Source organism: Pezoporus occidentalis, unplaced genomic scaffold (genome assembly GCF_034315485.1).
Source record: "Pezoporus occidentalis ecotype Australia unplaced genomic scaffold, CSIRO_AGI_Poc_V1 ctg117, whole genome shotgun sequence".
Classification (NCBI taxonomy): domain Eukaryota; kingdom Metazoa; phylum Chordata; class Aves; order Psittaciformes; family Psittacidae; genus Pezoporus; species Pezoporus occidentalis.
Genome location: NW_026912961.1, coordinates 3692040 through 3764128, shown reverse-complemented (window position 1 = coordinate 3764128; position 72089 = coordinate 3692040).

Here is a 72089-nt window from a genome sequence, read left to right as displayed (position 1 = left end):
GTTTTGCGGATGGCTCAGGCAAATCTGGTAAACCCATCCTGGTTTGGAAAGTTGGCGCCACTTGGTGCTCTGATGTATCCTATGTGCAAGGCTCTACGCAGGTCGTAGAGCTGGCGGCGGTTGTCAGAGCATTTACGAGCTGGCAGGATGAGCCTCTGAATATTGTTTCAGATTCTCAGTATGTAGTTGGTATTGTACAACGAGCAGAATGCGCACTGCTCAGAGACATTTCAAATGCTTTGTTGTATGATCTCTTTAAAACTCTGATGGCCCTTCTCCGTAACTGGGCAAGCTTGTATTTTATCTCCATGCACACACCTCCCTATAGGGGCCTATTGTAGAAGGCAACCATTATGCTGGTGCTCTCACAGCCCTCGCATTGGTACCCAATACCTTCATGCAGGCACGGCTGTCAAATGATTTTTATCACCAAAATGCTGCTGCTTTGCAGCGACAGTATCACCTGCCCCAAGAACAAGCGCGGGTCTATTATTCGATCTTGCCACAGCTGCCAAAATTTTTTACTGCCCCCTTTGTATGGAGTCAACCCTTGTGGGCTGCTTTCCCTCAAACTTTGGTAAACAGATGTCACTCACTTTCCGGCCTTTGGCAGACTGAAATACGTTCATGTTTCTTTGGATACTCACTCTAACCTCCTTTTCGCCAGCCCACATGCTGGAGAAAAGGCCTGCCATGTTTGTTAGCATTGGACGCAGGCCTTCACCTTTATGGGAATGCTGCACTGCGTGAAAACTGATAACGGCCCAGCCTACACGTCCCATAAAGTTGCTGCCTTTTTATCTGCCTGGGGCATTGAACATATCACAGGCATTCCCCACAGCCCCACTGGGCAAACACTTATTGAACATGCCCATGGGACTCTTAAAAACATGTTATTAAAACAAGAAGGAAGAAGCGAGGGCTATAATACCCCCCAGGAACGTATAGCAAAAGCACTGTATGTCTTGAACTTTTTAAACCGCTGGCAAAGCGACCAGCCATCAGTGGAAAAACATTTCAGGCGACCAGCCTCAGAAGCGATTCATGGCCAGGCACCAGTCACGATAAAAATCTTAGAATCCAGTCAATGGGAAGGGCCATATCCTTTAATAACTTGGGGGAAGGGTTATGCTTGTGTCTCCACAGGTACCCGACATCGACGGATCCCTGCTCGATGGGTCTGACCAGTGCTCAAATCTCCTGAATCATAAACCTTATTGTGTACATGCCAATTCATCAATGGTTTGGAACTGACTCCTGGGAGTTGTATAAGATTGGCTACTCGCTCCTCAGAGAACCAGCGAGCGGAACTACCACCTACACCGGTGCTTACAGCGCCGGGGTAACACATCCATTAGCTATAGATTGGGAACATTATGATCCAGAACTATTGCCATTAGAAAATAGGCGAAAGCAGAGTATACCGTGGTTAGCTTGCCCAGGCAGCGGGCACTGCACTTGGGTTCTGTGTGAGTGCCCCTGACAGCAGCAATGGTATTGTGCCTCATGTTTTAGGAAAGGGTGCTGCACAATCTGCTGCTGTACCCAGGAGGCAGAGTATGATGCCAATGTGATAAACCTGGTATGTGGGAAGTTGCACTTAGTTCCTGAAATCTGGGAGGTTTGGGAAACCCATTGGGAGAGAACCAAACGTATCTGTCAAAAATGATTCCAGTGGAAATTACACAAGAGAGAAAAATGAGATTTCTCATAACATGTGTTGTTACATGTATTTTTGCAGTTGTCTTATCACATGCCAGAGCCATTTGGGAATCGATATTGGCGAAATATTTGGGTGACCATGGTGAATGCCACCAGGCAGGACACCATTTGTCTCTTGGTGTCATCCGCAGGCAACCCCTTTTGAACTTGCTTAGTAGGTCTTCCCAATACCGATCGAATAGAATTGTGCAACACAACACTGCATGTACCCCAAATATGCGGTAAATGGTACGACAATTGGGATGGGTGGATACCATATCTACCCCCACTCTACAACAAGAGATAGAACTGTTAGGATCTGTAAAAATGGGTTACTGTTTATTCTTTAACTATTCTGGAACCAACATGTCACATGGGGTAGTCACTGTTAATGCTAGCATGCTGGTGTACCATAATAACTCCATCTGGTGCAATTATACCAGTCCCAACATATCCAAATCCCTAAATAAACCAGTAGGTCTACGCGCTGGTATATTTTTAATATGTGGAGATCGGGCTTGGCAAGGAGTGCCATCCCATATAAAAGGTGGCCCATGTGCAGTAGGGACTTTAGGCATGTTCATCCCCAATAATACCATGATAATGAATAAACGAGGACTGCGTTCTCAGAGGTCAGCGCATGCTTTTCAACCAAGCTGCGATGACAAAGTAAATTTTTGGAACCCAGGTGAAATAATAGCTGCTTCATTTTTAGCTCCCGGAGTAGCTAGCGCTCAAGCTTTAGCAACATTGAACAAGTTAGGATGCTGGCTTGCTAAACAAACTAATGCTACAGCATCCGCTCTCTCTGCGTTGCTCACTGATATTGACTCTATAAGACATGCAACTTTGCAAAACAGAGCAGCAATCGATTTTCTCCTCTTAGTGCATGGACATGGGTGTGAAATTTTGGAAGGAATGTGTTGTATGAATTTGTCAGACCATTCAGAATCCATACATGAAAGTATCCGTAAATTAAAAGACAGTGTAATGAAGTTAAGGTAGGATGATAAAGATTGGTTATCATCGCTTTTCTCTAATTGGGGCATAACTGGGTGGCTATTGACTTTGGTTAAGGGAGGAATGATCTTTTTGCTTGCTCTCTTTGCCATTATATGTGCTGTACCTTGCTTATTACAATGTATGCAGCGAATGTTATCCCAAGCTTTTGAAAGACATGTACACTGCATTGAAAAAACAAGAAGGGGGAATTGTGGGGGTTGGAATGTATCAAAGCTGTCAGAGACCATGGGAAGGAGAAACTACAGCTGGCAATTGAGAATGACCATGAGAAGGAAGAACTACAGCAGGCAATTAAGAGTGACCTGTCCCTGACTGGTACTTGGAAGATGTTGGAACTGGCAAGGAACAAGGACATCAGAACTGGAAAGAGGGTGTCGTGTAGTCTTTTCAATAAATGATCCAGCTTGCACTCTACCTCTGGGTCCGTGCCTCCATCCTCACACTTCCCTAGCAAATGATCCCAGCTGCTTGGCTTCCCTACCTTCTAGTTCGTGACCATTGGCCCCATTGTCCCAGCATCAGAGCAACCAGGTGATGATTTGCTCCCCTGGTTGACAGGTAAAATCTTTTCATATATTCTGTAGCTCTGTTGAGGTCCGGGGTTGAGAAGCCACCTCTTCTTCTTCTTCTTCCTCTGATTCATGTACTCCTGATCAGATGCTGTCTCGTGTAGTAAGTTCATTGTTTCTTCATCTTGCTTCATCTTTCTTGTTTCTATTTTGCATTTCCCCTTGCGTACAGGGGCAACTGATATTGGCACGAATTGGTTCTCTGGTTTAGTGGCAGTGATGATCACTGTGGTTGGAGTGGCTGCAGTATCCGTTGTTGGGGTTTGGGTAGCTGCTGTACTTGCTGCTGGGGTTGGTGTAGCTGCTATGCTTGGAGCTCGATTAGCTGCATTGTCTGTTGTAGTCAGAGTTTGAGCAGCTGCTGTACTTGTCACTGGGGCTGGTGTAGCTGCTGTACTTGGAGCTGGAGTAGTTGCGCTGTCTAGGCCGGTCAGAGTTTGAGTAGCTGCGGTACTTGTCTCTGGGGTTGGTGTAGTTGCTTGACTTGGAGTTGGAGTAGCAGCGTTGTCTGTTGCTTTGCCATCAGATCCAGAGACTTTTTTTTTTTACTCTGAAGGTACTGGAGAGTGTTGAACAGGGCTCTATAAGCATAGGCCAAGCCCGAGCACATTGCCACGATTTGTCCCTCTCTGGTATGACCAGGATGACAATACACCTCATTTAAATATTTTACTAATTATTCTGGATTCTGCACTTGTTCAGTGGTGAAGTTCCAAAGCACTGGAGGGGCCCACTGGCCTAGAAACTTCCCATACTACCTCACACACCCTGCCCCTCATGACTGTCCAGCCTCAGGGAAAATCTCCTGGTCCTCCTATATCTTCGTCTAACCCTAGACAAGACCCAAACATGACTCTGCTTAATTTTCGAGATCAGACAAAGTGGTCATGGATAAAACACACTCTGCGTGTGTGCCAGCATGGTGGTCCCCATCACAACCAGCAAGCAGGTCTCAAAGGTCCCTAAAGGCCATTCAAAACCTTCAGAACTCTCAAATGATGCTGTAAATAGACTGCGGGGGAGGGGGGAGCTGGGAAGGTAAGTGAATGTCTCCTTCACAGGTTGACCACCCAAGGAAGCAAAAAAGATCACAGTATCACAGTATCACAGTATGCTAGAGATTGGAAGGGACCTCGAAGGATCATCTAGTCCAATCCCCCTGCTGGAGCAGGAACACCTAGATAGTGTTACACAGGAATGTGTCCAGGCAAGTTTTAAATGTCTCCAGGGAAGGAGACTCCACAACCTCCCTGGGCAGCCTGTTCCAGTGTTCCGTCACCCTCACTGAGAAGAAGTTTCTTCTCAAGTTTAAGTGGAACCTCTTGTGTTCCAGTTTGTACCCATTACCCCTTGTCCTATCATTGTTTGCCACTGAGTAGAGCCTGGCTCCATCCTCGTGACACTCCCCCTTTATATATTTATATACATGAATAAGGTCACCCCTCAGTCTCCTCTTCTCCAAACTATAGAGACCCAGCTCCCTCAGTCTTTCCTCATAAGGGAGATGCTCCACTCCCCTAATCATCTTTGTTGCCCTGCGCTGGACTCTCTCCAGCAGCTCCCTGTCCTTCTTGAACTGAGGGGCCCAGAACCGGACACAATATTCCAGATGGGGTCTCACCAGGGCAGAGTAGAGGGGAAGGAGGACCTCTCTCGACCTACTAACCACCCCCCTTCTAATACACCCCAGGATGCCATTGGCCTTCTTAGCCACAAGGGCACAGTGTTGGCTCATGGTCATCCTGTCGTCCACTAGGACCCCAAGGTCCCTCTCCCCTACGCTGCTCTCTAACAGGTCGTTTCCCAACCTATACTGGAAGCTGGGGTTGTTCCTGCCCAGATGCAGGACTCTACACTTTCCCTCGTTATATTTCATCAAGTTATTCCCTGCCCAACTCTCCAGCCTGTCCAGGTCTCCCTGGATGGCAGCACAGCCTTCTGGTGTGTCAGCCACTCCTCCCAGCTTAGTGTCATCAGCAAACTTGCTGATAGTACACTCAATTCCCTCATCTAAATCGTTGATGAATATATTAAATAATGCCGGTCCCAGTACTGACCCTTGAGACACTCCACTAGTTACAGGCCTCCAACTAGACTCAGCCCCATCGACTACAACTCTCTGGCTTCTCTCCTTCAGCCAGTTCGCAGTCCACCTCACTACCTGATCATCCAGTCCACACTTCCTCAATTTAGCTGTGAGGATGCTGTGGGAGACTGTGTCAAATGCTTTGCTGAAGTCAAGGTAGACCACATCCACCGCTCTGCCATCATCCATCCACCGTGTTATTTCCTCATGAAAGGAAGATATGTAATTGCTAAACACTTCTATTATACACCTCCCAAAGTATAGAGGCGGTGACCACACTGGGAACGCAAGCCAGATCAGTTTCCTGATCAATGACTCTGTTGTATTACAAGTCATTACCATAAAGTACAATGAAACAAGAACCTTAGCTCATGGCCCCCAGCTGATGAACACTAACACAGCAAATACTGGCTGTAAGTAAGGTACAACATGCTGAAACTGTGAGATTAAGAGCAACAACTTTGAGAGCCAACAAATCAGCATTGTGATGAGTGACTATTAATCCAAAACAATACATACTTATCACAGATATGATTTGACACACTCCGGTAAGATCTGCTGTTATCGCAACCCTTCGTGCACCATGTTGGGTGCAAAAAAGAACTGTCGTGGTGTAAGCCCAGCCGGCAGCCCAGAAACCACGCAGCCGCTCACTCACTCTCCTCACTTCCTTCCTCCCGCTCCCAGGGAGAAGTGGAGGAGAATCAAAAAAATGTAACTCCCACAGGTTGAGATAACAACAGTCCAGTAACTAAGGTATAACACAGATCACTACTGCTAAAACCGATAATGATAAGGGAAATAACAAGGAAGAGAAGACAACCGCTCACCACCTGCCAACTGATACCCAGCCTGACCCGAGCAGTGATCTGGCTCTTCCGAGTAACTGCTTGTCCTGGGTTCAGCAGTAGCAGTCATGTTATTTTTTTTTCCCTTTGTGGTAGCTGGTACAGTGCTGTGTTTTGACTTCCAGCCTGAGAACAGTGCTGGTGAAGTTGATATTTTCAGTTGTTGCTAAGTGATGTTTACTCTGACCAAGAACTTTGTGAGGCTCATGCTCTGCCAGGGAGGAGGGGAAGCCGGGAGGAAGCAGAGACGGGGCGCCTGACCCGGGCTAGCCAGGGAGGTATTCCATACCACAGCACGTCATGCCCGGGGTGGGGGGTGACTGGGAGTTACCCGGAAGGACACGGGCTTCCGGGTGGAACTCGATTCTTGGCTGGTGGTATCGTATTCTCTTCCCTTGTTATTTTCCCTTATCATTGTTGTAGTTGATAGTAGCGGTGGTGATTTGTGTTGTACATTGGTTGCTGGACTGTTCTTGTCTCAACCCGTGGGAGTCGCACTTTTTTTTTCGATCCTCCTCCCCGTTCCTCCGGGAGTGGGGGAGAACCCCGGTGGGGGGGGGAGGGACACGGACCTCGATTGCTGTCAGCTCGGTACCACTCACTGGGAGTGAGTGAACAAGTTACCTGACTGGGTTTAAACCACAACACTGCTCCCAATTTACATACTGGGCATGACATGCTGTGGTATGAAATACCTCTTTGGCTAGTTTGGGACAGGTGTCCTGTCTCTGCTTCCTCCCGGCTTCCCCTCCTCCCTGCCAGAGCATGAGACTCAGAAAGTCCTTGGTCAGACTGAACATTACTGAACAACAACTAAAACCATCAGTGTTATCAGCGTTGTTCCCAGCCTGAAAGTGAAAAACACAGCACTACTCCAGCTGTTAAGAAGGAGAAAAATGACTGCTGCTCCTGAACCCAGGACAACATCTGAAAGTACACAAAAATCTATTTTTATATTTGCCCTATGGTTACTGATTGCTTTGCCCAACAACACATTGGCTAAAATTTTAATCTAATATAGGCTATAAGAATATGAAACAAATTAACTGCACAGCTTGTTCAAGGATTAGAGATGCAGGAACTCCTGAAAAGATGTGCTGCTGAGCATACGTCTCTATACAAAAGTGACTACCCTGTTTCAGAGCTCTTGGACAGGCATAGGCAACCTGGCACAAAAGTTATAATAAACCAGTCTATAATCAATGAGCAGCTCTTTCTCAGACAGGTATTAGTGCTACCTTGGCCTGGGGCAGGGAATGCATGTGCACTGAAAATGAGAGAGGTCTTTGCTGGAGAGTTAAATGCTTTGTACAGAAACACGGAAGAGAGATAAGGGAGAGAGAAACAGGTCTAAGACAGAGAAAGGGACAGAGACAGGTCTAAGGGACAGAGAAACAGGAGTCTAAGGTTCATAGGGCACAGATTAGCCCCGTCACACTGACAGAGAAATAAGGGTCCCAAAACCACATCTTTCAATATCAAGCTTTACATCATCACCGCCCAAGGTCAGAGAGGCCATGGGCTCACTTTGAGCACAGTCCAGTTCAGCAGAGCCATGCACTGTGAGTAGCAAGCAAGACAACTAATGCTGCAGTCAGATTTCAGAGCTGGGGGCAAAGGAATGAAGGCAACTTTGACAGCAGATGCCTTCTGTGACCTGCAATGAACTAACATGTGCTGTGTTGTCTTTTGTCAGGTGGGAAACCCAGAGATCTGTCTCTATGACACACCTCCCTGCCCACCTGTGACCTGTTGGGAATCCCATTACCCAGTCAGGGACCATGTATTGGCAACAATTTAGGAAGCTGGACTTATTTAATTTTACATTTACAGGCAAGTATTGTTTTGTAGCCTTGCTTTACACACATCACTACACCACAAGGAGTAGTAAAGCCTAAGGACTGAAACAAAGGACAAATTAATTTCACCTAAAATCAAGAGTTAGAGATTAACAGACAGCAAACTGACAATTCACACAGTAATGATAGTTAGTCAGTTTACATGACATAGGAAACAGAAATAAGTGTTTGCTCTAAAGTCTTGTCCATAACATCACGTTTCAAGGACAGTCTCATAGAAGAGTCTTTGTAACCATGTGTCATCCCACCTCTGTTGCCAGTGTAGGCTAATCTCACCTTGTTAAATGTTTGAGCTCCAATTCTGTACAGGAAAGAGAAGCAGCTCAAAAGGCAGTTCATTATCAAACCTCCAGTTACCCTAATCTCTTAATACTTAGTGGTTTCAAGGCTTGTAAAATGTGCTGCTTTCATTTCCTATTTTATGAATGTGGGACTTTCTATCTTTTCCCACGCTTCATCTTCTGTCTCTGCATACATTTAACCTTAGGACTGCTTCTTCTCTTCAACCTGCATATTTCGGCTTCTGTTTTGCTAATGAACTGAATCACTTCATCTTTTTCTCATTATGTATTATGCTGTTCTTTTTACTATCCTCCAGGTTGAAACCTGGGACATACCGGTCATGTCATGTTCTATTGCTGATGTCAATGATTATCTACAATGCCCAAAGCTTGTCAGCCTTTACAGCAAGCATGTTGCCTTTCTTGTATCTACCCATACAACCAAATATTCTCTCTCATCTCTGGTCTCCTCTATACATCTGGATTTCTCATTTTAGCTACTAGCATATGCTGTCCTCATGCAGTCAAATGTTTCTTTGAATATTACATTAATTTTCTGACAGCTTTCATTAGCATTTCCTTAATCTTCATCCTCTGCCATCACCTTTGTGACCTCTTAGTGGGTGTAATCACTCCATCCTAGTGCTGATCCCTTACTGCAGAAACCAGCCAGAGTCAGGTGTTTTAATGTCAATTCTCAGCTGGTCTCAGTCAGCACCAGCTCCTGGAATTACACCAGTTCCAGGGGCTATGCTACTTTTGGAGCACCTGAAATTAAAAAGGGGGATACTGATGAACTTTATTAGTATCTAAAATCTAGCTCTTATGAGATGCACAAGCTCATTCACAAATCCAGTAAATCCCATGTCAGATCTTGAATCCCCTCGAGAAGGAAATTGGGTCTCTTCCTCCTCATGAATTCAGTAGCAATTCTACAAGGATCTGATTTATGACTTTCATGCTTATATGCCAGAAATAAGTGATACATTCACTAGTAGCCACATATGGAAATTAACTTATTTCATGTATCTGGCACTGGTGTGTTTGTGGGTGGCTGTTTACAAACACTGCAGTGTATTTATCTACAAAAAATAACAAACAAACAAACAAACAAACCCCGAACAAAAAAAAAACACCTTCCAGGTTTTAGCTAAATCAGAAAAGATTGGAAAGGAAGTTGTATTTTTTTGTTTCTACTAAACATATCTGTCTGCTTGTCCATATACACTCATGCAGAAATTTCCAGTCATTCAAGTCTCCAGGGTGTTTGAAAATGTCTGAAGTCTCTTTAAAGAACAGATTAGCGTTATCCTAAAAGTTACACTGTAATACTATTTAAGTGCTCTATTTTTCCATTATGGGCCTGTCAGCAGGAATATGTTGCCCTATAGTACATGACAAGTGAAAACGCTAGTAACATTGTTTTTCATAGACAGAAAAAATACCACAGAAGCAATTTCTTAGCTAAAATGTCACCTGTTAGGTGCATGGGGCTCACTATATTTTGTTGCCCTGGTAACGAATGGTGTAAAATGACTCCTTTGCACAGCTCCATCAGAATGATTGCATCCTGTTTTTTCCATCATTTTACAAGAGGTTGTTTTCATTCTCCCTTCCTGACCATATTAAGTGTAGAGATTGAATTACTGTGCTGTACCCATCCAATGTGGATTTAAGAGTTGATATTGATGTACTCAGAACTACCTTCTTCTTCAAGAAAAAAAAAGCTACAAATTATAATGAATTTGACTTTTATGTATCGACCGCTCGAGTAGTGAAGTAGTGTTTCTGCACCCAGGGGACAGACATGGCATGATCAGCATTTTTCACTTGAACGAATCCAATTGATAAAGCAATATATTCAGTGTCACTTTATTTGATCTCCAGGTTTAACAATAGTCATGCTAAAAGCAGATACATTGCACCATAAATTTTACTCATAAAAAACGTGCTAGCCATTGCTTTATACAGCTGCACTCTTTCCAACTTTTCACTGAGCAGAGCAGAAAAAGATGAGCAGAAATATTGTGTTAAGAGCATGTAAGTGTGGGCAAGTGGCTGACAAGTATTGGAAATACTTACGTATTTACAGGTAGAAAACTAAACACAGCACCGTTATGTGGGTGGTGTTCAGCTCATCTCTTAGAGTATGTGAACCTTGAGACCAAATACCACCATTTTCACACTGACACTGCATTTCTAGGCAGCTGCAGAACCAAGTGAAGTGTCATCATGTAAGTATTAAGGGTACGCAGGAATGCTTTGAACATTTCTCAGCATTACGGTAACCTTAGGACAGTACCTAATTTTCCTGGTTATATGAACAACTACTGCACTCATTGCTGATACAAATGCAATACAATCACACACTTATTGCTTGAAGAGAATCATATGTCATTCATCCAACTTACAGAGGATTAAAGGCACAAAGAAGGTTACTAGCAATGCAACTTTTTATAATGAACCACAAGATATGGAATATCATAATTAAAATTTTAATTACTAAAATGTGTGTGTTACAGACTTTTTCTGTAAGATAAGCAATATCTTAAAAAAAAAACCTGTTTAACCCTGTGTATGTAATAATGGAATTTTTTACACAGAATGTCTTCTCTATAGGTAATATTTCATTTAGGATTACAATCCAGAAAAAGATGAAGGGGAAGAAGGTGAATGGTTAGTGAAGGGTTTCTCTAGTCCCTGCCTTGTTTGCTATTGCTGCTTACAATGGCCTTGCCTGGTCATACAGCAGCTGCAACGTGACTGGTCTGAAATCACCTGTGGAAAAGTGATGTGGGTAGTTGTGTTGTGCTACTACCTTTAAGGGTAGTAACACATGTCCTTAAATGACATGAGGTTTCCCACTATATCCCCAGGGAGTCTGTAAATCTTTGTACCCTTATAAAACCTGTAAAACCAGAGTTGGATAGCTGAACTTTGTCAATTTTCATTTTTTTCTACCTTCTGAACTGCCTAACCTCCTTTGTCACGTGTTCCTAGCAGTTTTCATACTTGAGAACTGGATCATGCACAGCACATTTTGGCATAGCTCAGTTGTGTCTGGCAAGGATAAAAATCTCTGCTCAAAGAAAGACTCTCTTTCCAAAATTTTTGTCCTCACAGGCTCTTTTGTCTTCCTTCACTGAAAATCATGCATCAGGAGCACCAGACTCCAGCTGGTGGAATTAAAAATGTTACCGAAGCAGGGCTAGTGGTCATGCCCGCATAGTGACTGTGGGCTCTGAAACTATTCCCCTGTTGTGCACCCATTTATTATCAGATTATTCAGCAGAGCCTGGAATGTCTAGGCAATCCCAGATGAAAGGCAGATGGAGATTCCCATTTGCTTGGCAAAACTGGAGTTATTGTAATAATAACAACAATAACGACAATAGTAATAATAGCTTCCTAAGATCTAACAACAGCACAATGTCCAGCTTCTGAATAGCTGATGGAGTACATGTTGTTGTCTTCAGAAGCTGTACTTGGTGTAAAGTACTGTCTCTTTCTCTTTTTTTTTTTTTTTACTGTTCTGTGATGATGGCCCAGAGGATAATCTGCTCTCTTTGGGGGAGTGGGTATAAGAGCTTTTTCATTTTGTGTTCAATCACTGAAACCATTCCTCATCCATATCTTAGGGAAGGTGAAGGCTGCCACGCATTACTGCCCTGTGAAAGTATTTCCTTTGCAGGATTACAGCAGCAGGAGGAACTAACAAGCATGGAAATGCCTTTCTGGAGCATGTCACACCTACTGGGCTTGGGCGCTCAGCTGAGAAATTTCAGGGTGGCCAGAAGTTCGGGAGGTAGGGCACGTATCAGCGAAAGAAATGCTGTGAGTGGTTGCAGAAGCAGAAAGAGCAGAGGCATGGCAACAAATTATCCCAGTCTAACCTCCCCTACCTTTGAGATGTTGCTGCTGATTCTTTCCTGGCTGAAAGAAGCTTCTTCCCTGCCTTCCGACCAGTATTATGAAGGCAGTTATTTATGTTTTGGATTCATGAACACACTGTACTTACACCAAATTGTACTGCTGCTCTCTTCAGACACAAAAAGGCTGACAGCCTTTATGCAGCCTTTATGCAGCTCTGGGTTAAATTTCTGATTATCTTTTTTCCTGGAATATCTAGGGAGAATGAGGTGGGGAGAGGGACAGCGGGGAGAAAGATTTTTGTTGTCAGGGTAATCAGACGTCCTGCCTACAATCATCACTGACCTCTGGATGAATAGAGGACTCCTCTTTGCTGAGCTCATGTGGTCATTCAGTGCTCACGAGCATAAAGAAGATTCATTTAAAAAATCCCTCTGTAAGGATAATTAAATGCTGATGAGTAACCCTACCATAACAAAACTCCTCAACAGAAAATGAATCTTGCCTTTTTTATGCTTTTCTGTGTGTGTGTGTATGAGACTGCTGGTAAGTATTCATCATACAAACACATCAACAAATGTAATCTTTCATCACTGCTATTCACTATGATCCTTTACAGTAAGGCAGTCGATTGTCTTCCTGAAACCTCAATATCCCTCTCTTTCACCCTTTTCCCCCTAGAAGGTCATTTAAAAATCTTTTTTGACAGTCCTAACTGATCTTATCATAAATCATCCAACACACACACAGGCACAGCACCTAATCAGGATGTTGCTGGCTAAATTAGCCCTGCTGATTTGATATAACTGGATAGAGTTTTATGATACCCTGTGATTGTAAATATGTCTGCTCTCATTCACAGCCTGGAAAGGCTGAAGGGCCATTACATCTTAATTGGGTAATTTCTTTTTAAATCTCTGCATGCTGGGTTGCTGCTCCCACAGCAGCCAGTCCAGGGCATTGATCTCAGTCCTTGCCCAGCTACAGAAAATTCTGGGAATGTGTCTCTCAGCTACTTCTATCACATTGATTTTTAAGGGTCCCAAAAGGCCACAGCTGGCGTTTTGGGGATATAGAGATAGCAGTGGGGACAGCAGCCTGGAAGCAGATGACACATTCATGTTTAGATAGGAGCCAAGGGAATCAGAGTGGACTGAGCAGTCTATGTGGAGTAATTACTGGAGAATACATACTTGCAAGAGAAGGAGATTGGAATGATCTCAATTTTTTTTTCATTTCCAGACTGTAAGAGGAGAAGGAATTCAGCTTTCTGTAGTGGAAAGACAGTAATATTGGAGTTGCATTCCTTTAAAGTGTATTATTCCCTTAAAACCACAAAATCCAGTTATGCATTCATGTACATGCATACATACACATGTATGTATATATTTTCATGTACATATTTTTATTTTACTTAATTTTTTGATAAATTTAATATTTATTCTTTTCCCCAGAAAAAAAAAACAACAAACAAAACAAAACAGAAAAAACAAAGTTTTTATCACAGGTTTTATGTTTTAGGTCGCTGTTATAGAAAATATTTTGCTAACTTTTCTATGCTGAACACCAGCTCTGTAAAATTATTTTTTGCTCCAAGTGTAGCTGGGCAATGGTAGGAAGGCTGTTGATGAATTACATAATATGGTTCTTTTAATTTATACACTTTTAAATTAAGCCTATGCCATCTTAACAGCTGCCACAGTCACTTGTTCTAGTGGGGGGTTTTGGCAGTCTCAGTCCAGTTTCACAGAGCAACAAAAATGCCTTCCTCCAAAACACAGCCATCAGAGTTTGCACTTCAGGCTAAGGGGCTAAAGAGCAAGAGGCAGCAGTAGGCTGATGAACACCACCCTGTGATGTGATGCCTCTGGGGAAAAGAGGCACACCAGTGGGTCAGGACTGGGGAAAACACCACAAATTGATTTTATGGACAACGAGAAGTCAAGGCAGTCTAACTGGTACTTGTCACTACAGTTAAATTATTTTACCTTGTTTTAATATTGATTTGCACAAAAAAAGCCACAAAAAACAACAGCAACAACAAAAAGAAACCAAACCAACACCAAATGTATGACTATTAACTATTATAGATTACATGACAGTATCCAGCCTTGTGAATGCTCCAGGCTGTACAGTGACAGTGCCAAAAGATGAGCAGGAGAGTGCATTACTGTTTTTGTAAGGAGAAAAAATACCAGGGAGTGGGAAATCATGGGGTGTGATTCCTACAACCACTGAATCTACTCAGTAGATTATTTTTTCTTTAAAAAGAGGCAGCAATCAGTGCTGATTGAAATACCTTTGAATGCAGTTATAATGAAATTCCATTTCTCGCCCATACCAGAGTTGCAGCCATTGTTGGTAATGGTCTCCTTCAGAGCAATACAGTCATTGCTGCCTTGTAAGGTACCATGGGAAGCAGAGGCAGGCAATCCCAGAATACAATTTAACAATAAGAGTTTGCTGTAAAGTTATGCCCAGGGTTTGTCTGTCTGCTTTCTGGATCTATCTTGAGAAAAAGAGAATAAGCTATGCATACTCTGTAGGAACAATGAACAAGTGTATTTTTACATCCAAAATGGCAATTTGGGTAATTGTACTTTGCTGTTCAGATCCCTAGCATTGTATTGTGTTCACATAATGATCCATTGTTTTAGATAATGATTATGCTGAACTGAAACTGGTTTTGTGGCAGGTCAGATCAAACCCAGTTTTGGATGATATGATATAGCACAACTCTGTGGATAAATCAGAAAAACTGCTGCTTTAAAGGAACACTGGGTGAGAAGCAGACATGCTACTCTAATCATTTTAAATAATTTATCTGTATTCAGTACTGCTATTGACCTGCAGTAAGTAATAGGTGATTTTTGTTGTTAATGGGTAGGATGAAAAAGATAAAGTCCTTTGCCGGTAGAGCTTAGAAACACAAAAAAGCTTAGGATAACACACAGTGAAATTGTATACCTGGGTGTTATGTTTTCAGCCCTGATAATATGAAGTGCTTTCTGCATCAGTCCCAAGGCTCACTCCTGTTATTTTCATAAAGACATTTACATGAACCAGTGATCTTTTGTTTTCCTCCAAACCTGGTTCCTGAAGAGTTAAAAATATCCTGAAAACCAGATCGCTCTTCCCAGTAGTTTTTTCTTAACAAGCAGTGAGTACATTTCAGACTTGTAAGACATATCTTTCCAATCTTCCTCTTTGCTTTAAAAGGAGGCTCCCTGATGGACTCTTATAGCACCAGAGCATCCCACTCAGCTGCAGGCACTTGGACCTCATAGTGGGCTGCTCCTTATGCTAATGAGCTGCCTGGGAAGGGCAGGCGGCCATGAAGCTTGGGAAATGGCAAAAAAAAATCAACATCTGTGTATCAGCCACAGGACACCTCATGAAAAGAGGCTTCTACTAGTCATTGATACCTGACTGTTTTGCCTGCTACAGTGCCCTAAAAAGGTCAGATACTAGCGAGGCTAGGGCAATTCTATGTGGGATAGGAGCAGTGGGATTCATACCGGCTAACCTTACGCAGCTGTGGGGTAGATGCCCACAGCCAAGAGAATCATCTTTTGTAGTCAAATGGGAAGGAAGAAGCACTTGTTTGATTTCATTTTAGTGAAGGCTAAAGCAGGACAGAAGGATTGCTCCTTGTATGTGCCACCTGTTCTACAAGGACTGCAAAAATAGTTGAGAAAACTAGGCCTGGTGTACGCACACTCTTTGCAAACATTTAGAGTTACTGAGGTGAATACACAAAGGTTTTTGCTGAGTGGTTCTAGCTAAAGTCAACAAGAGTGACATGGCAGAAACTTACCTTGAAAATCCATTGCTGTAAGATCTGTCAGAGTAAATTTGTAGTAGGAGAAAACATTTTCATAGCACTACTGTCCTGTCTAAATATATGCCCTAAAAAGCCACCACACCAAAGGCTAAACAGAAACTCTTGTACAGGCATATACATATTTTAAACCAATACTGCTAGAGAATGATTTGACTGAACAAACTTAAATAATTCCAAGAGAAAAGCCAGGCAAGCAAAGAGTTTCCTGAACAACTTCAGAAAATCTCTTGGCAACACCTTTATATTGTAGTGGTATTTTTGATTTTCCATTTGAGTAAAAAAAGGTGAAAGCTACTTAAATTACATATATTAATGAATATGTCTGTATTCAGGACAGTGACTGTCCCTTGCTCATTTCAGTAACCACACTTAAAGAGACAAACAAGGCCCTTCACTTTTGTTTGTGAGACAATGTCCTGCTTCCTTGGAGAAATGCAAAACAAGAATTGATGACTAGACCCTGAAGCAATTTCAAACCTGAAAGAAATCACACATTTCTGATAGTGAGGGTGACTAATGCTTTCACCAAAGCACAAGTTATGCTTCATTTAGATGTAAATTAATGGTCTCAATACATAGATACTTGGATGATGTCTTGAAGTGTATGATATACAGGAGGAGAGGAGAGGAGAGAGAGGAGAGGAGAGGAGAGGAGAGGAGAGGAGAGGAGAGGAGAGGAGAGGAGAGGAGAGGAGAGGAGAGGAGAGGAGAGGAGAGGAGAGGAGAGGATCTAGCAGTCCCTTCTGGCTATGTTTCCTCAGAGATGTAGTACCAGCCATTGGGTAATGACTGCTGCGAAAAGTCTGTACTTGACCTCCTTTCCTCTCTGTACACAGTGCCTTACAAAACAGTGTGTCCCACATTTTACAATAATGGATTAATCATCTGATTTTGCTCTCAATGCAGCACAGCAGTTGCAAGTGGGTGACATTTTTTTTCCATATTCTTCTTTCAAAGATCCTGCCACATGTCAGTCAGGCAGCCCTGTTTGATTATCCTGCCAAATTGCCTGTTACTACTTTTTGGCTTTCACAATACAGAATCAGAGCTTCTAGAAGCAGCACATTGTCTCTTGGCATGCATGATTTCCCAAGACGACCAACAAAGTTAAGGCCATAAGTGGGTAGAAACCTGATGGCTGCTCCCTATTACTCTGTGATGTTTCATTAATCATAGAATTATAGAATGGTTAGGATTGGAAAGGACCTTTAGATCATCTAGTTCCAACGCCCCTGCCATGGGCAGGGACACCTCACGCTAAATCATATCACCCAAGGCCTCGTCCAGCATGCAAAGAAGACTGAGATCCTTGTGCCTTGCAATGTTTAACTCCTGCATTGTTTTCAAATCTAAGTGATACAGAATTCAGGTGCCTAGGGTTGATTTTCTACAAAAGAACAGGAAATAATGGAGCCTCATAGTGGTGCATTGCAAGGAAAATAGCTACAATTTATCTCCACCCTAAAAAAGAAAAAAAAAAGGAGGTAGCTCATTTATTAATAAGGTCCAGAGGCACAATGACTATCAGCATTTAGGATTCTATCTACCTCCTGTTCTCAGACTCCAACAGGGGAGGTTATAAGACAAACACTGAGATAGAACTGAATAAGAACACTTGAAATTTTTGAGACATCATGCTGATGAATTTTCTGGACCAGCTGTCTCAAGTCTTTGAAGAAGTCACCTTCTTTGGTTTGCAATTTTAAAAGAGATGTAAAGAGCTGTCTTATTTATAGTTGGCCCTAATGAAGGCCAAATTATATTTTCCCACAACAAGCAAGAAATGAAAGAAAGTCAGTGAGTTGTTTGTTTTAGAGTAAAGTCTTCCACCAAGATGGCAGGATTTGCATTTGCACTACTGGCATTTAATTTAATTTATTGCCAAAGGATTAGGGCTATCTTCGTTAAGAACTTTTTCTTCCATGGTGGCTTTATGCCTTTTTTTCTCCACATGTAGGAAATAGCTTCCATGTCTACCTTTTCATGAATATTTGCCTGAAACGGGCCACGGCTGAAAAGGGAACCACAGTTCCCAGTTTCTCATGGAATCCTTCCTTCCCTACTTATGACTCCAGCACAATGAAAACACTGCAAGTAGGTGTGTGCTTGATGTCACTGAGCTGGTTGCTTTGTTGGCTAGGAGCTAACTCTCTGTTTTCATAGGATCTCTCTCATGCAGATCTTGTCCTGAATCTCTGGCTAGTCAGAACACAATTCTTCAAATTAATTGATCTCATTTCCTGCCAGACTTCTGTGCCTATTAGGCAATGTGATGCCAGCTGTAGTTCCTTAAGTACATCAGAAACGAAGGGCTATTATTTCTGGCTAAATACCAGTAGGCTCATTACCTTCTGCTTCTTTTAAAATTCCCTCTGCAATTATACTGGATAAGATTATTTGTGGGTTGTTTTTTTGGTTGTTTTTTGGTTGTTTGTTTTTTGGTTGTTTGTTTTGTTTTTTTTTTTTTGTTTGGTTTCTGGTTTTTGGTGTTTTTTTTTCTTTAAACTTCCTTGTACAGTTTTTTGTATAGCTTTGCTCTGTGTGTCATCTTCCACACCAGAAGTGGCTTCATGTCAGCAACAAAGAAAGCAATCTTTCAGAATAAAGTAATCGATCTCTGTATTCTGTGGGGCATAGAGTGTTTTTAAAATAATTTTGAGGTTTGCCATTGATGTTACCCAGGATGACTAATCAGTTTATAAGGTCAGTCGTGCATTTTGGACTGTTTAGATGAAAGGTGTTGTATAAATGTCATTATATGCATGAGGTGCTTCTGGAGGTGGGTGTGAAAGACATCTAAAAGACAGAGCCTTTTAGATGACAGTAACAGGCAAATTCCTAGCTGACAAATTAACTTATCTGACAAGAACTGGTGGGCAGTACAGTGTGCCCCAAGAGAAGATATCCCTCTCTTGCAACAGATGGATTTGTTTCTTCCTATCAAAAGACATTTTTAAGTAAAACATGATATAATGCCTGAATTAGATTTTACAAGTATGAAGCACACTGTGAGTAATCATATTGCTTCAGGCATGATAGATGCTGCTTTCTGCAACATTATTTTTTTGAGCTTCATGGGCTGTGTACAGGCACACAATGTAATCTATAATTGAACTAAACTGTGTGAAAGGGTTTGTTACAAGGCTAATATGGTAATGAGTATAATCTATGAGTCTGCTGGAAAAAAAACAAACCCAAAATAAACAGCATAGGAACATTTTTTTTTTCCATTTTTGGTGGCTGGAAGAGAAAGAAAGGAGAAGAGGAATCCTCATTAAGTGTGGTTTCAAGCTGGATAATGTTCCCTCATCTTCGGACAATTTCCGTTCGTTGAGACTGTAGCTGCAGCTGCGGTGCCAGAGGTCGAAGTGGTCACGTTGACTGCTCGGGAGACAGCAGAGGGCAGTGCAGAGCTAAGGCTGGCACCCCAATCTCAGTTCTGGCAGTGAATTTTCCTTGTTATTAAATAAAATCATAGGGATAATTTAGCCTCAGAGGAAATTAAACTGCTAATTACATGTATATAAAAACCACCAAAAATGGGCCCGGTTTTTGCAAAAAAAGAAAAAAAAAGGAAAAAGAAAATAATCAGTCTCACCCAACTTGGTTTCTTGTATTTAAAATATGCAATTATGGTAGCAGAAAGGACTTTGAGGAGATTTTGTGAGAGTTTTATGTGTGTGCGTGCCTGTGTGTGTGTTGGGCCTCTGTGTGTTGGTGTGCATGCGTTTACAAGATAGTCTATACAAGAGGGTATATTCGTATACGAGAGGGTAATCTAACTGTTTCTACAGCCCATCTTCTGCAGAGTAAACAATACCACTTTTTTTTCTCTTTCATTTATCCAAGCCAATGTCTTTATAAATGCTGGATAATATGCCCATGGGTAACATAAGGGCAAAGCTGTAATTGAATCAGGTCAAGACTCCACACATTATCTCTGATAGCACTTTTTAAAATGTAGCTTCCTCTGTCAGATCGTCTGCCTCTGAATCACTATATTGGAGGTTATTCTGACATTAAGAAATTAGCATTGGGGATCTTATAAATATACAGTTGCAAAAATTATTGGTTGGTGATGTCAAGCTTGCACAGATCTGGTAATAACCCTGATAGTTGCTAAAAACCATCTCAGCAAGATCAATGGGTGTCTTATGACTTACAAATATATATAAGCCGTAAAGAATGATAAACATCTAGTGTTTTAGATCACTTGAAAGTCATTAGTACTATGAAATGCTTGTTCCTTTCATATGCCTTTTCCTTTAAGACAACTGAATACTGAGCCTGAAACAGAGACCAAAGGGCCAAAACAGATGTTTTTATTGCATGCCACAGATTTAGCAGTCTGCATGGCTAACAAGTTAGACATTAAAACATAATTGGGCACTCACCGTTGCATTACCATTGTGAAGCTTTGCTGATTGGCACGTGCTTCCAAACAAAATGACTTGGGATATCCTGTCCTTACAGCAGCAGAGAGTTTCTGGCACTGAAATTCTCATTTTCGTGTATGTCCTCATTAGTGCCTGTGACAGTTTCATGCCTGGAAAGATACGCAGTTTGTATCTACAGGCAGAACTGAAAAGCCACAATAAAAATGTTTAAAAGTGTGGAAATACTGTCTTTTGGTAGACTAAACAAAACATTTCTTGGACATCCCACCTTGTGCAGTGCAGTCATGCTAGAAACAAGAAGCAAACTCCATCAGAACTGTTAAGATTGTCAGGGTTATTTCTTAGGTTAAAAGAACATTTAACAATTTTTTGCTCTCAGGATGAGAAATTCTGTCATCTGAGAAAGCAAAAATCTGACATACACCCAGATTGAATGCTGGAGGTATATCTCTGACTTATATATGTTTTTCAGTTTATTCTTCTAAGTATTTTAAAGATCTCCTGAAAAGATAATAATGATCCATTTTACTCATCTATAAAGAGCTTTGAACTGACGGCTTTTTCCTGAGTATATAGTTAGAGCATTAAAGGCAGTATGGATAGAACAGCCAATCAGAGTAATGAGTCTCCACTGCTTGAGAAAGTGAGATTAATCTAAATCAAATACTTTCCACTATGGCAATTTTAACTAATTCCCTCATGAAAGTATGAGAGATGTGAAACCCCTACAGTCAGCATAAACCTCCTGGTAGGCCTAGACAGGTAATACCTTTTAAGCTTGTTAATGTCTTATCCTGCTGGTTTCTACAACTGACTCAAAGAACAGCTGAGTACTTCTCAACCTGTCATTACAGAGGAAAGAAACTTTCAGCATGGAGACGTAAAGGGTGGTGTTGTGTTTTATGCATCATGGAGCGATAATACTGGTATGGCTAGTGCTGACTGGACTGATGTAATTAAAGCCTTTATTAGTTTTCTCCATGCATTTGTAATATGGAGACAGAAATATTCAGGAAGAAAACTGTCTCAAAATTAGAGGTTTATTTATTTGTTCATCTGTCAGACAAAGGTTGCTGTTGAGGCTGTCTAGACTACATGTGGGAAGGTCTCTTCACCAGGGGGTCCATAAGCACACCTGGCATATGGAGAAACATATATTGCATGTGAAGAAGATGGAAGTGCTACCTTTCAAGATAGGTTAGTTTAGCTGCAACTCTTTTTGCTGGAAGGACATTTTCTATGTGGCTACATAAATTCTTTGCAGTACCAAAATTCATGTTTTGGCATTGTTTTTACAACTGTAGTATTTTATGTCTCTGTGCACCAGAGTCTCAGCAGTTGTACAATACCAATAGTGGAACTATACTGATTTACATAATCTAAGAATACGTTTTTTCTCCCCCTAACATTCATCTGGTCAGTGTTAAATGAAGATTCATATAGAAATTCAGTATTATTAACACAATAAAAGTCTTTGCAAATCTGAACATTACAAAGGAGGGAACAGGAAAGACAAAAGGTTAAGAAATATATTCAGAACCATGCCACCAGAAAAATTAAGAACATATCTTTGATCTCATAATTTTCCCTATTCCAGAAAATATCAACCAGAATGCCTGTCCAGAAGAAAAGCAGCACAGGACATCTGACAAACACAGAAGGTGCTGTTTTCACTTAAGTAGAAATTTTACCCACTTCCCTTCCCATTTTTAGCAGTTTGTCTCTACTCCTACCACAACTGAATAATGGTGAACTGGTGATCACGGCTCTTCTGATGCTGCTACTGGGTCTTTTCTGCTAATAAAAGCTGCTGGGGTAGTATACAAAAGCCACGAAGAAAGTGCAAAACTGCTTGCTTACATTTTTTATTGCTCCTAGTTTAAAACAGGGAAAAGTGCTTGCTAAGAACTGAAATATTTGCTTCAATTAGCAATGAATGATGCAATTCACAGGCTCTCTAGTTATGGTTTGATACAAAGGTAATTAGAGTAGAACATCACAAAATTGTTATGTTTTCCTTACTGCTGTTGTTAGAGGCAATGTCTCATGCTTCGAAAGAAACTGTTAAGGCATTTTGGTAATAATAATACAGAACTTCTATGCTAAAAGTTATTATAAAGCACCTAGCAATTTAGCACAGTAAACTCTCAGCTGCTGGATATTGTATCAGTGGTTTTGCAGAAGTTTTAGCCATCAAGATGTGAGAGACTGTTTTTTGTTGTTGCCTTTATCATCCAGCCTGATTCTTGCAAGGGTGTAAAATAAATGACTCTGACTGTTGGAGGCCATGACTAGACAGTATATAATGCAGGAACAATTTAAAGACTTTAACCTAGTGAGACATATATATTCCAACTCCATTAAGAACTGGTATCTCCTTCTTTACTGAGTAAAACTATTAACAAATCCACTGTGAACATATAAGTGCTATTTAAATACATATACACGACCAGTTTTTCCCTTTGCCTTAGAATGCTTCAAGGTGTAATCTGCTTAAAAAAACAGCCATGCTGCGGTTTGGAAACAGAATTAAACCAGGTGTTAAAATGTATACTCAAACTGCGTTACTTGGACATCAAAACATGAAATTTACATGACAAAGCTATAAATAAATGGATATTGCCAATCTTCAGAACAGTAATTCTCTGTTGCTTCTCTGGGTAACCTGTATGTTGGATAACAGCTCCCTGGACTCAGCATACCAATTTCTGTAAGTATCTTGGGTTATGGTGTCAGAGGTCATCCAAGAAAGACTGAATCTTCCACCTAGCCTTTTGGTCATGGTCTGCTATGAAATACCTCAAACAACAATCAGTAAAAAATTCTTCCCCCCAGCTCCCAGGAGCACTGGTGGTCCTGCAATGGTTTTGCCTTAGGAGAGCTGAGTCAGGTGGAGCTGCCATCTGCACTTCATACGCCTCACCTATGTTGCGGTATTAACCTTCTTTGTTCCTCTCAGGCTAGCTGAAGTGAACCATTACTTAGGAGCCCATAATACCTCGTAAATGGCCTATTCAGTAAAAGGCTGAAATATGTTCTCCCAAACAGCTATGGGCAAATCACTGTTCTGGAGAGAGGAACCAGGACAAATTCATGTGTATTTCATTTCAGTAAGAAACATAAGAAGAAAAATTAGGTGAAACCAAGTGGAAAAATATAATTTATTATAAGAGGATATCTCCTTCTACATGTCAGACAGTATTACAGGGTAAGAGAAACAAAGGCCATAAAAATATACTGTTATGTCTTTTTATACAGGCTCTGATTATTTATGCTGTTAGACTTCAAGTAACTTTGCTAATGGAGAAAACTAGCCAAGAGAACTGGTTCATTGAAGAAGCTAAAGAAACAATGCATTTAAGATCTCTTGCTGAGAAAATATTTTCCATTTTTAAGCATGAAATTCAGGATGAGTCAGAGCAAATGTAGAGAGTGTAAAAGGCTACTGAAAAGATGAGTTTAATATAAATATTTAAAGATAAATGTAACAAATCTTGGGAAAGTCTACACTTCAGGAAAATAAAGATCTTTTGATTTAACTGAAATATTGCAGACAAATTTTCTGCCAAAAGTTTACAAGCTTACTAATGAAATTTGTGTTGCTTACAATGCAAGTCTTATAATCAGAATATAATTGTTTTAAATAAAATATTATATCTATCTTCCTATGGTATCATTACCAGTAATTGTACACTTTACTTACATCAGCTAGTCCTATTTGTAACATGGCATACAAAGGGGAACTGGGTACTGGGTACTCCAGATTGTTGATTCTTCAGATTGTGTGGGAAGCCTTCTCCTGGGACATGTGTCCACAGACCCCAACCTGTGTTAAAACTCTGAGAATTTTAATGCTAAGACGTGAGAAACAGACTGAGAAATTCAAGAATGTTGAATTAAATATGTCTTAAATGAAACAAGTTTTTTCCATCCAATTTTTTACGTCTGCCTATAAGCTATTTCTTACACCTAGATCATTACCAATTGGAAAACCCTGAAAGGAGGATTTCTTTCTTTTTGCATGGGCTCAAATTCCTAAACTTTTTTGTGTCTATGATTTTCTGAGGTTTTACTACATCCAAGATGACAGAGTACTGATGACCTGGAATTTTATTGCCCATAAATTTACACTCCCAATTTGAAATTTCCATCTCACTGTCCATGCTTGAGTTGATAGGTTAAATCATTCCTGGGGACTGTTCCTCTCTGATACTGGCCTGGGATTGTATACTCTCTTGAAAACTCCTGAGGTTAGGTGACTGTTGATCCTGATTCCTCTCTTCTGGACACTTCCCTTTCTGCTAAAACAGGATAAAAGCTCATGGCTGCATGATGATTGCCTTGAATCACCTCAGCTCATGAAATTGCATCAAAGGACCAAAAATGATACTTTAGAATATACTGCTATGTAGGGTTGGCCCATAATGGAAAGGAACCGGAAAGATCATTTTCTCTTCTGAATCCTTATGAAGTGCACATAGACACAGCCATGCGTATTCCAACAATCATGCAGTAGCTTTGGCTTTTGTCCCAAGAGACAATGAAACCAGCTGCCCTGGCAGCACCCTGTGTAGGACAAAGAGGACAGATGTCTCATGTGCCTGTCCCTGAACAAGGCTTGCCTGGAGGCCACTGCTCCCCTGTTTCCTGAACACCTGACTTCAGAATCAGTTTGTGTTCTCCAGCCACCCTCAAGGCACTGATCCAAGAGAATAGACATGTATTCTATAGTGTGAAAATAAACTCTGGCAGCCAACCATCAAATTATTTTCCTGTTATCAAGTGCAAACAAGCCATCTCAGCCTCAACAAAGAATAGTTGGTGGCAATGGGTAAACTGAAAACCAGCCCATGCTCAAAAGTACTAGACAGACTATTAAACAACAGAAGAGAGGAGATGATATTTGCATATATTCTGATGTTCATTACTTATAACCTAGCCAGGTTAGGTTCAGACTAATACAGAAGAAAGGTAAATTTCTCATGTCTTGTTTTACTGATAAAAAACTCCACTCCCCAAATATTTTGAATCTTAATTACCATTCTTAACACTGATATTGCCACTAAATTTACGTCCTGTGAGGTCCTTTCTCTGCCCAACTTGAGGTACTTTTTGAGAAGCCAACTGCCTCATGCTGCCCATTGCTGAAGTGGAGGGCTTTCATCACCTCCAAGTTTCCTCCAGACTTAAAAGCTATGTTGTGTCCATGCTGTAAGAGAGAGAGTTGCAGATGCTGTTTGAAGTTTTTTAAGAGGTACAAGTAACATAAACATGTGACAGTGTAGGCTATTGCAAGTTATTTGTTAGGTAATGTAGGCTATAAAGCTTAGGGGATCCTCAGGGGATCGAAGTGTGTATGGTGTAACTGTGGTGCTCTTAGAATACTGCAGATGGACCCCTAAGGTTAATGAAGTCAAGACAGTCAAGGGTGGGCACTGCAATTGGGAGGCTGTAACACACAGGGTAGGCACAGAAGCAGTAGAGATGAATGCCAAAGCAGTTCACTATGAAGATAAAGTCACTTCTAGCAGATCGTAAATGAAAAAAAATAAGCATAAAAGATAACTTTGGTAACAATTTACCTTCTGAAACCATGGCAATACAGTTGTTTTTATATGGTTATATACTTCAAATTAAACTTCCTGAATCACAGACTGATGGAAAACAGTATGAGGATGGTTTACTCTCTTCAGCGAGTGGGATAGACCTGAGAAAATGCAAAGAAATAAAGTACGTGAATTAAAAATGAGTACAAGGTAATTTATTTTTTTAATTTTATTCCACAAAAAAAAAAAACAACACCCCCCCAAAAAAAAAAAAAAAAGCATCAGAGAGAGAGAGAGAAGAAGAGAGGAGAGGGGAAGCAAGAGGAAAGAGGAGGGGAGGAGAGAGAAGATGTTTCTTTGTGGATTTTAGTCTAAAGCTTAGACTATTTGGAGTGATCTAGTGCTGTGAGGGATTGAAAATAGCTGGAAGAATTCCTGCTGCTTCTCATCCTGAACAGGAGAAGAGAAACAAGACCTAGGAACTGGATAAGTGGTTTTACTTGGAGAAGGCTGGATGAATGTGTGATCAAGAAGGTGAGTTTTCAGTCTGTATGTGAGGAAAATAAACCTATCTTTTGTTCATAGAATATAACTTTTTTGTTAATGTCTTTTTTTCAGAAAAAGTGTCCTCTTTTTCATGAAAAACAAAGCATATATAATATTTTCAGTGTTTACAGAAGGAAATGTATGAGTCATATTTTGTATTCTTTCATCATAACTTTGAAAAAATCTACGTTTTTCAAGAATAATTTTCTATGACAAAAACCCCTCTCTTCAATTGTGTTTTTTCCAGCTCCTTTATTTCTTATCTGTCTGCACAGCTACCTACCCAAGAAAAGTGGTATTTTGTCTTAATTATTTTAAATTACAGAAAAAATATTGCTATTTTTTTATTGCCAGAACTGTGGTCCAGAAAAAAAGAATCACTTTTCCTAGGGTTACACAGGAAGCCTTTTCCAAAATCAGAAACATTAAATGACAACTTCTGAGCCTCAGTTCAGCATCTCAACCACAAAACAATCATTCCGGTCTCAAATAGCATCTGCTAAAGAGCTGTAATTAATTGCTGCAGTGGTTCCCAGCTTACCAAAACTAATAAAATAAATAAAATGCATATTTCCTGAATTATTGAAATCCCACCTTTCAGTCTTAGTGGGTAAATACGATGCACATCACCTTACTCTGAGTAGTTTTATCAGGCAAGATTGATTTGATAATAGGTGGGTTTCATTTCAATATCAGTGACAATGGAGGGAGAGGGGAATAAGAGAGTGGTACAGTATATCAGGTATTTAACAAAGACAACCTGAAAACCAATAATAATACTTCACTGGTAGCTGAAATTTTCAGACAACTTCAGCAGACAAATGGCCCATAATGTCACTCAGTAGTATTAGTCTATTCATAGGTTCACTCTTCCAGTAAATGAGAACTGTTGTTGATTAAAAATCCATTCTAGGGATGCCCACCAACATATTAAGTAGTCTTCATCATCCCAGTGGAGTGAAAGTATTCCTCTTTTGCTTTTTTTTTTCCCCAGCTTTTATTCATCACTGTGGATTTCTCAATACACCCCACTTAATCTCTCTAATCTCCAGGGGTTACCCAGTGTGAAATTCTGCATGCCATGTCACACTGGCACCATGTGGGCATCAGTCTTCACAGGACTACTCCCTCAGTACAAAGTGTTTCTTCTATAGCAAGAGAAGCAGCACTCTGAGACACTGTTCAAAGTAAGTAGGTAGCATCTCATGTTCCTGAATTAAATTGTTACCTATGAGATCCAGTGAGGTAACCCCAAAACATTTTCCTTCTTTTACACATGACAAATTGATAAACAGAGCTACAGTTGAAATTGTTCAAACACTCTGACAAAAACTGAGGTGGGGCAGGGATTGAAACCATAATCCAGTATTTTACACCAGTGCCATGATCATTGCATGGGCTGTTAGACTGAAGAATCTGTTAAATCACCAGAATTTCCCATACTCTTTACTGGAAAAGAAAGAAAGGAAGGAAGGAAGGAAGGAAGAAAAAAAGAAAAAGGAAACAAGATAGATGGCTAGCAAGCAGAAAGTATAAAACTTTAACAGCAATCAGAGCAAGATATAATGTTGGGGTAAAAATGATCATTGAAAACAGCACATTTGAAATGACATGTGTACTTCTCTCGACTATCACAATGATTTTCAACTAGTAAATAAAATAGCATATGGTAATGGAGAAGTTAATCAGCATAGACTGGAGGAGATGTTCTATTTTTTCATGGGAAGTTTCAAACCCAAATGAACTTATTTAAAAAAATATTCTGTTTTCCAAGGTGAGAAGAAAACAGGAAATAATTTTCTTTCAAAATAAAGGTATGTGCCTTTTTACTAGGGGAAACCCTCATCTTCAATTTAAATTGAATATCAACCAGCTAATCTGTTTTTCCCTTCTAATGATAATTCAAGGTGCTTGCCATTTTTAAGTATAAGTTTCAGGGGGTTTGTTGTTTTCTTTCTAAACTGGAATGTAAACATAGAGGATATGGTTCACAGAAGGAATTGACAAATTTTTGTCAGTTTTACCGATTACGAACAAGTTCCTCACCTGGGTTCATGATGTCCTGGAATTACGAGAGCCGTGAACATTTTACAGACGAAATCCACTCCTGAAGAGGTCAGAAAGTCTTTTGTCTCTCAAGGGCATAAAAGCCATGTGTATTTTCATTAGCTGCATATAGTGCTTTTGATTTCAGTTAGATTGCTTTCGTAAATGAACTTATACAGAGCCGTGAGTTTTTGAGGATCAGGACCACCGGGGAAAAGATGCAGAGTACAGAATTCAACGGGAAACTTAAAATGAGATAAAGACGAGGATGGTGTGTAATGACAATAAATGGTTCTGTGCTCCAGTTATGGACAAGTAGGTTGCAAGTTCTATCTTCCCTCCAATAAATAAGTAATCATCAATGATTTTGTTTCTGGTAGTCTGACTAGTACCACTCTGGAGCAAACTGAATAAATGCAGTTATCTTTCAGAACAGGTTATTGATAGCTGCTGCATGAGTGAAGGATAAAACTCTGCAAAAATAGATAAAGAGAGAAAAAACAAGTATTATAATGATGCCTGTAAATTGCAGTGAAAGCAGGCATTGGTTAGTGCAATTTGGATTCTTTCATATATAATTAACTAAGTGTCGATCGAAAAATTATGCCTGAGGTAAAATGGTACTGGGTATTCCACCTCTCCAGTAGCCTGACTGCTGTTAAAATGTCCTTATCTTACTGAAATCAGAAAAAAGAAAAAGAGCAATGTTTTTGTTTGTTTGTTTGTTTTCTCCTGACAATGCTAGTTATTGATCAAACTCATTATGGATTTTTCTATTGTTCACATTCTCTTGTCTACCTCCAAAGCTGATTTGCCAGTTTCTCTTGTGATTTATCAATAGCAGCTGCCAGCCAGGAGGTTATTATAGTTCAAGTGGAATTAATGTGGCAAGGGAAGTCTATGGGCTCAATGAACAGAAAGATAGGATTGACTTATTACCCAGGAGATGGTAGTCTCACCCACACGCAATGAATTCAGAATCAAGTTGCTCTGACAGCAAAAGGCCAGATTAGTGCTATGTCTATTTTTTGCTATGTCTATTTTTTGCTATCAGCTCAAAACCTTTCACAAACAATACATTCAGTATTACTGACTCAGGGGGAAAACAAAAAAAGAGGTTTCAGCTGTTCATTGACCTGACCTCACTGTGTATAGAACAGGGTAGAAAAAAAGACACTTATAACATCAGTATGTTAAAAATGAAGCATGCTGAAACAAGTGCTGAAACAAGCCAGGTGTTTAGTGAGTTGCCAGCTTATAATATTTTAGCTCTATTGGAAGGCAGGAGCAAAACCAGATTGGTCATTACAAGAATTTATAAATAAACACAGCAAGTTAAGCTCTAGTAAATCTGCATTCAAACTGCAAGCAGAACCGTATTTAGCTTAGCTTAATGTGGTTAGTAGTAATTTCTAAATTTGAAGTGTGAAAAATAAAGCAGGGGTGTTTTTCTGATAAGGGCTGGAGACCAAGAAAGAAACAAAGATGAGGGATCACAGAACAAATAAATGATGAGCAGCTTTTAACCTTTGCAAATGGAAGGAGACCCATGACTCTCAATAGATTTAAACAGCAGAGCTAATCATATGGGGCTAAATTGTATTCTCACTTCCTATTCAGCAAGGTAATTTACACACTGCAGAACTTAGGTGCCTGCCTTTTCTGATTTTCAGAGAAGTCTTTTTGTCAGCTCATTGGCAATATCTTGCACCTGTGCCTCTGAGTGAACCAGTTTCATGGTACTCGGGGAAATTGAGAGGTAGGAGGTGATTACAAATGTTTTTGCTAAGGTAAGTCAGCAAAACCTTCCTACCAAGTCAAAAAACAGTACTTGGCAAAGGCAGCACCTACTGTGGCTGAGGCACCTCGTACTGCCTAGGCTGTGTGTGTGCTGACTGGCTTCCAAATGGAAGAAGAAAAATTTTACCTATGATTCATCCTTTTCCTCAGGAGATGATAGAATCTTTTACTGTGTCCAGATGCCAATTTTCATGATATCTGTAGGAACTTAAGTGCCTTCAGAGTCAATGCTGTTGACCAGTTTCAATTATGTTTGACAGAAGGGTATAAAAGTTATTAGGAGATGGCAACTAGATAGTAGGACAGCAACTACAACTGAAAAATGTGACATCCTAAAGAATGACACAATGCCTGCTGTAAGTACATATGAATTTTCAGGGTAAACCAAGAATTAAAGTAAAGGCATAAACTGATAGGTAGACAATATGGTAGGTCTTTTTCTTAGAGAAATGAAGAACTGATGAGTCAGTGTGAGAAATTCTATAGCAACCAACCCTCCCCTTGATTTGTTCCTAAGAAACAGATTATATTTCATTATGCAATTTCCAAATGATCACAAGAACAACAAATTACTCTCAGTTAAAAATCTTCCATCATTGACAGACTCAAATCTGAGGAATTAAACTGGTGAGTTTAATCGTGATGGCTGTCCATCTATCCCCATTTCTGTGTCCTGGGTAACTGGAATAACAGGGAATTCACACTCCTTTCTCCTTTCTCAAAGAGATACATAATGGATTGTTGGCAGAAGGGGATTCCACAGGACAGATCCAAACAGTTTTAAGCATTGAATCTGAATATTCATGCCAAGTATTCACTTAACAGTGATTAAGGAAAGTTGGAAAATTTTAATTCTACCATTTCATTAATATTTGAAGTATGTCTATATGCTGCTGTATTACCAGAGTTGAAGGTGATAAAATAACAGAACGATTCATTTTAACTAAAAGAAAAAAAAATAATAAGAAGAGGGAATTACAGCAGCCTACCCTGAACCATGAAGCAGTGGGAATCTTGCAGAAAATCTGTTGATTAACAGTATGTGAGTTACACGGCTCAGTTGAGATATGTGGCTGTAGGAGGTTGATACAACTTCAGAGAATTCTCGAAAAGCAGGTTGTAGAGAGGTTCATTGGAAAAGAAAGGAAAACGAATACAGATAAAAGTGGACTGACCATGGTGATGGCACACATCACAAGGCATATCATGATGACAAATAAAGTAAGTGCTTATGTGCAAAATCCTTGCAGGAAGTGTGGTATAAGAGTTAGATGGGGATTGTTGGATTAAGACTAGCAAAACTGTGGTACAACTTAAACAAAAAGTGAGATGTATCTACCTAGCTGCTTCTTTAACATGTGATTTAGATAAATGGTACTTCCAGTGGCAATAAAATAATTATAGTAAAAAATTAGATAATGGACTTTTGAAACTGCACAACTCAAAGGCAGCAGGACACTATCTGGTCCCTCAACATGGGCTGAAAAACTAGTCCAAGATACTAAAGGTCTTTTATCTGACTGTTTTCACAGGGATTATTTCATCACAACTGCATTTCTCTCACCATACTTTCCCCAGCTGGCATGCCGTGGTTTATACTTACTGGATTCAGAAATGTCTTGCCTCAGAATCCTCCAGTCCTCATGTATAATCCCCTGCTCAACTCAAATGTTTCTTGATTGTATTGGATGTTATCACATCCTATTGACCATCTATGTATGCAGGTAACTGCAGGGGTGTTCATCTTTTTGTAATTAAGAGCTTACTTGATTCAATTGTTACTAGAGGTCAGGATGTGTGGGGTTCTGTCATTTTGGTTTAGATGTTTTTTTTTCTCCTTTACTATCACTTTTTTAATTACCTCTACATATTATTAGGTATTAATAGTTTTGTCATATTCATCTATATTTCAGGGTGCTTGATTGACTAAAGATTTGATGGTTTCAATGTGTATTTTCATTTTGGAAGATGCATAAAAGTTTTGACCCTTTTTGGACATTCCTGATTTGCTAAGGAATGTGGTTTCTCTATCAGAATTTAAGGGAATATCTTAACTAAGTTTTTTATGCTTTGAAAAACAGTTGTTTCTTGTTATAGTTATCTTGAAACCATTGATTGATTACGTTCTGTTAATTATACGCTTTCTGTTACTTTGGTCTTCAGCTCTTGCTTGGGCAAATTTCTACTGCAGCCACTTTCATAGTTTGCTATTTGTTACAGCAAGATCTATTCAGCTCAGACTAGCAGAGGTCTATTGTTTGGTGGAAATCCCAGTACTACAAGCAATTATAAAATTATTGAATAGTTGGGTAATTGATGGGAAAAGTAATGGATCAGTTCCTTAGGCACCTTATGTTTTACCTGAAAAAAAAAAAAAAAGTATTCACTTTTGAGTTTTGACTCTTCAGGAAATAACTCATGTAGTTGAAACAAGCCATGTGCTGAAAGCTCTAGTTCCTTTTCCTTTCCTCTCTTTTCCCCAGAATGCTAATGAAGCCTTTCATAAACTCAGGATTCCAGACTTGGTATCTTAAGAAAACCACCACATGTTACAAGACAAAAAAAAAAAAACAAAACCAAACCAGAAACATTGCTAAAACATAAAACGTTTGAGTTTTCCATGTTCTATCATCATTTCTATGTTCATTCATTTCTGCACAGTGTCTGCCAATAGCATAGGCAGACAAAATGCTTTTGTTATTCACACAGGCCAGTCCAAACTGGTGTCTGAGGAAATGACAGAGTTTATACCAGCTCTATCACTTCCAAATAAATACTTCTGGCCATCATTTGCATTGATTTAATTTTCTCAGTTTCTATAAGAAAACCTTTGTAAAAACGTGGTAAAGTAAAAAGAAGTTCTGCTTTTAACTCCAGCAATATGAATTTTGAGAATGCCACGGGAGAATAAATTGCATCAGAATAGATTGACTTTTCTTTGGAAAGATCCCTACAAAACATCAGGATGGGCCATAACACTGCATGAATACAAGTTAATTGACATCAGTGGGACAAGGATCTTCTTCAAGAGGTTTTAAATATAATGATCATATTGTCAACCTTTATAATGTAAATTTCATGACAATTTGAGCTTTGCAGCAAATGCTGTCTTGTCAAATCCATTTTTTGAAATATATATTAAGGAAATGTGTTTTTGTGTAGAAGGAGTGTTCAAGGAATTAGTGAAACCTTTCTTTCTCTGCTGCTTTTGATTCAAGGCACTAGCCTTTGCTTCTGTTGGAATGGTAACTAAAGAGCATACTGCAGATAATGGGCTAAATAATACAAGCTGGTGTCATCCTGAAAAAGTCCTAACACTTTGACATTTAACTCAGGAAGGCAAAACACTGACCTCATGACCTCATCCATCAGCAACGGCACAGGTTCACAAATTCCGTTTGCTGAATAGCAAATAGTAATCTTCCTCTGAATCACAAGCCAGCTGCAGAAATGGAAAGCCATGACTTCTCATTGGCTCCCAAAACTCCTCATATGTTTCATTCACCCCCTGATTTTATTTTTTTTTTTCTTTTTCCTGAGGCTGGGTATGAGCACTTTGTTCTCCTAACTCACTTGTAAAATACTGATAGTCACGTTTGTGGCTTGATGTTTCTAGTTTGGCATACCTATTTTATCTTTTTTCTTATTATAACTTTTCAATAGTTTTGGCACTTGGCTGGTAAATTGTGATTGGTCACATGTAGAATTGTTTCTCTTTTATGCGTGTGGAATGGGTTTCAGTGACTCTTTTTTTTTAAATTTTTTTTTTTTTTAAATATTGGCTGTGTTGTGGTTTAAGTCCAGCCAGTAACTCATAACTGCACAGCCACTTGCTCACTCTTTCCCTTCTTACCCCCTTTTGCCAGAGGGATGGGGAGGAGGATCAAAACAATGTAAATCCCATGGGCTAAGATAAGAACAGTCCAGTAACTGAGGTATAGCACAAAACCACTACTGCTACCACCAATAATAATGATAAGGGAAATAACAAGGGGAGAGAATATAAAACCAAAAGGGGAAAAGGAAAAGAAAACAATAAACACAAGTGATGCACAATACAATTGCTCACCAGCCACTAACCAATACCCAGCCCGACCCAAGCAGTGACCTGGGCTTTCCAGGTAACTCCCCCCAGTTTATACACTGGGCATGACATGCTGTGGTATGGAACACCCCTTTGGTTAGTTTGGGTCAGGTGTCCTGTCTCTGCTTCCTCCCTGCTTCTTGTGCTCCTCCTCACTGGCAGAGCATGAGACTAAAAAAGTCATTGGTTGGAGTAAGAATTACTTAGAACAACTAAAACATCAGTGCTACCAGCTTTGTTCTCAAACTGAAGTCGAAAACACAGCATTGTATCAGCTACTAAGAAGGAGGAAAATAACTTTTACGGCTCAACCTAAGACAGGCTGTTATTACACCATTGCCTTCACAAAGAGTGTGAGACAGTAACCTGTGCTTTGATTTTCACATATTCTCTTTTGGTTTGCTGACCATGTTGTACACTTTCTTCCCTTGAGAAGTGGATGTCCTTAGGAGCATATCAGAGCAAGAATTAGCTCAGAGTTCATGCACCCCACAACATGCTGTGCCTGAATAATGTTAATCCTTAACGCATTATTTCTTGTTCTTTAATAAAAATACTCCTGCATGTAACTGAATATTCAAATTTTCTACTGTTTCAGCTCTTGCCTGTACAGAGATTGAGATAATAACAAAAAAGATATTGACTTCCCCTGAGCAACGTTAGGCATGTAGTAATGATACTTTGGCTGGGCACGTTCTGCCAAGGGGTTAAATAGTTTGGACTTAAGAGGTCAGCAAATATAAAGTGGAAGAGTAATATTTAGGTGCCCACAAACTATAGTCTTTTAACTTTGGGTGCTGTAAAGCTAATACTTACTCCACTGTTATTCACAGTGGGTGGCACACGCTACATTCAGATGTTGGTGTTTCTTATAATTTGTGCTGTACACTTCAGATACATTCCAGCATTATTTTATGTTGCTGCCTAATAGTCTATGGTTCTTTATTTTTTGTTCTTAGGATACATTTAAGAGGCTAAGATAAATTTTCATAAGAATACGAATCTATGCTTTTTTTTTATAATAACCCAATGCTCAAACACTAATTAACAGAATTAAAGCTTTAACCCTGATTGAGTAAATCACAGAAAACAGACTTGTGAGTGGTTCTATTATTTATGGTGATTATGCTTGCTTAAGAGTTTTAGAGGCTTGTGTAGCTTAAAAGTCACCCCTTTTCCCTTCACTTATAGGTTCCCTTCTTTCTAAATGTTAATAAGAATAATAGCACCTTATACATTCACACTGAGTAACACAGAGCACAAAATATTAACAAAAAAAATGGACAAAGCACAGGAGTACTTGACTTCACAGGCCAGTCACAACTTCTTTGCTGCATGTCACCACTATTACGTTTATTCCAGTGAGAAGTCCTTTGGAACAAACTCTAAACTTCCTGCAGAAATGAAGTGTCTAATATAAATCAATAGATCAAGTATGATAACATGTTTAAGTTACATATTAAACTGCTGTTAGTGCTGAAGGAGCTAGCAGAGGTGAGTGAGTGAGATCATAAAGCTCATGCTGGAAAACAGGGATTAGCTCATGAAAGACAGGTTCTGCTTTACCTTATTCTGCAATAAGGTGACACCTGGATGATGAGGGAAATGTTGTGGACATGGTGTATTTGGATTTAAGTACAGCATTTGATACTGTCTCCTACAGCATTCTCCTGGAAAAACTGGCTGCCCATTGTTTTGGATAGGAGGATTCTTCACTGTGCTGAAAACTGTCTTGATGGTCAAGCCAAAAGGGTGGTAAATCATTTCATGTCTAGTTGGCAACCAGTCACTACTGGTGTCCCTCAGGGCTCAGTATTACTGCCAGTGTTGTTTAATATTGTTGCTGATGATCTAAACGAGGGGATTGAGTGCACCATCACTAAATTTGCAGACAATACCAAGCTGGGCAGGAGTGTTGATCTGCTGGAGGGTAGAAAGGCTCTGCAGAGGCATCTGGATAGGTTGGATCAATAAGCTGTGGCCAATGATATAAGGTTCAAGAAGGCAAAGTGCCAGGTCCTGTACTTATGTCACAGCAACACCATGCAACGCTACAGGCTTGGGGAAGAGTGGCTGGAAAGCTGCTCAGTGGAAAAGGACCCGGGGGTGCTGATTGACGGCTGAACATGAGCAGTTTGTGCCCAGGCAGCCAAGAAGTCCAATGGCATCCTGTCCTATATCAGCAATAGTGTGTCCAGCAGGGCCAGGGCAGTGATCATCCCCCTGTGCTCAGCATTGGCGAGGCTGCACCTCAAATCCTGTGCTCAGTTCAGGGCCCCTCACTACAAGAGAGACACTGAGAGACACTGAGGTGCTGGAGCAGGTCCAGAAAAGGGCAACAAAGCTGGTGAAGGCTCTGGAGCACAAGTCTGATGAGGAATGCCTGACAGACATGGGGCTGTTTAGTGAGGAGAAGAGAAGGCTCAAGGGTGACCTTATTATTCTTTATAACTACCTGAAAGGAAGTTGTAGTGAGATGGGGTCGGTCTCTTCTCCCAAGTAACAAGTGGTAGGACAAGAGGTAATGTCTTCAGTATGTGCAAGGGGAGGTTTGGATTGGACATTAGGAGAAATTTCTTCACAGAGAGGGTGATCAGGCGTTGGAATAAGCTGCTAGGGAATCACTGTCCCTGGAAGTGTTCAAAAACCATGTAGATGAGGCCCCAGTGATATGGTTTAGTGGTGGTCTTGGCAGTCCTGGGGTAATGGTTGGACTTGATGATCTTAAAGGCCTTTTCTAACCTAGCTGATTCTATGATTCTAAATGTCAATGTCATACCTAACACTTAATTTCCTATTTCACTAATTCTTTTTAGCCCCTACAGGAAACCAGTTGATTTTTAAACAAACTGCAGTGTTTTAAATGCTCTGCAAGAAATCTATTGTTAGGGAAGCTAGCTTTCCTGTAACTGACCTTAAAATTAACATTCAATGTTAATGTTAGAGTGATTAAAATACGAGCCTAGATGTTTGAGACATGGAACGCATGGTATGAACTTAGAACAAAACACAAGATGTCCTTGTCTTCTGGTGATGATAAAAAGGTAAAGTAGTGGTGAGACATAGGATGGCAATTCACACCAGCTGATACATGAAATATTATCAAAACACCTGTTATTCACTGGCTCATTCTCTGTTCACAAGCATGGTGCCTGGTTAGATCACTAAAAATGAATGGAATGATAAAAGTGTGAAATCGTATGTGAACTTTGAGATGCATTTAGATCCTAAATTTCTTAGACTGGGACACAACATATGCCACAGCAAAATGAGGCAACATGGCTATGGAGGAATGGAATTTACTAAGATGTGAAAATAGTATTTTGCAGTATTTAGATTAGTTGTGTTTATGAAAGCTGACATTAATGTCCACATGCTGAAAGTACTGCATACCTTTGTAAGTATTGCTTTGTACCTGCAGTTTGCCCTGGCTGGCTAACTGAATTCATTTTCTTACAGCATTAGGTCCTTATCAATCTTCATTTTAACATGAAAATCTCATTGCCAGTGGCAGCAAAATAATAGCTATGGCATTTGAGAGTATACATTTTACACCTTTATTAGTAAATGTGAGAAGAGAGGAATGAAGGAGTGAATGAAGCCTTCAGAAATCACTAATGAAGGGATTGGCATGCAGTATTTACTGACTTAAGTACAAGTATTGAATTTCTTGCCCATAATGGAAAAGGCAAAGCAATTAACAAGCCAAAGGTTTTTGCTATGGGTTCAGCCATTTCAGCATGCACTGCTAAGATTTTCTTAGCTAATTTAAAGTCCTGTTCACAACATAGATGAATGATATTTTCATTAATGTTAAGGAGTAGGATATTAGAAAAGTTACCCCTAACACTTTGTATGGATGTTTGCCAAGTGTCATCACATTCATTACAAAATGAGGATCAGTAAGACCAACGTCAGTGAGCAAAGCAGGAAATGTGTGAGATCTTCACAAACTGCTGCAAAGAGCTATCTGTAGGTGTTCTTCCTATGTTGATTTAACAGATTTGAAGAAATTAATGCTGTATCTAATGGTTTCATGTCTTGTCTGGAAACAAATCACAAGTCATTAAGGACTGAGTTCACAATATGATGATATGGTGTAGAAATATCTTCACTAGTTTTGAAATATTTATGCAGACTTCTCTTTAAGAGGAAAACGTTGTAATTCCAAATTGGAGAGCTATGATTCCTGTCTTCTGCCTGAATGAAGAGTCTTTTTCTCTCTTTCCCCAAAATGCCACAATATCTACAATTATATGTGTGTGAAGGCCATCATAATAATTGTGACAATCTTGTCAATAGCAGAGCTATTTGAATCTTTTCAAGAAAAGCAGGTGTTTGAGAAATTTTAAGGTAAGGAGATAAATTATAAGGCACTGATTCTTGGATACCTAAATTTTACCTAAATTCCATTTGATATAATAAAGCCAATATTGGTTCATAGTTCTAGTTTCTTTCTGCACTAAAGCCTTTTACTTCTAAAATGGGGATGGGTACTTTTTTTTTCTTGTAGGAATATGAGTGTGGACTGTTCATGAGGGACTGCAGTGATAGGACAAGGGGTAACAGGTTAAAACTTAAACAGGGGAAGTTTAGATTGAATATAAGGAGGAAGTTCTTTACTCTAAGGGTGGTGCAGCACTAGAACAGGTTGCCCAAGGAAGTTCTGAATGCTCCATCCCTTGCAGTGTTCAAGGCCAGGTTGGATGGAGCCTTGGGTGACATGGTTTAGTGCCAGGCGTCCCTGCCAATGACAGGGGGGTTGGAACTAGATGATCTTGGTCCTTCCCAACACAAATCATTCTATGATTCTATGATTCTATGAAATACAGCTTTTAATTACCACATTGTGGGGTCATGCAGTTAATAAGTACACTTACACTTTCACTTCCAGATGACAATGTATACAAAACTGCAAGTGTTTAAAAATTCTCAGAACAAAGATAGGACTAAAGCTTTAATGAAAAAGGTATTTTTTTTTTTGTGAATTCAGATAAAGTTTTATTTTTAGTTGACTTGGAAGTAGTGAAAAGGGCTTTATTTATAGTTTTTAAGATAACAGTCTCTCGTTCATCTCCCAGTAGCTGGACAGCAGCATATTTACACCAAAAGGTGTTATAATGTGAAAATAATTTTTTATTTTGTTTTGTGATACTGTCAAGATCCGATTGAAGAAAAACCCCAGTGCCAGACCCTGTTTCAATTCGTGATCCCAAGAGTAAAATTAAGACACAAACAAGGTCAAGTACTGTAATTGGACACTTTGTTTATTACAAATTACAAAAAGACAGTTATTATAAAAAATGGAAATCGTTGTAATAAAGGGGATACCAATAGGACAGATTGGAAAAAAGGCAGAAAATGAAGCAAGAATTCTGGGTGCAAACAGAGAGAGAGTCACCACCATGGATTCAGCGGTGTCCCAAGGATTCGTTGTCATTGTGGTTGGTGGTGGGAGTTCTTCGGGGTTCATAGTTGGTATCGAAGCAGAGCATCCCCCAAGAGTCTATCAGAGGTGGGTGTCCTCGTGGAGGTGTCCTTCTGGAGTCCCCTTGAAGGTACCCCATGGAGTGTGTGTGTCTTGTGGAGTTGCCCTCATGGCGATGTCCTGTGGAGGGTGTCCCTCAGGGACTGCAGTAGTTATTGGTGGAGAGTGTTCTCACAGAGGTATCCTTTTGGAGTCATCCTCATGACTAAGCTCCCTAGTGATGTACCTTGGTGATTACCTTTTCCTGCTTTATAATGAGTTGGGGGGAGTACCTCTGTTTTTCATGTCACGTATTCATATTCCTGGTGGACCAGTTTTCCTTGTCTTGCAGCCAGCTTTTCACTTGCACATGTGTGTATGCACACACAGAGGTGTCTGCAGCAACTCTCAGGATAATGAATAGCAGTTCCTCACATCAGTCCTTGATGTAATGAACAGTGGAGTCCCAAATCAGCTCCTCACTCCCTTCTCCCAGGCAATGGATGGAAGAGTCTTATCTCATCTCCTCCCACACATCTCTGAGACAATGGTCAGTGGAGTCCCATTTCAGTTCCTCAGAGACAATGGACAGTTGAATCTTGATTTCAGATCAGTCTCTCACAGATACTACTCCGTGTCTGTCCTTGGCAGTCTCCTGCTCTCTAATCCTATGCGCTCACACAAAATGCTATAGAAAGACACATACATGTGGGATAAGAGACGATGATCACTTCTCTGACAGGAACAGGCACAGTATTTTGTAAGGCCACTGGGAAATTGGCACTCCAGAACAGAGGATGTCTGCCAGATCTGCAGCAGCTACAGGGAAAACTAAGTACACAGTCAGATCCCTGACAACTACCCCAAATAGGGCACTGCAAGGAGATGACATAGTGGTGCGGAAGGTGAGCGGCTCATGGTGAAGAGCCTTGGACAGACTCTGCCATACGATGCCTCACATCCCTCAGTGTTTAGTCCTGATTGTGGAACTTCATCCCTGAACAACAGGAGGGCAATATTGGACTATGCATCAATCGTGACCCACACCATATAGAGCTGAGATTAACAAAGGGCCTCAGGGGACAAGGAGGACAGATTCAACTATTTTGATGGTGGCTGTCCTTATGACATCACAAATGTACAGGGCAGGAGATCCCCACAGCTAAAGCCTCGTCAGTTTTGTGCTTGATAGCAGAAGAAAATTTCCCTGGACAACAACTTTAAGGCAAAGACTGACAGAGGGTGAGGTTGTACATTTTTAAACAGCTTACTGGTATTTTCACAAGATGCCCAAGGTCAGGTGAGCAATCAAGAAGATGCAGGTGTAGGCAAAGCTTGCATTATAGCAAATGATGAAATAGACCCAGTCCTGTACTAGGCTTTTCCTCATGTGAAAACCAGATACAGAGTTTTGCCTTAAGACACTCTTATTTGAACACTAGGGATATCACTTAGCTATGTGCACTTCTTCCTGAGAATGAATAACCAACATTTAGTCTAATTTTGGAAGCTGTCATGGAATTTTCTTTATAACTAGCTAGATGATAGCCACACCCTATCATCTATTGATGTTTTTGCCCAGAAAATCTATGGTTTGGTGTCTGAGGTGTTATCACAGCAATTTTAGTTAATTTTAGCCTCTGTAGAGAGAAGCTGAAACTTTAAAGTACAAAACAAGAGCCTGACTATACAAATAAGCTTTATAAAAGCATGAACTGAAGAGACCGATATTTGAATTTTTTATATATTGCATCCAATAATTGGAGGTTTACGCCATTTCTATCAAAAACAGTTTTTTGGTTTTAGTTTTTCTATTTTACAGTTTCATTGTAAAATGCAAAATTTCATTTTCTTAGTCTTTAGATCCTTTTATAGAAGAGTGAAATTATACCTCATGAAATCTCCATACACATTACACTCTATCCATAAAACCTCCATATGATAAAACCAATAAATAATATGTACCCAGAAATAGCTCTTCATCATCCACTTTTCCAGTGATTTCTCTAGGAGCTGATGAGTAGAACTTCTGAATATCAAAGCAACCACCAAGGTCCCCAGATAAAGGTTTTGGAGTCTTGCTATTTGGTATGAAGTTTTTAAAACATTCCTCAGACTTTTTACACATTTTAAATTGATATACAATTTAAGATCACTCATATTTAGCCATTTTTGAGATTTCATTGCAAAACTCAGAACAGTGTTCTTCCTAAAATCAGGACGCAAAATATTTTTTTTGTGAGAAAGAGATGTTTAAAAGCCATTGCATGGGTGAAAGAATACAAATTAAAACACATCAGTCAAAGCTATAACTGCATGCAGGATAGCCTTAGCTGGAAACATGAAGTTCAGACTGCTTTAAATAATATAAAAATATCAAACCCTGTTTCTTGAATCTGTATTATAAAATGGTCTGCAGAAATCAAGTTATGACTTCATGAATGCGTTGTTCAAGCTAAGCTGATACCATCTCTGAAATCTCATCTTCCTCCTCACCTCAGCTACTTACTCTCATCCTGAATGTGGGCAGAAAGCTAACTTATTAAAAACAAATCATTATTTTTCAGCTAGTGATCTGGCTCACTACACAGTGAGACAGGGATGAGCAGCCAGGAAAAGAGAGTATTTTGGATTACTTTCAGCAGTAGTGATGACTTATGTTGTTGGTCACATTATGGCCTTAGCAAATTCTGGGATAGCTGCAGCTCACTCTGGATTGGTGCAAAACTAGTGTTTCATTAAGGATTTGGCTGCTTCTACGCTCCAGTGAAGGAACTCTGAACCCAAAAGCTCATCCACTTCTTTCAGTGATGGCAACTGGTGTCCTGTCACATGTTTCACTAATTTGGTTTGTTATAGCAGGGGAAAGTGCAGTTCCAAATTCTAAGCAAGTCTCAGGTTTCAAACTTCAGGCATCAAACCTGTGTTGTTTTTATCCATATTAATGAGAATGTGTATTATTTGTCAACCATATTCAACCAAAAAATATCTGCAGGGGGCTTCAAAAGGTACTTACTTCCAGGCAGAGACAAAACCTGTAAAAAATTGTAGGCCCCAAAAATGAATGTTCCAGGAAGTCAAATCTGCAAAGACAATATAATACAAACTACTTTGCAACGTTAAATGTAGCTACCCATAAGCTTTCTATAATAGTGTTAGAACGTGGCCTTGGGTGACATGATTTAGCGTAAGGTGTCCCTGCCCACAGCAGGGGGGTTGGAACTAGACGATCTTAAGGTCCTTTCCAACCCTAACGATTCTATGATTCTATGAACATCAAAGAAGAAAAAAATATCACCAGTTTTTTTTTAGAAAACTTAACGGCAATAATATTTGTGAAGAAAATTTCTGTTTTACTCAGATTTGTAGTGCTCTTTAACACTCACCCAAGTTTACCGCAGCAGCTGCTGTCTGTTCTCTGCTTTAACACGTCTTTCCAACATTTGATAATTGTGTGGAAAGTTTATTTTTATTGTCCTTCCTCCCACCCTGCCATTTATTCTTTTGTATGTGGTGATGTTCAAGCATACCTTTTTTTCATTTACAATATTAAAACAGCTAATTTCAAAAGTTTATAAAAAATAAAAACCAAAACCTAACCCAGATTACTTTTTTTTTTTGTCTTAGAAATTTGGGTAAAGTTTTTTTTTTCCTCTATAATCCATCTTTGTCTGAACAGCAGTGAACTAGCTGTGCTGAAGAATTGCTGTAGGAGAGGTTTTGGGCCAGTGCAAAGGTGAGACTAAGTCTCTTTTCCCAGGAAGTGAGCTACCAGTGGGGGCCAGGAAAGAAGCAGTCCCTGATCTGTGAGTAAATACTGCGCAGATATGAGAAAGGCACAATCACAAATTGAGGAAGGGCCTTTGTGTTGAAGAAGGTCAGACCTCTCGTTTTCTCGGGAGTGGGGAGTGGAAATTACTTGCTGTAGAAAGAAAAGAGGTTAGCTATGCAAAATCTACAGCCGCAAGACGCTGAGGACTGTTACCAGCCAGGTGGGCCTGGTTCCTTCTCTGAAAATGTCTGTCTCCTAAATGCAAGCTGATGAGGAGACTTCTGTAGAGAGGCTGCTGTGCTAAGATGGTCAGAGAGGTTTGAGATGTTTCCTTAAAAAAACACCTTTGCACTGACAACTCTTTGATAATAAACTGAAGTTAATAATTAGGCCCCTTCATGTCTGGTGTTCAAATTTTCTTCTGGACTGGCTAAGCTGAACTCCTGTTTGATTTACAGAGGTCTGTCCTATTGCAACTACTGCAGCTGCAGGTACTTCTATGAGTGAATTTGTTGAAGCACAGAAATTCACAAGGCCTGAATTAGGTATTTGTAGACAGTGTAGGGAGACAGCTGCTGTTCTCTTTCAGTACTTTAAAATTAATGAGGCACTGTTATTTCATGAAGTTAAATGAGAACTGTCTATATTTTACTCACATAAAATATATTTGAGAAGCTAAGTTTATATATTTACTGTGTATTGGTAGAACAACTTTTTTAATAACATCAAATAAAAATATCATTGGTGATTTGTTTTAAAAAAATCCTTTAAGGAGACAAATCTAGATGATAAGAAAAATTATAATCATCTTTACTTTGAATGTGCTGTGTAGCATCCCTTTCTCCACAGGAAAGCAAGAATGAAGCCTTGTTCTGCTCCAGTCTGGCCCACATTCTGAACTAGAGTATAGCTGGCTACCACTGCACTCCAGCGGGCTGCTTCATGCTGGTTTAGATGACCCAAGATCAGTTTCTGCTCCACAAGCGTTAATGGTGGCTCAGGCTTCACCTCAGCAGGATCCAGTAAGATACTGCAAAGGCATCAGTAAAATTTGGTAACTACTGGTGAAACAGCAATCAATGGCCTTGCCAAAGTTTATACATGGTCACCGTACTCTAAGCATGGATCTCATTTTGAGAAAACTTTAACAGAAAGGCAAGGTTGATATGGAGAATTGTACTGTATTAATCTTTTCTTCCCTTTTCTGTTGGAACAAGTTTTCCAGTGAAGGTATTTCCTTATAATCAGAAGAAGCCAGAATATATAGAACATGTGGTCAATTGCTTGAGAGAGGACGCTTCCAGCACCTGCGTGGGGGGAAGCTCAGCGTCCAGGAGCCTCAACTCAAGAGCAGCAAAACCCACCAACGGAGCCTCAAGTCCTCGACAGGACCTGCCCAGGAGCCGGCAGCTCAGCTGACGCGAGCAGCTGACTCACACGGGGCGGAGCCAGGAGGAGCGGCACCAGCCCTGACTGGGTAAAAACCTGCCCCAGGGAGCGCGGTGGGTAGGAGCTCGGGTGAGCAGGGTAGGGAAATTGGTGCGGTGCGGTGCGGTGCGGCACTTTGCGCGGGCAGGTGAGGGCAGTGGTGAGCCCTCGCCTTATGACCAGGGTCCGGTCGGGGAGCTCTGCTCTGCCTACCCCGGCGGTGGCCAGTGTAGGCACCCAGGCAGAGCTGATGAGAGGGGAGGCTGCAGTGCAGAGCTTGGAGTGTAGAGAGTGCCTGCACTGGTCTGGTAAAGGAAAGGTGCACAATGGGCAGGGCTGCACTCGGGTGCTCCCTGGTGGAGGTCCTCCTGCAGCAGGGCCTGAGCTGCGGGACACTATCAGTAGGCTGCGAGATGTGAGGGCAGCTGAGAGCAAGCAGAACTGCTTGCTCCTGGCCAAAACTGTGCAGGGGCCTCAGACGTCCACTGTAGCTCATGTAGGAAAGAAGGAGGCTGCTAACCCAGGAAGCTGGGAAATAGTAACAGCAACAACAACAGCAAAAAAAAAAAAAAAAAAAGAAGGAAGAGGACAATTAAAAGCAAGGGGCTTCCTCCTCAATCTGTTGTCCCGACCCAGAACTGCTTTGCTGTCCTGCAGGGGGCTGATGAGAAACACACTTGCACCATGAACAACCGGCTGATACACCAGTAAAGAAGATCACTACTGGTGCTGCCAGAAAAAAGCAGCGGGTCTTGGTGGTAGGGGACTCTACTTTGAAATGAACAGAGTCACCCATCTGTTGGCCTCTCGAGGTGTGTTTCCTATCAGGGGCAAGGATCAGGGATGTTGCAGAGAGGCTGCCTGCTCTAGTAAGTCCCACTGACTATTACCCATTTCTAGTGATCTATGTGAGTGCTAGTAATATAGATAACAGTAGCCTGGAGAACATGAAGAAGGACTACAGAGCCCTGGGACAGGTGGTTAGGGGCTCTGGAGCTCAGATTGTCTTTTCATCAGTTCTCCAGGATACAGGGGAGGATCTTAAGCAGGCTAGGAGGATTGGCCCGGTTAACAAATGGTTAGAATGGTGCTGCCATAGTCAGGGGGTTGGGTATCTAGAGCATGGGACTCAATTTAGTAGGCCACGTCTACCGGGGGCTGGTGGAGATGGTTTAATGGAGAAGGGCGGTTTTGGTAGGAGGCTTGCCAGACTGGTCAAGGAAGCTTTAAACTAGACGTGTTGGGGAAGGGGGTCATCATTCCATCCCAACACACCTGTTAGCGTAAGAACTGACACATAACCACTGGGATGGTTATATGAGGTGCTTTATTGCAGCGCCGGGAAACCAGGGGCACGCACCCAAATCTGGCTTCAACCCCGTTACATCGCACTCGCAATTTATACACTAAAAATGTCGTCACTAATACATATTCAACACAGATTACATCATTGACTAATACATATGCATCAAGGATTGCCACATCAGTCTATTATGAAATCAGTCTCTTCTGCGCTTGCGCAGCCCCCCTCTGGTGGGCGTCCTGATGAAGTAAGGAGTCTTCCTTGGATGAAGTAAGAAGTCTTCCTCAGGTCATCCTGTTCACTTTTCTGTTCCTTGGACATGTCCCAATCATTATGTGGACACCAGCATTCTCTTATTTTCACTTGACTACTCCTGGTACCTTCGTGAGTTCTGCTTCGGTAGAGTTTCACGATACTCCCCTGGATCCATCCATATATCCTTCCCCATATATGGCTATGTTAATTGCTTATCATTATAGCTACCATTGTAATATTTAATTATAAAGTAACTAAGATAAACAATAGCAGAATTTCAACTTGTTCTTAATACAAAAGAAACCCTCTACTGATTAACAGATTTTCAAATATAATCATCTTTTCTCTTTGTATTATTGTTTCAACACACAATTTCACCTATTGCTAACACACCCAGTCAGTTACCAGCACCTATAATAAATGCTCAGAGCAATGGAGAGATATTCCAGCTGCTCCAGTCAATGAGCCGGCTTTGTTTGGAGCTTGGCTCAGATGCCTCTATACAAATGCCTGTAGCATGGGGAACAAACAAGAGGAATTGGAGATGTGTGCACGTCTACAGGGGTATGATATAATAGGCATCACAGAAACATGGTGGGAAGGCTCCTGTGACTGGAGTGTTGGAATGGAAGGTTACAGGCTCTTTAGAAAAGACAGGCCCACCAGGTGGGGAGGGGGAGTTGCTCTTTATGTTGGGGATAGGGTGGAGAGTATGGAACTCTGTCTGGGGGCAGGTGAGCAGTCACTAGAGAGTTTGTGGGTCAGGGTTAAAGTGAGAACAGTGACAGGGGACATTTTTGCGGGGATCTGTTACAGATTGCCTGATCAAGAGGACTCTGTGGATCAAGCACTCTATAGACAGATAGGAACAGCCTCACGCTTGCAGGCCCTTGTTCTCATGAGGGATTTCAACCACCCTGGTATCTGTCAGAGGGACAGTACAGCCCGGCACAAGCAGTCCAGGAGGTTCCTTGATTATGTAGAAGACACCTTCCTTCTGCAAGTAAAAGAGGAGCCGACAAGGAGAGGTGCTATGCTTGACCTCGTGCTCACCAACAGGGAAGGGCTGGTTGGAAATGTGGTGCTCCAGGGCAGCCTTGGTTGCAGCAATCATGAGATGGTTGAGTTCAAGATCTTCAGGACAGTGAGAAGAGCGTGCAGCAAGCTCACTGCCCCAGACTTCAAAAGAGCAGAATTTGGCCTCTTCAGGAACCTGCTTAGTAAGGTTCCATGGGATAGAGCCCTAAAGGGCAGGTTGACCCAAGACTGTTGGTTGATATTCAAGGATCACCTGCTACAAGCTCAGGAGTGTTGCATCCGCGCTAGAAGGAAGTGCAGCAGGAGAGCCAGGAAACCTCCTTGGACGGATAAGGAGCTGCTGAGGAAACTTCGAAGGAAAAAAGAGGCTTATAAAAACTGGAAGCAAGGACAGGCAGCCTGGGAAGAATACAGGGATGTTGTCTGGGAAGCTAGGGACCAGGTTAAGAAAGCTAAGGCCCAGTTAGAATTAAGCTTGGCTGTGGATGCTAAGGATAAAAGGAAGGGATTCTACAGGTACACAGCAAATAAAAACAGACTAGGGACAACGCAGGCCCTCTCTGGAAGCTCTCGGGAGAACTAGCTACACAGGATTTGGAGAAGGCTGAAGTTCTTAATGACTTCTTTGCGTCAGTTTTCACTGGCAAATGCTCTGACCACAACACCCAAGTCTTGGAAGGCAGACGCAGGGACTGTGAGAATGAAGACCTTAGGCCCACTGTAGAAGAGGATCTGGTTCGAGACCATCTTAAAAACCTAAACATGCACAAGTCCATGGGACCTGATGAAATCCATCTGTGGTCCTGAAGGAGCTGGCAAATGAAGTTGCTAAGCCACTGTCCATCATATTTGAAAAATCATGGCAGTCAGGTGAAGTTCCCAATGACTGGAAAAAGGGAAATATAACCCCCATTTTCAAGAAGGGGAAAATGGATGACCCGGGGAATTACAGACCAGTCAGTCTCACCCCTGTGCCTGGTAAAATCTTGGAGCAGATTCTCCTGGAAGGCATGCTAAGGCATATGAAAGACAACAAGGTGCTTATTGACAGTCATAATGGCTTCACTAAGGGGAAATCCTGCCTGACCAATTTGGTGGCCTTCTATGATGGGGCTACAGAACTGATGAACAGGGGTAGAGCAGTTGATGTCATCTACCTACTGGACTTGTGCGAAGTGTTCGACACTGTCCCGCATGACATCCTTATCTCTAAATTGGAGAGACATCAATTTGATGTATCCACTGTGTGGATAAAGAACTGGCTGGATGGCCGCACATAAAGAGTTGTGGTCAATGGCTCAATGTCCAGCTGGAGAATGGTAATGAGTGGTGTCCCTCAGGGATCAGTGTTGGGACTGGTCTTGTTCAACATCTTTGTCTGTGACATGGACAGTGGGATTGAGTGCGCCCTCAGCAAGTTTGCTGATGACACCAAGCTGTGTGGTTCGGTTGATACACTGGAGGGAAGGAATGCCATCCAGAGGGACCTTGACACGCTTGTGAGGTGGGCTGTTGCCAACCTCATGAAGTTTATCCATGCCAAGTGCAAGGTCCTACACCTGGATTGTAGGAATCCCAGGCACAGCTACAGGTTGGGCAAAGAAGAGATTCAGAGCAGCCCTGCAGAGAAGGACTTGGGGGTGTTGGTCAATGAGAAAATGAGCATGAGCCTGCTTCAGCTTGCAGCCCAGAAAGCCAACGGTATCCTGGGCTGCATCAAAAGGAGCGTGACCAGCAGGTCAAAGGAGGTGATCCTGCCCCTCTACTCTGCTCTTGTGAGACCTCACTTGGAGTATTGTGTGCAGTTCTGGTGTCCTCAACATAAAAAGGGCATGGAACAAGTCCAGAGGAGGGCCATGAGGATGGTCAGGGGACTGGGGCGCCTCCCGTATGAAGATAGGCTGAGAAAGTTGGGGTTGTTCAGCCTGGAGAAGGCTGCATGGAGCCCTCATAGCAGCTTTCCTGTATCTGAAGAAGCCTATAGGGACGCTGCGGAGGGACTCTTCATTAGGGACTGTTGTGATAAGACAAGGGGTAACAGGTTAAAACTTAAACAGGGGAAGTTTAGATTGGATATAATGACAAAGTTCTTTCCTGTTTAGGGTGGTGAGGCCCTGCAAAGGGTTGCCCAAGGAAGTTGTGAATGCTCCATCCCTGGCAGTGTTCAAGGCCAGGTGGGACAGAGCCTTGGGTGGCATGATTTAGTGTGAGGTGTCCCTGCCCATGGCAGACAGGTTGGAGCTAGATGTTCTTAAGGTCCTTTCCAACCTTAACTAGTCTATGATTTTATGTGGTAAATCTATAGGACACTATTTATAATTTTGTTTCTAATTAAGTTTTAATAGTGTTTGAGCTTAAATCTCAGTGTTATTTAACAGCATTTCCTACTTCTGTACCTTAGAAATATTTCTTCCATTTTAAATTTTTGTCTTTGTCCATTCTTAATTTATTCTTGTATCTTGAATTTTTTAGGGGGTGGGGCTAACCCACCATATTTTTGACAACATTATAAATTCATGCTTTATATTTATTCAATTAATGCTCATTTTAATGGGTTGGAGAATTCTATTACTAACTTGAGTTTCATTTGGCTTTTGTTTTGTTCCCTCATTAAACAGTCTTTAAGAGGATTTCACTTGAGTTAGAATATTTAAATTACTATGCAATAAATCTACTATCTTAATGAGTTTATACCTGTTTCAAGGTATTAATTAAAGCAGGTTGTGGCAGTGGTAGATATAGTAAATGGATAAAGTAGTGTCCAGGCAAAAGGTTAAAGATTTGTTGTCATTATACGAAATGAAGCTCTTTCTGGAGACACCTCATTAATGGAAAAACCTTCCTCTCTTACATGCACCAACAAGAAGTTCATTACTCGGTGAACCTCTGCTTATCAGGGATTATTAGGTTTTTTCTTCTAGGACAGACTTTACCCTCTAGTAACTAACATATCCATGCCTGTGGTATAAGCTTGGCTTAACAGTGTGAAATAGTCATGGTTTCAGATTGTTTAACCAACTGATTTCCTCACTGAACGGAATAGGAGGGTGGATAAATATAGGACAACATCAGTGGATAGACAGATGAACTTTCAAAGTGAAAAAAATCTTGCAAATTTAATTCACAGGCGGGGAATGGAAATGTCATTGCCTCACTCAGAGGGTTAATCACTTTCTAATTTAAGCTGGCAAATTTTATAATGACACTGTGAAATTAGCAGCATTTTAGTGTGTTAATTATCTGCAGGACACTACATCATTACTTCTAATAAATGTAAATGAGATTGCCTTTCCTAGGACAATATAGAGGCAAGGTGAATTTTTATTGGCTATTTGCTGAATTTGAGACAAGTTGTTTCTCCTCCCTCAATGTAAAGCATATTCAATATAGTTTATTGCACTACCTTGTTTTCTGTACATTTTAGTCAATAAAGTATACAGGGGCATTTTAAAGGTCGTTACAGCTCTTTGGTCATTTGAGCTAATTTTCACGTAAGGCAAGGCTGATGGTAAAAATCACATCAAGTGTACCAGGATTAGAATGTAGGATTGTAGAGTCAAAGTATATCAGTCATTAAATATTCAACATTTTTGACAGACTCAAAATGCCTACTAGCATGTGCCTTTGTCAAAACAGACAAGAGAGTTCTTTTCCAGTAGGCCTGTCACTCAGCATGCTTGATGCTGCAATGTTAGGCAATGCAATGAATGACATAAGAGGCATTTGCAAAACTTTATTAAGATGCAAATGAGTGGAGTAATCCAATTTGGCAGAAAACTCTTTTCAGCCAAAGATATATTAAACTATCAGACAACAGAAAATAATAGTTTTTGTACCTATAATGTACAAAATTCACAAATGTGAAACAAGTTAGAGTCCATTTCTTCTCATACACTTTTCTCCACCAAATATATATATATATATATATATATATATATTAATTGCAGTAGTTAGGTGATCTGTGGTGCCTTTTTTTTTTTTTTTATTAGTATGATATTTTGGCCATTATATCAAGATCCACACTTCAAATCTTGTGTAAGGACTGAGTATGTGAAAGGAAAAGCTAATATTTCTCAAGGTAGGATTTGTGAAGATGTTCCTGTACTTTTGAATGTTCATCTGGTCCTTTTGGACACCCTTCTTTTTAATTTGTGTTGAGAGTGGCAGGGTGAAAGAAATAAAATCAAAATCAAGAAATCTACCAATCAGAGAACAAGAAAGTGTATGCATTAATAGTGCCACCCTAATCGAGTTTGGTGTATTTCTGGACTACAATTGCTTCCCTCTTAATAGGCATCTTTACATGATGCCACTTAAATATGACTCCATACTTTTGCATGATTACTTAGTAATCTTGCCTTGACACTCTCTGCACTCTGAGCAGACATCTCTGAACATAGATGCTAAACAGCCTAAGGCTTGAATCTTCTGTTTGCTAATGATACTCATGATTGCTTTATTGATTACCTATGATAACAAGTAGCCATGAATCTTTTGTGATTTTTTTTTAGGTGTCAATACATAGGTAAGCATTTCCCAAGTTGCCATGCTGTTTAGGATGGCCTCCCTGAACCCATCCTAGTGGGTTGTAGCTCACCTTACCCAGTTGCCCAGGAATAACCTCCTTAAGCCTTTTCCCCTTGAAAGCATATGTAAGCAGTTGAAGGTCATGATTGTTCACTCGCAAGATCAATATACCATTAAATTGTCACAAAAAGCACTACCAGACTAGTAAGTCTTCAGTCATACCCTCAATAATCCTGATAAAATGATGAGCTATTTTAACTTCGCAGTGGCTGTTAACAGTTGCTTGAAAACCCATCCTAGTGAGAGATGATTGAGATAAACTGTGTGGAAATTATGTCTTCCAGATATTTTTGCCCTAACTAATCCGCATTATTCGTTTTGCATGGTTGTGTGTATTGAATTAGAGCCACACAGCACCACCCAAAACTGAGGTTCAGTAAGAAGTTCAACAGAAGCCATTTTGATGTCTCCTAGTCCTGGGGTAACTTCCTGTTTGTTTGATGCCTCCTCTGACTAAACTAGCCTCTTCTTACTAGAGAAGTGGTAATGTGTGTAGTCAACACCTGAAGTTATCTTAGAATAAAGAAGGTTTTGAGGTGAAGAAGAGGCTGCTAAGGGGAAAAATGCTGTTACTTTACTAGCATGAAGATCCTGACACAAAAGGAAATGCAAATAAGTTCCATTCATTATCTTTCTCCATTACACCACACCAAAATGCAGCATATTGGACAAGATACTCAGCCCACTCTCAATGCTCTTTTACTAAATCAGTCCCTAAAAGAGAAAAAAAAACACCTGAAAACTGTCTGATATTCTGGCAGCTGAGGAAAAGCCTGTTCCCTATCAGCTTTAACATCAGCCCTTGCTAAACAGATCTCCCTTGATATGTTAATAGCCTAAATGTAGGAAAAGATACAAAACAACAAACCTGCAAGTCAGTTAAGGCTTACACTGATCTACTGCGTATCATATGTAATGAAGGAGTCTAAAATCTCCTGGCTGTATCCTAGATACTGTCTTAGGTACCTTAATTAGGAAAAAAGATCCTATTTTAACCATACTAATAAACTCATCTAATATATCTTCAGTTATTTTAGAGGATAGGAAGAGGCAGATTTTAATTTCATTTGCACTTCCCTGACATTTCTACTATTTCAAATCATCAGTCTTTTACTTACTACCATGCTAAGGCTTCCAGGAGCATAAAAACCCTCCTATTAGGTAGGCTACAGTTCCTGAGGAAGAGAAGAAGAGAAGGAAGTCTAACATAGGCTTTTGCAATTCAGTAATATGAAATACAACACTGAATTAAGAGATGGAATAAATACACTTTCCACTAATGTGGAAAACTGTTACAGAAGGCAGTGGAGCTGACCACAGGCAGAGGGTCTGCATCCTTGTCGTGGTTTAAACCCAGTCAGGCAATTTGTTCACTCACTCCCAGTGAGTGGTGCTGGGCTGACAACAATCGAGGGCACCCCCCGCCACCGGGGCTCTCCCCTTCCCCACTCCCAGAGGAAGGGGGAGGAGGATCGAAAGGGTGCAACTCCCACGGGTTGAGACAAGAGCAGTCCAGCAACCAATGTACAACACAAATCACCACCGCTACTATCAACTACAGCAATGATAAGGGAAAATAACAAGGGAAGAGAATACGATACCACCGGCCAAGAAACGAGTCCCACCCGGAAGCCCGTGTCTTTCCGGGTAACTCCCAGTTACCCCCCACCCTGGGCATGACGTGCTGTGGTATGGAATACCTCTTTGGCTAGCCTGGGTCAGGTGCCTCGTCTCTGCTTCCTCACAGCTTCCCCTCCTCCCTGGCAGAGCATGAGCCTCACAAAGTCCTTGGTCAGGGTAAACATCACTTAGCAACAACCGAAAACATCGGTTTCACCAGCACTGTTCCCAGGCTGGAAGTCAAAACACAGCACTGCACCAGCTACCACGAAGGAGAAACATGATTGCTACTGCTGAACCCAGGACATTGGGGAAGAGGTTGATAAAATCTAGTAGTCTGAGCTGTAAATGTAAAAATGTGTGAGCTGTAAACTGAGCTGTTTCTTTATTTTTTCTTTTAATACACAGTGGTATGTTTAGAACTCAAATTGACAAATGAAGCCAAAATGAAACAACACACATGCCAAAAATTTAAAATATTTATGATACTTATTAAGCACTACCATTGGGTTGATATGCTCAATATAACTGTTGGGCTCTGAGTTCACCATACAAATCTGGTATTTAAAATTATTCAAACATAATAAAAGAACTAATACCAAGGATACTTTATTTCTGTATGCATACTAGCGTACTCATTTCTGTTATTCTAAATTACGTTCTGTTTTGCAAAATCCTCTTGAAATCTCTGAACAGGATGTCAAGTCAAGTGTCTGGTGCTAGATTATTTTTACAAGGAAAGCTTTGTCTACAAATATTAGCAAACAAATCACATAACAGTTTACAGCATTAGCCAGTACTGCTTTGATGCATGCATGAAACAGTTCTGAAAGACATTACTTGTTTACTTGTCCTTTCTGTCAATGAGCACAAGCAGCCAATTGTGAATGAGAACTTAAAAGTGTAAATTTATGCCAGCCTTTATTTACAAAAGTATATTAAAACTTGCCTAAAAAGAGAAAAATATTTATGCTTGTATTTGGAGACCTGACACCAATTTATCCAAACAAATTTTTTCATAAGAAAACAAATAAACTGTAATCTTTGCCCTTAGAGGACATTTCTTTAGGTCACAAGTAATGCAGTGTAATTTTAAACTTGGCTAATGCAGGAATAAATTGCTGCTTTACATTCCTTAAAATGTAAGGCTTATTTTACAGGAAGTCTTATTGTACTGATATTGGCTAATCAGGGAACGAATATGTCCTGCTGTATCAGTAGTCTATGAATACACACAGCAATACTACTTTGTACCATGCAGCTAAACCATAAAACAATAAAGTCAGTACACTTAAAGCCATACTGCCAGCACTTATTTTTCTGCAGTCATGGTCTTCCCTCATGCTTTATTGTCTATTTCTACATCTGAGTCTTTGTCTCAAAAAAGATTACACTTAAAATTAGGGTCTAAATTAAAAATGACATGAAATAAAAATTGGTGACTTACACTGAACTGATAAACCTTACTTACTTTTGCTCAGAACACATTTCTCTCACTATCAGTTCAAACAATATGGTGTTATGATACAAATGTACTTTTGGTACAAGGACCCCACCTGGAGTACTACATCCAGCTCTGGAATCCTCATTACAGAAAAGACATGGACCTATTCGAGCAGGTCCAGAGGAAGGCCACAGAAATGATCAGAGGGAAGAAATGCTCAGCCTGGAGAAGAGAATTCTCTGGGGAGACCCTACTGAGTCCTTTCAATACTTAAAGGGAAATAAGAATATGAATTTATAAGAAAGATGGGGACAGACCTTTTAGTAGTCTCTGTAGCAATAGGACAAGGGATAATGGTTTTAAACTAAAAAGGGTGAGATTCAGACTAGATACAATGAAGATTTTTTTTCTGATGAGGGTGGTGAAACAATGCAGCAAGTTGCCCAAAGAGGTGGTATATCCATTCCTGGAAAAAATCAAGGTCAGGTTGGGTGGAGGTCTGAGCAACCTGATCTAGGTGAGGATGAGTCTGCTTATTGCAGGGGAGTTGGACTAGATGAAGTTAAAAGGTCCCTTTCAACCCAAACCAGTCTATGATTCTATGATTCCGTAATTCTATAATTCTACATATAACATGCTAAAGCACAATGAAATGATGTTTTGAATACATATTTTGCTAGATCCATTATACAAAGTACTTTGTGTAATAGCCAAGCAAACTAATCTTCATGTCCTCAAATAGGAGACTGGATGTTTGCATTACTTTTACTGATTAGATTAAGAATTTCACTTGAGCTCTAGCATAACAAGGCTGCTTGAGCTGTGTTATTTGTTTAGTGTTGCTGAACTATGATAAAGTTGGCCATGTCACAAAACACAAACTGTGTCCTGTCCAACCACAACGTCTTTGCTGAAAGCATACCATCACCCCACAGGTCTCTTTTTTTCCCCTTTTAAATGGAGCTCAGGGTCATAAGTAGGGAGAAAGAATATTTGCTGCTGGTTCTCTTTCCTTGGTGAAAGATCACAGGTCACCAGGTTTGCTCCTGTTGTTCTGCAATGGACAGGTAAAGGTTAGGGAAAGATGCGTACAGTGCAATGGCTCTCTTCTATGTCCTTTACCCCTCCTTCTAATGCGGAATAAGAGGACACATAACTGAGGCACCCTTCTCCTCTGAATAAAAAAAGAGGTAGGGGCAACTAGAAAAAGTAAAAGAGCGTGAATTGCATAACAAACCGATTATTTTTTTAACAAATTCTCACCTAGACAAATGGCTAGGTAGAGAGATAACATGCTATCACTGATGGATACATGAATGGAAATGGGAGGAAGGGGTTTTGGGACTATTTCTGTTATGGTTTTATTCAACGATGCTGCTTTTTGGCTGAACAAGTTCTCCTTGAGCACCTTAGTAGTAGTAGGTAAACCTCAGATTTTATAGTACTGGGATTTTATAGTACTTCTGAAAGCATCTGATGTATGAGTATCATCAAGTAGAGTCATAGAAAACACTACACAATTTTTTCATTGTGTGTTTTGTTTCAAAATAAAAGTCAGACTAATTATATGTATAAGGATGGAGGCTTCCATATTCTATCCTTCTAAACCTCAAAACTCTACAGGTGTCAGCCCTAGGACATGTGTCTTTGAGTGCATGGAAAAAATACAAAACTGCAAGAATATACTGCATTTATTTTTATCCAAACTTTTTACAGTTTAATGTATCATTATATCAATAATATAATAATATTATATCAATAATATATCAATAATCTCTTGATTTTTATGTCAATTTTTTGCATAAGAAATGGTGCATAGGAGAAACGAAAATTCTACTGTTATCAGTTGAATACCAAACTACACTAGCTTTCTTCCTTGAGGATAACCTGGGGAAAAAAAAAAAAGAAGAAAAAACATTTTTGACGTCTTTTTTTAAGGCAAAATTAGCTTTTTTTTCTGACATTGTGCTGCATGCATAACTACAGCCTGCTAAATATGTATCTTTCACAATCTCATTTACATTGCTAAACGATATTTAACGGAGCACGATTCCCTTGGTATAAAATAACACCACCAACCCTCCCCACCGAACTGCAAGCAGCTCCTTGTTTCCAAAGGACTAAAATAATTACTATAGTAACCTAAAAATCTGCTGACTCAGTACTTGATTTGAATGCTGATTGGATCTCTAATGAGCTAAAAGTGCATCTTTGAAAACTGGCTAGCTCTGAGGAGCATAATTAATAAGAAAGACATACCTGCACATACATTAGCTATGTGCAGAACCCTAAATGGGTCAGTGTTGCAACTGGGGAAATCTGCTGTGTGATAATATCACTATACTGCTCTCTGGTTAAGACCAAGGCCTGAGTAGAAAAGTGGGTATCACTGATAAGTGGCTGTGATCTAGCTCCTAGTGGGTTAGTTCCTAGGTGGTGGAAAAACTTCAGTGCCACGTGGCAAAAATCGACATGATTAGAGCTCTCTACTCAGTGGAGTGCCACATGGAAATAATAGTGATATATTAGAGGTCATGTCCAAGATTCATTTACTGAACTGTGAAGAAAGGTTAGGCTGATGCCTGCTCTACCTTGTCTTATATGTAGGTGACTTCAGTTAAAATAAGAAATGATCCAAATAATCACCCCTTCCTTTAAGGCAAACAAATGGTATCTGAAGGAACATCTGTGTCACAAAAGAGCAATTGGCTCCTAGCTTGCTCCCTCTGGAAAGAACAGCAGAGCTGCTGAGCATGGTAATCAATTTTATTATTATTTTTCTTTTAATAATGTACATAGTAGTCTACGCAAAGCCTACAGTCTTCCTGTTTATACACTTTACATAGGAACCATGTCACGTATCTAAAATGCAGCTATTTTGGGTCTTGACTGTAGTCCCAGTGCTATAATCCATTAGTTTATCTAGTAAGTCTATTTTTTTTTTTCTCTAGTCACTTTTATTTCCATTTTTCTGAATCTTTCCTCTTTCTGTTATTTCTTACTGGAGGTAAGGTGACCAGATGGAACATGGTTTTAAAAGCAAGGCCATACTCTGTTTGCATAATAAAATCATAATATTTTGCCATTTCTTCTTTACCCGTTTCTCAGTGCAACTTAAATGTTTCTTGATATATTTTCAACTTTTCTCTAATCGGCTACATTCAGTTTAGAACTGCTTGATATTTAGTAGTTTAGAGGTCTTTTTTCCTTTCAGCATGTGTTGCCTTGTGAGTTTCTCTATCTACTATTGTATTGACTAAACATGTATGTCCAATCTAAAAAAAAAGGCAGAAAACTTAAAGTGTCTCCTTTAAGTTAGGCAGATGCCTTAAGCAAATGGTTTGCGAATGACTATTAATCATCTGAATGAGAAAATGTGTGCATAAATGAAAATGTTTATTATTTGTTGATTGCTGTTTTACTGTTTATTGAAGTAAAAAAAGCTTTAGACAGTCAGTAAAATATCACAAATAACAATTAGTCATATTAAAGTGTTCTTTTGAATCACTCAATAAACTGGAAAGTTTTAATCCAAGTTATGTGAAAATATAAATATTGCAACAGGCGAAATAAGGGCCTGATTACATGTTATTCATTACTTGGGGTTTTCTAAAAATCACAAAAATGCCTCTCAAATACACTGATGGGTTCTACTTTTATTTTTTCTTATTTGCTTATTTTTTCTTTCATTTGAAGTTTTAGTCTCAAATTTAAGTATTAGAAGGATAACATATATAAATTTACAACTAGATGTTCCAAAAATACATGCTAATTCCCTAAACCTCTGTTTCTTAACTCAGTATAACTGTCAGTGCTCATAACTTCTAGAAATCAGGTCTTCTATGAGTCACATGAACACTACAGAAAACTTGGGACTTTTCAATTTCGTAACCTCAATACTGGAAGAAAGCTGGAAGAATCTAGGAAGAAAAGTATTAGTGTAAAACATGCATAGTAAAGGGAAGGGTTTTTCAATGTGATCATAGAAAAGAACATAGAATAGTTAGGGCTGGAAAGGACCTTAAGATCATCTAGTTCCAACCCCTCTGCCATGGGAAGGGACACCTCACACTGAGCCATATATATCACTAACAAAATTATTCCAACATATATTTCTCTGAAATGGTTGAGGAAGATGGATATTCAGACCACATGAAGCATGAAATTTGGAAAACTCTTTTTCCTTTTCTGTTTTAATCATAGGAAAATGCAACCTTAGATGTAAAATAAGAATGCATACTAGCTTAGGGAAGCACAATTAAACTGCGGCAAATCTGAAACCTGAATGCAAAACTGAGAGAAATTAACACAAGAAGGAAGGCTCTTGACACAGTCAGATATGTTAGATGTCTCCCAGAAATGCATGAGAGTGTGTTAAGTTCTACCCAGATAGAAATGGTTTTTATAAAGGGGTTATTAGGAGAAAGCAAGCAATGCCAAAGCCCATAGATGATGGAGTACTCAGAATAAGTCACTGTAAAGAAATGGATAAAGTTCCATAAAAGAAGTAAAAGCCATAGAACCATATAATCAGAATCACAGAATAGTTGAGGTTGGAAAAGATCTTAAGATCATCTAGTTCCAACCCCCCTGCCATGGGCAAGGACACCTCACACTGAACCATGTCACCCAAGACTCCGTCCAATCTAGCCTTGAACACCGCCAGGGATGGAGCATTCGTAACTTCCTTGGGCAACCCATTCCAGTACCTCACCACCCTCACAATAAAGGACTTCCTCCCACTGTCCATGTCCCCGACAAAGATGTTGATCAAGACCAGTCCCAAAACTGATCTCTGAGGGACACCACTCGTTACTGGTCTCCAGCTGGACATTGAGCCACTGACCACAACTCTATGCATGCAGCCATCCAGCCAGTTCTTTATCTACACAGTGGATACATCAAATTGATGTCTCTCCAATTTAGAGATAAGGATGTCATGCGGGACAGTGTTGAACACTTGCACAAGTCCAGGTAGATGACATCCACTGCTCTACCCCTGTCCATCAGTTCTGTAGCGCCATCATAGAAGGCCACCAAATTGGTCAGGCAGGATTTCCCCTTAGTGAAGCCATGCTGGCTGTCACCAAGCACCTTGTTGTCTTTCCTGTGCCTTAGCATGCCTTCCAGGAGAATCTGCTCCAAGATTTTACCAGGCACAGGGGTGAGACTGACTGGTCTGTAATTCCCTGGGTCATCCATTTTCCCCTTCTTGAAAATGGGGGTTATATTTCCCTTTTTCCAGTCATTGGGAACTTCACCTGACTGCCATGATTTTTCAAATATGATGGACAGTGGCTTAGCAACTTCATTTGCCAGCTCCTTCAGGACCACAGATGGATTTCATCAGGTCCCATGGACTTGTGTACGTTCAGGTTCTTAAGGTGGTCTCGAACCAGATCCTCTCCTACAGTGGGCCTAAGGTCTTCATTCTCACAGTCCCTGCGTCTGCATTCCAAGACTTGGGTGGTGTGGTCAGAGCATTTGCAGTGAAGGCTGAGGCAAAGAGTGAAGACTGAGGCCATATGGAGAGGTCTGTGTGATGAGATCAGCACAAAGGAACTTTAAAGGGTACAATCTGGGAAGGGAATTGAAGAGGAAGAAAAAATAAATAAATAAAGGTTACCAACAGTGGATTAAATGTCTACCTCACACAGGCAAAATGAAATTGTATTAAATGAAAAAGAAATAAGAGGTAAAAATCTGTGTAAGAAATAGGGATGTCAGGTAAGGAAAAGGACTAAGGTGTCTAAATCTGGATTTGAAAAGCATGACAAAATAACTATTGCTATGGGAATATGTTCAAAGAATGAAGATGAGTATTCCAAATATATGAGGGAAAGTTTCATAGGCACAGAAACAGGGATATCTCAGGTATCTACAATCTTCTATTTGCACAGCAACCTGCATTGCAATTGCAGCTAAAACATTCTTGACTTTCTTTTCCAAATCAGTGTGCCTGTGTACGTGCATATGGGCATGTGACTGCACAAATCGCTTAAATGCAGAAAGTGGAGCGGAGCAGAACAGCTGTTTAGAACTGCACAGCAATGAGACATGGCACTTTAGGACAGGAAGTAAAGGAGAAAACAGTATCCGACTGAACCTGCAGAAGGAATTTTATGTCAACAGAATGCAATTACCAAAACTGGAGTACTTGCAGGACAATTGAACTAGCATAAGGGCATAATCATTATTGCCTGAAATTGAATATAATAAAGGAATTAGGTAGACAGAGATAACTTGTTCAGAAAAAGGAACAAGACAAGATGGCAAAAGAAATTGGAAAGGGTTGTAAAAGGCATGATCTCCTAGCAATGAGAGTTTGCAGATACAAGCTAAGCCATACTGGGTAAAAAGGATGAATCAAGAAGTTTTACAGACATTAAAATAATTTGATCTTTTATGCTTTAAAGAAAGGTAGGAATTAGGACTAAACCTTTCTTTTCTCACTCATTCCATGAACTATGGAAAAAACAGCATCTGGCTAATAAAAAAGATCTAAGACTTGTCATAGCTATGAGTAATGCATGGATATGTGATAGCAGACTCAGAGGCAGGATCTCTGCAAAACAACCACAAGCTGTTGTCATTAGATCTGGAGAGAGCCCTTGCTCACATCCTAAATTTCCCTGCGCATGTTTCAAAGAAACAATACAAACAGAAAAAAAGAAAGGTTTAAGATTTGGAAGTTTAAAAGCTTAAATAATTTGCTATCCCTTTTTCTTTTGCAAGAGAGAATCTAGGGATGGCAACTAGAAAAGCTAGAACTGAACTCCTTTGTGTATCTCATAATTTCATTTCGATAGCTTTATCAATGGGTGAAGCAGAGGTCCGATTTCTCAGCTCCTGTGACTCTCTATAGCATCTCCAGTGTTAATTTAATCCAGGCAGGACAGTTAGCTATGTGTTTCATTCCACCTGTGCAAGCAGTATTGTAAACATACCTTTCAATGAAGTGTGTGATTAGGAAGGATTGATAATACATACACAGCGTTACCCTCCAATACCAGTGCATGAATGTGATAACATTTGCAAAAAGTTGATGAGCTGTGATCTTCCTGAATCATAGTAAAAATCACCTTTTCCTAAAACATTTGTGTTATTTTATGCTTTTTTTTTTTTTTTGAAATCTTAAGTAACTTTTGTGTAAATCAGCAGAAAAAAAAAGGAAAGGAGAAAAAAAACAGAATGAGGAAGGCAATACAGAGTGCTCTCCATGACACATTTGACTTAATTAAACATAAATCAGCCTGAGCTCACACAGTGTGGTCATGCTTAACATGTATGAATGAACTGTTTGAGTAAGTATCTGAAAGGCTTGATTGAGGAAAAGCTATAGACACATTTTACCTGGATTTTAGCAAAAGCTTTTGACAAAATGCCATATAGGAATGTAATACTCCAGCTAATCATTAAATTTATTATGAGGTGAGATACTTGATTAAGCCCTGGTGTGTGAGTTGATTTGGTTTAGGCTAGAAAGACTTGTGGAATTTTGCAAAGATACATGTCCACCTAGCGATGGCAGTTCCTCTCTGTTCTTATAACTTGCATGGAGATTTAGGAGCAGGAAGAAGGTCAATTTAGGTTGAAATTTCACCTTTTGGTTACTATTGGTTTGGTTTGGGTTGGTTTTTGTTGTTTTTTTTTTGGGGTTTGTGTTTTGTTTTTTTTTTCTTATTATGCTCTGATTTATTTTTTTATTACTTTTTTTTTTTTCCCCTCAGTGGATCTTTCACATAGTTCATTCAGTGGGCATAGCTACTGTAGGTATATTGCTGAGTTTTACCAATCTGCAGAAAACAATGCATTAAACTAAGTGTACTTCCAGATCTACAAGTTTCCACTCTTAGAGCATTTATGGCTTCATTGAGCCAGTGAATAGTCAAGGACAACTTTATGGGTTTGCAAGTGTATGGGTTCCTTCAGATGTTAAAGTATTTGCAGAGATTCCTATAGCATTATTCCTGCTCCTCACCTGTTGTTTTCTATACCTCCAAAGGTCACCACATTCCTAGAGCTTCCCCATCAATTTTTTGTCAGTAGATTGTCTTTCTCTTGATGATAGTTGGAGACAAAATGGCAATCCTCTGTGTAATCAACATGAATTTCCATGGATCGTTCCCTGATTCAATGAACTGTTTAAGGTCCAGTTTACCCTAGATTTCCCCACTCATTAGCTAGCCAGGTAATCCTCTTCTACAGCCCAGCTCCTGTGAAGGCTGAATTGCTCCTCAGTCTCTTTTCTGACAAGACTTGGGATGATTTTTATTTTCTACCTGTATAATTTACATCAGTCACTATTGAAAATCATAGGCGTCTGAATGGGGATGAAGTCTTCTGCTTCATGTGTTAAGAATATGTACTACTTTCCTTTGGGTTCATATTCTAAGCACGTTGCCTAGCCAAAGTAGATTTCAGCTGTAGGTGTGTGTTTCCTACCCATTTCCAGCAATCTACAAGAACTAATTATGTCATATTGTGTGAGCTCCTGGGGTAATGCTAAATAGACATTTCAAAGTAGTAAATTCTTTAAATTATCAATTCAATCTTTATTTTTGTATGAAGGAGTGATATATGGAAAGTGAACAGATTAAAGCATGTTTTGTGTCCACTGTGATTTACACACTAGATACTTACGGAGAAAGAGAAAAATGAAAATCAGTATTTTGATGTTTGCACAGTATGTTTGAAGATCATGTTTTGGTTCAAAAACAAAAATCAGTTTTGGAGCCATTTCTGACAACCAACCCCACTCAATTAATTTGTCCTTAAAAATATAGCAGGCATTCTTTCTCTGTTGTGGGATGTGGCTATCACTGACGATTTTTTTCCTCCTAAAATATAGATGTGAATCTTGCTGACACCAAAACACTTTTTTCTACTGTTCAGTTCCCTTCATATTGATAGGCCAGGAAAAAAAGCAAAACATGCAAAGTCTGAACAAACAAGCATGGCTTACATCATGTTCTGCAACCTGCTGAAAGGTGGCCATCAACATTAACATTGAAAGGATCAGGTACTATGTCTGAGGACACTGTCCTGCACAAGCTCAGCCATAGATACTGCAATGGTCCTTATGTAGTGCGATTTATTCTGTGCTTATGTGCTGTCAGCAAGACTCCTGCAGGAGAAACACTTTTTGATAGCAAGACTTGGCAGAAAAATCACCTCTCTCTCAGCTGTAGAATTATTAAGCAATCCTCAGCCTTACTTACTGCTGACACCCATGGTTCTCCTTCCTGTTTCTTGACTGGCAAATAAACCTTTCTACAGAACATGAGCTTTGCAATTCCTTTTAGTAGAAGCACGTATGTTTTATTCAGTTCTTATATCTTTGCCCAGAGCACAAAGCAAGTCCTTAATAATTTAGTCTTACAGATGACTCAGAATCATCATATCCCAGGCTTACCCTTAAACCAAAGCTATTCATGGTCTGAACTTAGTGTTATAGCTTTTAAATTCATGATTTTGGGAGCAGACAGTACTTATAAAAGCACATCATATATATATATTTTGTGCTAAATGTCAAACTATTAAGGTTTCTATTTCCTAACTTTTCCAGAGATTAGGGGAAATACAACTTAGTTGCTGTATTTCACAGAGCTGAGAAAGCCTGAAATTAGTTTTTGTGATTTCAGTGTCTCTGCTGCAGTCTTCCTAACGCTGCAAGAAAATTACTTCAAAGTACTCTTTTGACAGTCGTTCTTGGATACACAGCAATTACTGTCATGCCTTTTACACAATCAACCTATAGCGCTTAGGTGTATGTCCCTACTATGTGGCGCTAGGAGTCAGTTTCACAGTTTCATCAGAAAGGATCACTCCTCAAGAGCTGCTCTGCCAGGAAGATCTTTGAATAGGTAGTTCATTTTTTTCTGGCATGAATTGCTAACCATAATCAATTCTGGGGTCATTAGGGAAAAATGTAAAAAACTTGGTGCTCAAAATGCACAACTTCTTCAATTGAGTGACATTTCTCGCAACTGAGTGACATATCTTTTTCACCTGATGCCAGGCAGTCATCTGTGCATGCTGCAAAGCCTGAAGAATATTCTTTTTTTTCTATCATGTGTACCTGCAGATACTGCTGTCATCATGTGACCTTCTAAACACTTTTAAAAATGTCTCGATGTGTTCACCTAGTCTCCTCAGATTAAAAATAATTAATAATTGTTAATAATTCAACACTTTGCAAGTATTAACAAGCTAATGAGTTCTACAGGTCAATGTGTCTGATTTAAAAGTGTGAAAAATCCTATTAAAGAATAGGTAGTTAGTTTGGTAGCAAATTCCTGGGGGATTACAGGTATTGTCTCCAATTTGCTCTTTATTTTGCCATGCCTTATGGATGAACTGTAGCAAGATTACAATCATGATAATTCACCAGAGCCTGAATCTTTGGTGAACAGCTAACTGTAGCTTTATATATTCATATCCTAGAGAAACTGATTCTGTTTAATGCTTCCATTGCATACTAACAGTCTTCTCAAGGTACCTTATGTATTTTTATACCAGTGAAACTTCACAAGATCAGAACTAAATGACTTAAGAGAATCTATTTCAAAATTAAACTCCTGTTTCAGTTGTTACTGTGTGACCTAAGGTGGATGTTTACTCTGTATGACAGTGGAAGGTCTTATGTGAAGGCAGCTGAAGCAAAACAGAAATACAAAGAAAGTAGTTACTTTTATCAAGCTATTTCCTCTGTTTGTATAGGTGTGAAACAATCATATTTGAATAGAAGCAACTAGTGTAAGGCTCTTAGCGGATAGAACAGCATTCAGTAGACATCATGAGTAATTAGAGCTTTTATTCAGACAGAAGGAAATCAACAGAGCAAAATAAGACTGTCTTCTCAGTCAGGTCGGGCTGAAGCAAAGGAAGACTTGAATGAAAAGAACTAGAATCATGCAGCTCTGTGTTATTCCTCAGTGGAGGAACAGTCACAGAAATGTCACAGAATGTGGCCTCAGAACACTCAACAGGTGTTCTAAATAACAAAACCAGTAAATATTCACTACCTAAATTAGCCAGGTTCTGCAGGTCCAAGCTGTAATAGCTATGTTTCAGGAAATACAATTCAAGCTGACAGCGGGTTACTAAATACACATATATTAGGGCAATGTTATAGATAAACCCCCAATATGCACATAGTGCTTTGCTAAAAGCATGCTTTGGCCACTAACTAAAGTTTCTTGTGAGCTGTCTTTAGGTGGTGTGGCCTAGGGTTAATCTTGTCTGACATCAGAGAAATTCACTGGTAGAATCCTTGCAGAGTTGTCAGTACCACATGATAAGCAGGGATGTGAAGCGCTGCCTGTGCTGTTTGCATTCATCCAAACGTGGAGGTGTGCAGTATGATAACCAAACATTACTCACACAAATATGTCATGCCACTCAAAGCCATTTTGTTGTTAAAGGCTGGTCGATGAGTAAATGGTAACTAATACCATGCAGTGACTATACTTATTTCTAGGTTGACTGGAAATAACAAGAAAAAAATACCTAAGTCTTTTGCTGAATCTTTGCTTAATGATCTCAAAACAGCTCATATATTCAATTCCATTATAGTGTCTCAGTTTTGCAACGAAATTGTAATGAGTCACAATTTCATGAGACCCTGCTGCTATTTCTAATTCCTTGTGTAGTACTAGGCGTGTCAATGTGTTTACTTATTTACAAAAGGAATCCAAACTATTACCATACTGTTGAAGGGTCTACTACATTTATCTTGTTGCTCTTGCACCCTTAGACTGTGCTTGCACAGAGTAACAGAGGTCAGTTCTCCTGAAGATCTGGGTGTTTTCCAAACTAAATGATTCTATCATTCTATGTTTATAAAACAAAACTGAGAATAGTTGGTGAGTACACTGTCTTCCCCAAGTCAAGAAGCTAACCAAATGTCACCTTTCCTGTGTACAGAAACATAAATGTCTTTTGAGAGAACATAATTTTCAATAAGGTGTACATACGTTTCTTAAAATGTAATAAAAATATATCTTGAGGTGATGCCAGAAGAAGACTGATGACAAAATGCCTAATTTTCTTCCTGTAGCTTTTCCAGGAGAAAAAGCTAAACCAAGTGAATTAATATCTTTAAATTAATATGTCTCTGTTAACTTTCATTTTCTTTATATGTTCTTATAATAATCTTTTAGAAGACAGTTTATACTTTGAAGGAAAAGTGAAATATAATTACTATTTTTCAGACTAGAACTGAAATTATCGTATTTGTTAGTTATCCCTGGATAAACAAAATCAAACATTTGACTTAGATCATATATGCAAGTGGGCTTGGTGGCAAAGATTAGAGCATGAACTAATGAGGTAATTTCAGATTAAGGCAACAAAATTCATCACTATGTAAGGTTTCTTCTGAAGTCCTGATTATTCAGGAGACTGATCATTTCCTGTGACTATTGGATCTCCTTCAGATATCAGAAGTGTAATTTAGCTGTCTAATCAAAGGTGCAGATATAGTAGAGTACCCTCATCAAGGATTCAATCCCTGGTCATCACAGACAATATGATGTGTGCCTATAAAAAGAAGAGGGTGGACTTGAAATACTTTTATTTTTTTTTCTGGCAAGTCTTAATCTCTGAAGATGAAAAGGCAAAGGAAATGATACGAAGCAGCTGGCTGCATGCTACCTCTAGTTCCGGTTGGAACTGATATCAATCAGGGTTGTTCTCTGACTGAAAATTCCAAGGAAATAACTTTTCCTGCTAGCTGTCAGCCTCATGCTTTTCTGGTGGACTTAGTTTTCTTAATTTATCCAGAGTGAAAGGCTGCTGCCATTTACCATTCCATTTGTATTTCTTTTTTTTCCCCTTCCTTTTTTGGAAGCTAAACATGTAACTAGCCACATAAATAAGAAAACAAAAACAAAACAGAAAAACAACAAACAAACAAACAAACAAACAAACACAAACACAAAACCCCCACAAAACCCCTTGAAATATACTATTACCTCTTTCGCTCCCTTCTTTCTAACAACTCAATGTGTTGACTTATTTTTACATTTTCTAGAATATATACGTTCTAACTACGGTTTGATATTCTTTCATACATCAAAGGGTATAGCTACACATGCAGTAGGAGAAAATCTTAGTGCATGTGGATGTGCATGCTTGTGTATACATGTGTGTAGTTGAGACTTTTCAGAATTTCTTACGTGTTAATAGCTATTATTGTATATTTACTTACGTTTACCTACTGATTCTTACTTACACCCAAATGAACATAAAAATCAGCAATCTCACTCAACTATTTTTAGTGTTTTTTTCCTTGAACCAATACACTTTAAAGTAGCCCAACATTAAGCATCTGAACACAGAATGAAAGAAATGATTTTCAGATTTAAACTTTTCCTTCCTCCCTCTCTCCTCTCCTCTCCTCTCCTCTCCTCTCCTCTCCTCTCCTCTCCTCTCCTCTCCTCTCCTCTCCTCTCCTCTCCTCTCCTCTCCTCTCCTCTCCTCTCCTCTCCTCTCCTCTCCTCTCCTCTCCTCTCCTCTCCTCTCCTCTCCTCTCCTCTCCTCTCCTCTCCTCTCCTCTCCTCTCCTCTCCCTCCCCTCCCCTCCCCTCCCCTCCTCTCCTCTCCCTTTCCCTTCCTCCTTTCCCTTCCCTTCCCTTCCCTTCCCTTCCCTTCCCTTCCCTTCCCTTCCCTTCCCTTCCCTTCCCTTCCCTTCCCTTCCCTTCCCTTCCCTTCCCTTCCCTTCCCTTCCCTTCCCTTCCCTTCCCTTCCCTTCCCTTCCCTTCCCTTCCCTTCCCTTCCCTTCCCTTCCCTTCCCTTCCCTTCCCTTCCCTTCCCTTCCCTTCCCTTCCCTTCCCTTCCCTTCCCTTCCCTTCCCTTTTTCTTCCCTTTCTTTTCTTCCCTTTCTTTCTTTCCTTTTCTTCCCTTTCTTTTCTTTTTTTCCCTTTTTTCCCCTTTCCTTTCTTTCTCTTTCTTTTCTTTCTTTTTCCTTCTTTCTTCCCTTTTCTTTCTTTTCTTTCCTTTTCATTCCTTTCTTTTCTTCTTGGAATGTATTTTATCATCTGTCAGTTTTGCCCTATCATATGTCCTCTTAAATTGGATCTGTAAGCCCTTCATAAAGTTTAATAAATCTTCAGCATTTCACCCTAAGGAAATTATATTAAAAACCTTCAAATGTGAAGTTGGGCCTGCAGACACACAGCACTGGGAATTATATCACCATAATCAGCTTGTAATGAAAGCCTCTGTCGCTGTTCTCTCCCAATCATAATCTGCCTGTCTTTATGAAAAAAGGGGGGTTTGTCTGGGTTCATCTGCAAGCTTTAATTGGAAGATGTCTTCATTTCATTCCAGCCTACTGGGATAATAACTCAGCCCCATGTTTAAACACAGGCCCTTGCCGCTGATATTTTTTCATTTAGTAAAGCATGTCTCTTTAAATGATTTAGCAAATCACCATGAATGCCAAGGCAGGATGATTGGCAGCTCATTTCTGGTGCACCATTTGCATGACATTTGTTCTTCAGCTGGGAAAGCTGTGGCAGGTAAACAAGCAGGCCCTGTACCGACTCCCTGTGAGTCCTTCCTTGTTTATTTTCTCATAATCAAATGACATTTATGGAGAGGCAAATGCAGCTGCACATATATGGAGAAAAAATGCAATCAGGCCAAACATGATGACTTCATTCAGGTGATATTTTGATTAAAGAAAGGACATTTTTATGGCATAGGGTTTCTTGCAAGTGAAGTCAGTCAAATTCCATTTTACAATCCCTATTTTTGAATATAAATGTTATGTTCAAATAATTGATTACATCTAATGATACTGTCAGTGCTTCAGTACAATATGTAGAAGTACAAATTTTTTCAAATTGTAGGGATTCTCTTCTGCACCCTTCCGAGTAATTTTTTTTTTTCAGGGCCAAATCTCTCTTTATATAAAGCTGTTCCACTGTGTCACCACAGCTTTTTCCTAAAAGAGATTTCAGAAGGGACAGTCACTTCTGAACTTAAATATTTTAGAATAATTTCCTAGCATATCATAGTGTCAAGAGACTTGTCAGAGAACAAATTGAAAGATTAAAAAATGTATATAATACATAACGTATATATATTGCATCATATGGTGCTTGCACAGCAACTGATAGCATCCTGTTGCTACAGAAGTCTCACTTCTGTTTCAAAGGCCTGTTGAAAACCAGAAATAAAAAATTGGAATTATTGAGCATGGAAGATCAGTACGGTGAGGGGGTATGCAGCTCCCTTGAGTAGCTACACTGTTTTTTGTTCTTAAGGAAGTATATTCTTATCCATTTGCTTAAGAAGGCAGACCTCTGGTTTTGTCATGTTGTCTGAAGAAGATTTTAAGAGAGGGAAGTCATGAAATTTGGTAGTCTTTAATGGCTTGTGAAAAGAGGAAAGCAGAATTATATGGTCCCCTCACAGCTTGACACAGAAAAGATGGGAGTAGAAAGCAGAATATTTTAGCCACCTTTGTGCCAGTATTTTTTGAAACAGTACTAATAACAAAATGTATAGACAAGTGTATGTGGAGGGAGGGGATAATGGGACTATAGCAAGCTCTCTAATAGGTTGTTAGTTATTTGAAAGTCTCCCAACAAGTGTCCCACCAAAGGCTGCTGGAGGCTCAGCATGTTGTGAAAATTTGGCCATAGAGTAAGAGAAAAATTTGCTTTGACACAAACAATAACAAATATGTTCCATGGAATTGTCCTTATATTTTCCAAGAAGAAATTCTACTCTCTTATATTTTTGCTGTCTTTTTCTCCATTGTTTTGGAAAGACACATTCTTCCACATCTAAAACAACACAGATATATTGTTATTTCAATATTTGGGGCTTTGTCTCCCTGGAGTTTACTGCATCAGTCTTTAAGTAGGCACAAAGTAATCCGTAGACAGCACCTAAATCAGTCTTGCTAATTGGGCTAATAGGGTTTCCAGAGTAACAACATCCTCAGGGTCCTCATACAGATCAGGGGGCAACTGCTTAGACACATGTTGTATTTTTGAGCATCTCAGGCTTATGAGTTCCTATACAGAACAATTGAGTTCAGTATGAGAAAACATAATGTATGGAGTACAGCCTGAACTTGAAAGGAATCATTAATGTAGCTCAAGAAATTGCTGGACCAGGTAACTGTTCGAAAGTTGAAATAACAATTGTGCAGAGGTAATTGGCCCTGCAATTGGAGCTGAGGTAAGACAAAGGAATGGGAAATATTGACTTTCTACTTGGTAGCTGGGAAACTGTGAGAGATAGAAGGCATGGATATACAGAGAAGCAGATGTGTCAATAAAACTGGATGGATGAGGGAGTCATGTGAAGAGTCTGGATTTGTCCTGCTTGGTGCTGAGAAGGTAATTCAGTCAGGGTTTGGAAAGGATAAGGGTGATGAGACTCACAGGTTGAAGGGGATGTGACTTGGGAGACCAAATGTCAGTCATCTCCAGTTGGTGCCAAAGGGAGGCTGCAAAATCAGAGAGCAAGGAAGGGCAGGAAAATTAATTAGAATTTCAAGTACTTGGTAGCTGCAGACATTTGAAGTCAGTGGGGGTAGTGTAACAAGTGAGACTCTCATGGAACTAGGAAAACAAGACCCACCTTGCCTCATTTATGCATTGAGATAAGTTGCCATGTTTCCAGACGTGTTATATAACACTGCTTTGAAAATC